General features: G+C 41.1%; 1 protein-coding gene across 3 annotated transcripts; it reads left to right on the top strand.

Annotated features, from left to right (window-relative positions):
• The first annotated feature begins 41,172 nt into the window (after window positions 1-41,172).
• Window positions 41,173-71,616, top strand: GOLGA7 (golgin A7). 3 transcript variants are annotated; one of them, XM_030312575.1, is made up of 7 exons: window positions 41,173-41,177; window positions 53,862-53,868; window positions 54,078-54,209; window positions 59,183-59,335; window positions 66,294-66,395; window positions 67,466-67,528; window positions 70,206-71,616. In XM_030312575.1, the coding sequence occupies exons 3-6, from the start codon at window positions 54,099-54,101 to the stop codon at window positions 67,511-67,513; spliced, it is 414 nt and encodes a 137-aa protein (XP_030168435.1). In that variant the 5' UTR covers window positions 41,173-41,177; window positions 53,862-53,868; window positions 54,078-54,098; the 3' UTR covers window positions 67,514-67,528; window positions 70,206-71,616. The 3 variants fall into 3 exon arrangements, with proteins under 3 accessions (XP_030168435.1, XP_030168434.1, XP_030168433.1); XM_030312574.1 differs by lacking the exons at window positions 41,173-41,177; window positions 53,862-53,868 and adding an exon at window positions 53,798-53,817; XM_030312573.2 differs by lacking the exon at window positions 41,173-41,177 and having other exon boundaries at window positions 53,806-53,868.
• Window positions 71,617-72,089: the final 473 nt, after the last annotated feature.

Genomic DNA, 72,089 nt, shown 5'->3' with positions numbered 1-72,089 from the left:
TAACTTACTACTTTCTTTTTAAGATTTTTCTTATGTCCTTATTTTTGTTAAGTTTATTTATTTATTTTGAGAGAGAGAGAGAGAGAGCGCGCACAAGTGGAGGACGGGCAGAGAGAGGGAGAGAGAGAATCCCAGGCAGGCTCCACGCTGTCAGTGCATTGCCCCATGCAGGACTTGAACCCACAAACCATGAGATCATAACCTGAGCCCAGGTCAAGACGCTCAACTTACTGAACTACCCAGGCACCCCTCGTGTCCTTATATTATATTACACAGTTCTAGACAAGGTATTCATGTGTGTGTGTGTGTGTGTGTGTGTGTGTGTGCGCGTGTTCTCCTCCACCTTGAGATTCCCATCTATTTCTTGTTTTGTTTTATCTGGAACTTTCCTCAATATTTGTGTGCAATGATATGGATGATAGACTATGAATTTTTGTTTATGCACAGACTTTTTTCCAGCAGGTGAATGATATCTTAGCTAAGTGTGGGATCCTTCCTTATAAGCCCCTTCTTTCAGTCGTCTGTGGGAGTTCCCCTACTGCCTTCTTACAAAAGCTTATGGGACATAAAAAAAAGATAGACATTATAACATTACATACATTTATTATTCACAGAAACCTATGAAAAAATGAAATAAGCTGTCATTCAGATTTCCTCACCTACACACACTCCAGTACTTAATTTGATATTTATAATTTTGTAATATTTTTCTTCAACAAGGCTGCCCCAAATTATATAAGTTTCAAGCTCCACAAAACCTGGGGCAAACTGGAATTCAGTATTCAACTAAAGAAGTTGGGGGCACCTGGGTGGCGCAGTCGGTTAAGCGTCCGACTTCAGCCAGGTCACGATCTCGCGGTCCGTGAGTTCGAGCCCCGCGTCAGGCTCTGGGCGGATGGCTCAGAGCCTGGAGCCTGTTTCCGATTCTGTGTCTCCCTCTCTCTCTGCCCCTTCCCCGTTCATGCTCTGTCTCTCTCTGTCCCAAAAATAAATAAACGTTGAAAAAAAAATTAAAAAAAAAAAAAGAAGTTGGGGAAATAACAATAAATAAGCCAAAAGGAACTATGGAGAGAGAAGTAATAAAAGTAAAAGCTTAAAATGAATGAAGCAGGAAAAATAGCACAAATGATAAAAAAAAAAAAAATCCCCAGAGTTGGCTATTGAAAAATGCCAGTTAAGTAGATTAAACTCTCACAATTCTAATCAAGGGAAAAAGACAGGAAGCACCAGTGGACAAGATCTGAATGGGAGGTGAAGCACAATCACAGATGCAAACAAGAATAAAAGAATTACAAGAAAATCGCACATGCATCTCTGTAATAGCAGAAGTGAAAACCTGAAGGAAATAAAAACTCTGAAAAATTGTTGCAAGAAGAAATAGAAAATTTGAATAAAGTAATTTCTTCAAAAGACAATGGAAAGGTGTTTAAGATTTACTATCAAAATGTTCCATGACCTTTTAGCTAACATTTAAAAATTAGGTAATTCCAGGGCCACCTGGGTGGCTCTTTCAGTTAAGCCTCTGACTTTGGTTCAGGTCATGATCTCCTGGTTTTGTGAGTTCAAGCCCTGCATCAGGCTGTCTCTTGTCAGCACAGAGCCTACTTCCAATCCTCTGTCCCAGTCTCTTTCTGCCCCTCCCCCACTTGCTCTCTCACAAAATAAATAAATAAATAAACTTAAAAAAGAAAATAAGAACTAGGTAATTCCAATATGCTTTACATTATTTACATAGAAAAGGATAGAAAGTTTTACAATTTGTATGAAGCCAGAATACATTTAATATAAAATTCTGAAAGAGAAAAGAAAAAAGTAAAAGCTATAGACCAATCTCACTTGCAGATACAAATGCAAAATAAAAATAGATTAGAAAATAAAATTCTAGGGGCGCCTGGGTGGCGCAGTCGGTTAAGCGTCCGACTTCAGCCAGGTCGCGATCTCGCGGTCCGTGAGTTTGAGCCCCGCGTCGGGCTCTGGGCTGATGGCTCAGAGCCTGGAGCCTGCTTCCGATTCTGTGTCTCCCTCTCTCTCTGCCCCTCCCCCGTTCATGCTCTGTCTCTCTCTGTCCCAAAAATAAATAAACGTTGAAAAAAAAAATTTAAAAAAAAAAAAAAGAAAATAAAATTCTAGCAAATATCAAAAGAATACCACATTTGGACCAAATAGAGTTTATTTTTTAAATATATGGAGCACTCAGGAAGTATGTGTTCAAATAATCCATTATAATAGGATTGGAAAACTTTCTTAAAGGGCCAGCCAGTAAAGGCTTTGGGGCCACGTGGTCTCTGTTGCAACTGCCACTGTAACATAAAAGCAGCTTCAGACAATAGTAAATTAATAGGTGTGGTTGTGTTCCAATAAAATTTTATTGACAAAACAGGCAGCTGGCCCTCAGACTATGGTTTATCCACCTGCATTACATCAATAAGCTGATGGAGAAGATCATATGGGCGTGTGAGTTATCTTGGTTTAGGCTTTACTGGAAGCATACCCTGAGATAGGGATTCAAATAGAAGTCATTTATTAAGGACGTGATCCAGGAAACACCAATAAGGAAATGAGTACATGAGATAGAGAAGGGAGGAAGCAACAATGGGATGCATTATCAGTCCAGTTACCACTGCAGGTTAAGTGGGGAACTTGCAGAGACATTACAGAACACGGTTGAGAGTGTTCTCTCTCAGGAGACAAAGAAACTAAAGGATGATACACCACCACCCCCATCTGTCATTAGTTGAGAACTGCTTCAGGGGTGTTCATTCTTGGACTCTTCATGTTTGCCCTGCTGCTCTCAAGGCCAGAAAGAAAACTGTTAGGCAGAGAGTCACAGTTGTTTGCAGCAAACAACCTTTAGCATGAGGAGGTGAGCACTGAGGGGTCATAAGGAGAGACTGATAGAATTTGCTATATTAATAGATGCTGGAACCATACCTGGTAAAATTCAGCAGTAAATCCTAATGAAGACTGCATATAATAGAAATGGAAGAACATTACTTAAATATAACAAAGACAGCTTACTAAAAACTACCAGAAAATATTATCTTAAATGACAAAAGATTAAAACCACCTGGATCGAAATGCCTACTGTCACCACTAATTTTCTCAAGGTCTTAGAGATTATAGATAATATATTAAGACACATAGAAAATAATGCATATAACATTGGAAAAGAAGAAAGACATTTGAATTTGTTTTCTATCTTTCCTAGAGATCCTATTGTAAACCTAGAAAACCCAAGGATCTTAACAAAGAAAAAAAACAAAACAGTGAGAAGATTTAATATAATTTTGGAAAAGGGGATGTTATGGACTGAATTGTGTTCACCCAAAATTCATTGGAGCCCTAATTCCCAATGTGACTCTTTTTGGAGACAGGGTCTGCAGGGAGGTAATTAAGGTTAAGTAAGGTCAGAAGGGTGGGCCCTAATTTGATTGGTGTTTTCAGAAGAAGAGGAAGAAGAGACACCGGAGATCTGTCTCTCTCCTCTCCTGCACAGAGGAGAGGCCATGTGAAGACATAGCAAACAATGGCTATCTGCAAGCCAGTAGAGGTCTTACCAAAAACTGACTTTGCAGGCACCTTGATCACAGACTTCCAGCTTCCAGAACTATCCAAAAATAAATGTCTCTTGTTTATACCACTCAGCCTGTGGTGTTTTGTTATGGCAGCCCAAGCAGACTAATACAGAGGCAGAAGACAAGAGAAATACATTTTTTATAGTTTTACTCTACTCTAGAAATAAGCACCTAAAAGAAGAAATAGAGCAAAAGATTCTATTTACAATAGCAACAAAAATTATAAAATTAGTTCTGAGTATACTTAGGAATAAAAAAATACTTAGGGATAATTTTAAAAGGAAAGACACAGAATTTACATTTAAAAACTACAAACCTTATTGTAGAACCAAAAAAGATCAAATCGAATACAAATATTTTTTTCCATGGGAAGACATAATTATATAAAAATGTCAATTTTCTCCAAGTAATATGAGAATTTAATAAAATTCCCAGCAGAACTCAATAGGAAATTAATACTGGATTTTCTTTGCTTATATTTCAAAAACAGATTACCTGACCACAAAAAAAAATTAGAAGAATAAATGCCTGATAGGATCTCAGAAATAAAAAAGAAGGCAGCGTTATAGAGAGGAGAGTCAGAGTATTTTTTTTTAATTTTTTTTTTCAACGTTTATTTATTTTTGGGACAGAGAGAGACAGAGCATGAACGGGGAAGGGGCAGAGAGAGAGGGAGACACAGAATCGGAAACAGGCTCCAGGCTCTGAGCCATCAGCCCAGAGCCCGACGCGGGGCTCGAACTCACGGACCGCGAGATCGCGACCTGGCTGAAGTCGGACGCTTAACCGACTGCGCCACCCAGGCGCCCCGAGAGGAGAGTCAGAGTATTGAGAGCCTAAACAGACAGCAGAATACATAACCACTGTATTCAAATCAATAAGGCCTTGGTATAGGAAGAAAAACGTATATCAATAAAAATGAATAGAGAATTCAGAAACAAATCACAGTAGATTCAAATGTTTTTAATACAACGTTGAAAACCAGTGGAAAGGTGTGACTTATGTGATAATTTGTGTTGGTACAACTGGATATCCACAAAGGGGAAAAATGGGATCTCATCTCAAACCATACTCAAAAATTTAAAAATTTTTTTTTTCAACGTTTATTTATTTTTGGGACAGAGAGAGACAGAGCATGAACGGGGGAGGGGCAGAGAGAGAGGGAGACACAGAATCGGAAACAGGCTCCAGGCTCTGAGCCATCAGCCCAGAGCCTGACGCGGGGCTCGAACTCACGGACCGCGAGATCGTGACCTGGCTGAAGTCGGACGCTTAACCGACTGCGCCACCCAGGCGCCCCCATACTCAAAAATTTTAAATGGATGAAAATTTTATGTGTTAAAATAAATAAGTGACTTGCATGTAAAATTAGTCCAATGCATTTGAAGTCAACATAAAGATTACCTTCGGGGAAAGGTAGTGACCAGAAGGGAGCATGAGGTGGACTTCAAGTTTATATCTTGATCCGGGTTACATGGATGTGTTTACTTTGTGAACATTCATCTGGATGTACCCTTATAATTGGTACTTTTAATGTGTGTGTCTGTGTACATGTATGTTATAGTTCAAAAAATGTTTATTTAAAAGTGAAAAAAAGAAAAAATCTTGCAAGAAAATCTAGATTACAAGTAGACTAAGTAAGGGAAGACCTTCCTAACCTAGAAGCTGCAAAAGAAGAGTTAGCCACATTTGACCACATAAAAACTTAAAGCATTTGTGTGGCAAATGATATCGCAAATAGTCAACAGACCAATGATATGTCTGTCAAAAATTTTTAGAGTATATATGACAAACAAAGTTTAATATTTATCTTGTATAAAGAACTCTTACTAATCGATAAGAATAGGACAAATTACTCAATTTGTTAAAGTTGGCAAAGGACTTGAATAGGCAGTTTGGAGAAGAGCAAGTCCAAGTGACCAATGAACATATAAAAAGATGCTCAAATTCACCAGCACTCGGGGAAGGGCAAACTAAAATAACGATGGGATATTATGTTATATCCATCAAACTATGGAAAATTTAAACTATTTAGAATTTAAAATTTAAAATTTATCCCTACTGCTAGCAGGGATATAGGGAAAAGGAGGTTTTGAATTATGAAGTGTTATATCGCCTTTTTGGAGAACGATCTGACAATTAAATTTTTTAATTTAGGGGCACCTGGGTGGCTCAGTCGGTTAAGCATCCGACCCTTGGTTTCTGCTCAGGTCATGATCTTACGGTTTTTGATCACATGGGGCTCTGCACTGGCAACATGGAGCCTGCTTGAGATTCTCTCTCTCTCCCTCTCTCTCTGCCCCTCCCCCACTTGCACTGTCTCTATCTCTCTCAAAATAAATAAATGAACTTAAACATTTTTTTTAATTAGGGGCGCCTGGGTGGCTCAGTCGGTTAAGCGTCTGACTTCAGCTTAGGTCATGATCTCACAGTTTGTGAGTTCGAGCCCCGCATGGGGCTCTGTGCTGACAGCCCAGAGCCTAGAACCTGCGTCGGATTCTGTGTCTCCCTCTCTCTCTGTCATTCCCCTGCTCATGCTCTGTCTCTCTCCGTCTCTCAATAATAAATAAACGTTAAAAAGTTTTTTTTAATTTTTTTTAATTAAAAATTTTTAAACACCTATCCCTTCAATCCACAGTCCCACTTATGGGGGTTGAGTCTATGGGAGTACAATCAACAATGTGAAGGATGTACACAAGCATTTAGTTTAGAAACATATTCATAATGGGGGAAAAATTGGAAACAAGTGACTTCCCTTCAGTAAGAGATGACACACCCTCCTCAGAGAAAAAGATGCAAGCATGAAAAAAATGAAAAAAATAAATAAACAAAAGTGTTTCTTAACCTCTTTTTCATTATCACCCTTACCCTTCGGAGACATTTGGGATATTTTTCCCTAACAGCTGTATCATGGAATTTTAATTTCACAGATATACAGTATATCTCTGTTCATTTGCTGTATCTGTGCTTTGTACAAAAAAAGGGTATGATTTTTTTATCACCCTTTGGGGTCACAATTTTCACCCCCATGGGTTCACTATCACCTCCAATGAGAATGCAGGAACTACACTCATGGACTTAGAGAGATTTCCACAAGATATTTTAAGTAAGAAATGTCAGAGGCAGAAAAGAAAAGTTGCATATAATTCCAACTCTAAAGAACAATAAAAAAGTTTATCTATGTATTTTCATGTATGTATGTGTGTGGTGTATGCATGTGATTATATGAGTAGGGAGAAAAATATAGAAGGATATTGTCATTGATAAGGATAAACTTGGGTCTGGGGAGACATGGTGTGATTGGGGCAGGGGTAGGAAGAAGAGAGCCAAGCAAAAGAAAAAGGGGGGGCACTAAAAATAACAAGTACAGTAATAATCACATTTCTGTAAATTCAGGTATGTAAAAAGCTGTGTTTTGCTTTTAAGGCAGAGGTTCCAGGCCTCCAGCCTCATGGGAATGGATGGGAAAGAGGGGTCTTCCCCCACACAGAAGCAGGGAGCTGAGGGTCCATGCTTCCTGTAGTCTCTCAGTTTTCAGTGAACAGAAACCAAGAGAACGTTCTTTCAACATTTTTTTTACTCTTCCAAATTTTTCTAATGTATCAAATTCAGCTGCAGACATAAAAATTCTGATCTGAGAGAAACTCCCTGGATCAACGAGGAAGGGAAGCAGGTCACATTTGCACTTCTTGGACCACCCCCAAATGATTTGTGGTTGCAGATGGTCAAAACACAATCATACTGTTGCTACTTCACCGTGTGGCTCAGATGAGACATTCATCATCTCTAGGAGAGGGTAGAAGCCTACGGGGCTCCCCTCTGGGGAAGATTCCACTTTGCACATCGCATTGCCAGCCTCGAGACTTGACATGGGCTTTTTCCCTGGTGGCAATCCTACTGTCATCTAACCTACTGTCTCCAACCTACTGTCATCTAACTCTGAAAACACTCATGTTGCGGGTGATATCAGTTTAATTTCACAGATATTGTTCACTTCTCAGCACTTACCTGGGACCTTTAGGAATAATTATAAGATGCTGCATACAGATGACAGTGGGGACAATAGCCTCAGAGCTCCAAGGAGGGCCAGAGAGGACCAGGACAGGTGTGGGCAGAGCCAAAGGAGAGAATTAACCAGAATAGGATGTCTGACCTTTGCCAAGGTAGGTCCTGAGTCAAAACCACCAAGTTCAGGGGCACTTGGGTGGCTCAGTCAGTTGGGCATCCAACTTCGGCTCAGGTCATGATCTCACAGTTTGTGAGTTAGAGCCCCGCGTCGGGCTCTGTGCTAACAGCTCAGAGCCTGGAGTCTGCTTCAGATTCTGTGTCTCCCTCTCTCTCTCTCACCCTCCCCCACTCATGCTCTGTCTCTGTCTCTCTCTCTCTCTCAAGAATAAATACACATTAAAAAAAATTAAAAACAAAACAAAACACCAAGTTCATTGAGCACTGTCAACTCTAATTGGATCTGAGTTGAATTGATGCCCAAAGGTCAAATCCCAGAGAGCAGGGCAGACTGACATGGCAGCATCTCCAAAGCAGAGCAGTGCTTCTCAGCATCAGGAAAGCAGCAGAAATGTGGAAGTGAAGGCCTGTGGAGCTCCAGGCAAAAGGCCAGAATGAGCATCAGGTGAAGCAGAAGCTGGCAGCAATGAGGTTGTGGGGTGGTGACCTGGGTGAGGCACTAGTAAGACCAGCCTCTACCCCAGTGGAAGAAGCCAGGAGCCAGATAGAACCAGATTGCCAGCCTGGCCATGACCCTGAAGTTCATCTGGGTTCCCAGGACCCCCAACGCTCCCCAGACACCAGCTGGAGGGCTACAACCTAGGGTTCTCCTTGGATCTGGGTCAAGATTTCGGAAAGAACCCTTTAGGGACAACATTAAAACAGAGAAGAACTGACACAAGGTCATTTGGGAAGACAAGACAACTGAGCACAAAGCAACTAGAGAATAGTCTGAAACGCTGGAATTAAATGCCAAAATATGGGGGCGATCTCTGCTGTCTGCTGTGGGGAAGAGGAGGGACTGGGAGATGCCCGTCTGTCTGGGAAGGCTGCAAATCACTCCCTCATCTCACAGTTTCCATTTCTTGCCTCAGGGAAGAGATATGATTATGGAATTTGTGGGGTCACTGGTGAACAACATTCTCAAAACTACATTTTTGAGGGTTGGTTGTTTTTTTCAAGCCCCACATCTTGTTGAGCTCTGCCTTGCTGGTCCCTTGCAGCTAGAGATTTCTTTTGCACAACTTCTATGGCTTCCTCCTGAAGGAATTCCTTTTCCCTGTCTTAGTAAACATGGCTGATCTGATGTGCTCACCACCAGCTGTCCCTAGGACAGGGAAGGACTCTCCTCCCAAGGTCCTGTCCCTGGCCCCACAGCAGTCTGCTCGGTGCCCCAGGTGAGCAGGCCCTGCAGGTGAACACATAGGACCAATCATTGACTTGATTGAGGCCAGGCCAGCAGTTCTGAAGCACCCTCTTTCTCCAACAATGTGAATTAGAAGCTGCGGTTCAATATCAGTAAGTACATTTCAATGGCAACATCTATTGCAAATGCCCTTGGGATAGATAGCTTCTGTGAGGGAATGCCCTTCCCTCTTGCTTTTAACACCATCTTCTTTTAAATTAAAACAGTTTAAGAATGAACTGCAAATTTAGTGATCCTTTTTCTCAGGAGGAAGAAGACTGATTAGAGAATGGGAAGCAGAAGTTGAGGAAATCCTGGTGCACCTGGGTGGCTCAGTTGGTTAGGCATCTGGCTCTTGATTTCAGCTGCAGCCATGGTCTTGTCTTTGGTGAGTTCAGGTCTTAGCGTTCGTGAGTTTGAGCTCCTCACTGGCAGGGCAGAGCCTGCTTGGGATTCTCACTCTCTCCCTCTCTCTCTGCCCCTCCCCCGCTCTCACTCTCTCGTTCTCTCTCTCAAAATAAATAAACTTACAAAGAGAAAAAGAAGTTAAGGAAATCCAAGGATTACCCCAAAGTCAGTGAAAAACACTAGATGTTTTCAATCCAGGCTTCATCGCTCCAGCATTTTCTGGAATGCAATCAAATGATTTCTGAGTATACACATGCAAATAGACATGGCCATTTTGAACTTTGAATATGTTCCTTTTATGCGTGTAATATATATAAATACATAAATATATGGATGTGTGAATAGATGGTCAGATAGAAATAGACATGTCTGTTTCTTCCACTCACAAGTGTCCTGAGCATAATTTGAGTCTGGGCTCAGCCTCCAGACGGTGAGGCCAGGGAAACTCTAGAGCTGGCTTCTGGGCAGCAGGATGGCCTTCTGCTTCTGAAAATATCCGTTATTGCCTCTTCTTCTCCCACGACCCACCTCTGTCCACTGCTTGGAGGCCAAACAAAGCCCTTCCTAGTGATTGCACCTCTTGAAGCCTGCTGAGAGAACCAGGCTTTGGGGGACGTCAGAAAATGCCCCAGGGATTAGATTGTCCCCACCATGGCCTGCAAGTGTCTGCCATGCTCTCAGCCCTCTCGAAAGGTGATAGTCATTCCATGACTTCCCAGTTACCTCTTCCTGTCTGCTTTCCCCCTGCTAAAGCAAGGAAGGCCATAGTTTCTCCTGTTTGTTTAGAAGGTCGTAGGCCTAACAGCTCTTAGCTGTCTCCCAGGGGGTCCGTGCACCGACATGAAGTGGAACTTTTGGGAGACTGAAATGACACCCCAGGTTTCCTGAGGAGGGTGTGCAGACCTTCTCTGTGATGAACATGACATGCATGTTTTACACACAAAGACAAACGTGCGTACACATGCGCAGGTGTTTTCATTCATCAAACATGCCTTCAGGGCTTATAGTGCAGGGTATACAGTTAAAATAGGAATGCTCACACATCCATGAAATAGAAATAGAGAAGGAGAGAGATCTTAACCAAGGCACCAGCAAGGAAACAAAAATTAATGTTCCCGTGCCCTCATAATGTAGTGGGCTCCTTGGGCTCTGAATTCAGAGAAGCCTGATTAGTGCCCTCCCACCTCCTCTGTAAGCTCATTTTACCCCCACCACCTGCCCAAGAAGCCTACCTCTTTATCCCGTTCCCCAGAGCTCTGCCCAGTTAGCCCCTGTCTGTTCATCCCAACAAGGTAAGCAATTCCCCTTCCCATGGGGAGCTCCATTTTCATGAGACTCCAGAGGGCCCCAGGGATCCCTAGTGTAAGGGAATCTCAGGGACCTCTCTCTTCTCTAGCCAGGCAGACTGTCCTCTCTTCCCCCTGCTGGAGGAGCTGGTTCTCTGTCGGCTTTCTCTCACCCTACAGCCCTCCCACCTAAACCATAATGTGAAGCTGCCCTTCCCACCACCTGCTTTCTGATGGGACACTGTCCCTCTCCCCTTCCTCGCCATCCCTGAATGTGAACACGAAGGGCAAAAGGGCCACATGCTAATCATTCCTAGCAAACAGAACAGCAAAAGTAACAATGGAGGTGGGGAGAGGGGGTCCTTAAAGATTTCTGAACTGTATACTGCTCTCTTGCCTGCAGCCACCCCCAACCGCCCCCGCTTCTTCCTTTTTCCATCACCAAGTGAAGGCCAGCTCCTGCCCTGAGGCTTGATTTGTTTGGCTTTGCTGTTCTTTGCTAAGGATTTAGAAGGTGAGAAATTTCATTAAAAATCTGAATTTTGATCTCTTAAAAAGTTGCAGTCATTTCATCATTTCCATGCAGCAATGATTGACCGAGGAGTGGCTCTCCCTTTTGGGAATGGAGCATGTCACTCTCCTGTCTCACCAGCTCTAAGTCTGTCACTGGCTGCTTACCATCCACCCAGTTTCCTCCACCCAGCCAGCTCTCTTTTCAGGACTTTGAGAGCATTTGAGCTCTTAATTCCGATGCTAGAGTCTCCAATCAGTGTCCCCATTCTTCCTCATGGAAGAGTGACTTAGATTAAATGGGGCCCTCTAACCATCAGAATAGAGACCAAGGCATGGGAGCAGGACAGACTTCAACCCCATATGAGGAAGAACATCTTGACAACGAGTGAGTCCTGCAATGTGGTCTTGGGAAAAAGTCTATTCTCAGCAGAGCTTTCCAGGCATAGGTGAGGTAGTTAAGTCCCTTCTGACCTTTAAGTGTCCACTGCTATACACTAATGCTCAAGGAGATCAAGGGACACAGCACTGGAGGCTGGAAGACCCCACAGAGTGGAGGGAACCCCTATGGGCCTACAATAGTAGATAACAGTTTCCATTGGCTCATGGAATCAATTAAGGAAGAGTTTGATTGAAATTAATTTTCTCAGCTGATGTGCTCCTCTAACTCACTCTGCTGATGCCAAGTCAAAGCTACACAGGGAGGAGGGACCTGGCCCTCTGGCACAGTGGCAGTGGCAGACAGCAAGTGCTCTCCCCCACCCTCATGAGCAGCAAACATAGAGTTAACTCCCTTCCTCCCCCAGAGAGCAACTCCCTACTACAACAGCAGAACTGGAGGTGCCCTTTGTGAATTGCAGAATCAAAGTGGAAAAAATTACAAGGCAACTTTTCTGGTTTCAACTTGTCCCCTGCAGAAAGGAAATAGATTTTAATGTAAGATCTAAGAGGCAACATGTTTAATAAACTGCAAAAAAATATACACTTTTGGCTGCATGCTAGCATGATGAGCTTTGGGATAAAAGGAGATTTTTTTTTTTAAGAGAGAGACAGATCCAAAAGGGGGCTGGAGTCTACCTCCCACCATCCCACTAACATGCTCTCTAAGCAGTTGGGAGTAATCGCCCTAACCCCATCACAGATACCATGCAAAAGGCAAGATTAAAGGCTTTTCCTGCTCCCTTTCACCCAAATGGAAAAGTTTATTGCAAAAATTCTTTGTGCAAGCCAAGCAATATATAGCCTCCTTGTGATGGGACATCACTTAGACACTGATAAATCCCATTCTCCAAGTTGTGGGGCCTCTAGCTGACTGTGCGGGGAGTCAGCCCACAAGGTCAGGAATGGGAATATTTCACTGTGTCCACCCCCAAGTAAAGAAATATTTCATTCTCTTTCTCTTTACCCTGGTTGCAATCTACAGTCTAGACAGTTGTCAGATAACAACCATTAGAGACAACGAAAAAGAATGCATATGTCTCCCAAAGATAAGCGGATGCTGGACCTCTCTCATGAGTTTTCTGGAAAGCTCTCAGAAGTCCCTTCTGATGAGAAACTGAAGGAAATGTGTCTGGCAATACATTCCCAGATGCTGGGACACATTTTACTCATCCCTGGAAGCTTTGCCCAGTTCGTAGAGACATGGCAGAAAGAGGTCATCTTCTCCCCAAGGCTTGTTCAGAAATAAATGGAAAGGCAGTCCATGGGAAAGTAGTGGAGTATCCCGATGTCCGTTTCAATCTGTCATTAATTCTCTCACTTAGCAAACATTTATCAAGGGTCTAGCACTCCTCAGGCATTTCACTGGACACAGAAGGCATAAGTGAACAAGGCCGATAAAGATCCTGTTCTCATAAAATTGAAATTCCTACTAGAAAGTCTGGCAAACTTTTGTTTAGAGACGGGACAATGTCCAGAGTGTGCCAACTTAGAATAAAATTTTGAGATATTGTGAATCTCACTGTGCTGCTTGTACCCTCAAATAGCTAAAGCCTCTACCCTCTTTCCCACATCCATTGTGGTCTGGGGTTCGCAATACCTCAGTATCTCCATTCGAGATAAGCAGAGACATTCCACTCCCCCAGACCACGGGGCACTGGGGAGCAGAGACCACATCCTCCATTTTCCTCCAGACTTTCTCAGTACCAAGGATGGTTCCAGGCACAAAATGGGTATCCAGTAAATACTTGCATAGTTATTGATGAAGCAAAGAAACTTACAAGCAATAAAAAGGGTACTTATGCTTGTCAGCTCAAGGGCTATTATAAATGCAAACATTATCTGTCTGCATTTGAGGAGAGGAGCACTTTGTGCTGGTCTAACTCTGATCCCTTTAAGACTGACTGGTTTGGACTAAGGCACTTACCATTTTTGTGTAACATCAACTCCTGAAAAAGCAATAACAGTTTGACCAGGTTAGACAGAACTCCGAAGCAGCTTTTAAGATGGTTATGTTGGTGCCACTTTTCTCACAAGAGGAGCTGGAAACTGTATGAAGCCTCTGATCTGATACCAGAGTCTAGTTCTAAAATTCCCTGGGTCAACAGCCAGGGCATGCATAAGTCCTGGGAAAAGGAAAAAAAATGGCTTATTATTGCTGCATCTTTCTTCCCTAAAGCTGGAAAGAATTATGTACATTGATCCCAGTGCTTCTGTGCCTCTGATGAAAAGACTCAACCCTGAATCCCAGAGTGATCGCCTGGAGCAAAGGCTTGAGTAAGTTTTCACCTCTTCTCTTGCCAAGATGTGGCTTTTAGAGCCTGGGCTGCTGATGAAAATGTCAACAATGCTCACATCAAGAGGAAAATGCTCATTCCACTGGCAAAGAGCATCAGCATTCCATAGATCGGCGGTGGTCTGAGGCACCCTTCGCTGGGCAGAGAGAAAGAACACACTCCCTTTCCCCAATCCAGTGTAGATCGTAAAGTGTGCCTGCTCCAAAGAGGTGAACAAGGAGTAGAGGCTGACACAAAAGCGCCCTCTTCTCCCTTAAGGCCCCCTAGAGGGGGCAGCTGGTCTTGTCCCATATTCAGAGTCTCTCCTGCAGCAACAGAAACGTGGGATCCAGGTTTAGAATCTGACACCTTTCCAAGATCTCACCAAGGACTTGAAAATTAAACTTGGTTCTAGAGGGCAGACAAATGGACTAATCCCAAACACAAAGATCCAAGTGGTGGCAGTTAACTAGAAGGAGGTTAATGTCCCTGTGTGTCTAGCTAATCCTAAACCCAAGACTCACAAGTTAAAATATAAGTGAATTATTTAGGGCCAACGGACCTGATTGCCAAATCTTAATTCAGAATGAGCTCACAAGACTGGGATACTGAATGTGCTGGAAAATCTGGGGGAAGACTGGACTTGTTTGTCTCAACCGTCGTGGCTGCTATTAATAGCATTACTAACAAAGGAGGGGAAAAAGGTGTTGAAAAGGAGCAATGATATAATAACCTCCTTTGCAGAGATTCTAGAAAAAGTAGTAGGCATTTGGTATAGAATTAGCTGTGTTCTTCCAGAGAATTACAGAATCCTCTAGTTGAGTGGCTCCCAGACTGTGCTGTGAGGAGAACATGGAGTTTCAAGAGATCTCCAGATCCATCTCCCAGCCCTGCTTTAGCTCAAGTGTCTCCACTTGCATGTATGAAACACAATTGGGGTTCTGAGTAAGATTCTGTTTGAAGAAGTGGTTTTGCTGTTTGTATCAATAGGACTCTATTAATTGCAAAAGACAGAGACCCTAATTTATACAACAATACATTTAGACCAAGGGGCGCCTAGGTGGCTCAGTCACTTGAGCATCTGACTTCAGTTCAGGTCATGATCTGATGATTCGTGGGTTTGAGCCCCACATCGGACTCTGTGCTGACAGCTCAGAGCCTGGAGCTGCTTTGCATTTTGTGTTTCCCTCTCTCTGCCCGTCCCCTGCTAATGCTCTGTCTCTCTCTCCCTCTCTCAAAAATAAATAAATGTTTAAAAAAAATTTTTTAATGCAATACATTTAGACCAAAATAGTGACACATATAACTAAAAAGGCAAAGGCTAAAAGGCTTCAAGCACAGCCAGATAGAAGGAGTTAAACCATGTCAGCAGGGCTGAGGCACCCTTTTTATTCTGCTTCCTGAAGCCTATGTTGGCTTCATTCAGGAAACCTTTTCCATGTGGTAGCAAATTTCAGGCTTCCATTCTATCACCTCAAAAGCCCAGTAGTTCTCTTCCCCAATAGCTCTCTCTCTATTAGAATCAGGTTAGTCGGCCAAGGGAGAGAAAACTCAAAATGGCTTCTTAAACGAGAAGCTCATTCTCTCCCATAAAAAGAAATACCAGAGATAATACCAGAGATAAGCAATCCAGGAATATTGCTCTACAACATCAGGAATCCAGGCTTCTTTTTTGTTATTTTATTATTTGCCACAGGTGGCTTCTAATTCATAGTCCAATATGGCTGCTTGAGCTCCAGCCATCTTTTCTGTACCCATTTTTCTGTTCCCATATTTCTCCACCACCATCCCATGCAGGTCAAGTCTCAGCCTGCCTGCCCTGCCCCACCCCACCCATGCCACGGTAGATCCTCGTCACAAAGATATATACTAAGTGACTGCTACCTCTCTCTTCACAGTTGACAATGACCCCAGCTTGTCGCCATAGCCCACCCTCTTGTCCCTATAGGATAGGAACACTACAGGTATCCCTTCATTATACCTCAGAGGGACAGAGGGCAGCAGAGACCTGAGCTTCCCTGGACCCCACCACAGACCTTTCCCAGAGGCCCACAGCTGGTCTTGCAGACAAAGGAGACAATCAGAAAGCCTCGCCAATGGGTCACCCTTATTTCAGGTACCAGGTAGCATTGAACTGAAAGAGCAGGAACAAGGTTGGCAGAAGCAGAAAGGGAGGAAATTCTCACATTATGCCAGGTGCTATGCAAGCACTTGGTGTATCAGATACCATTTAATCCCCACTTGGGGATAATCCTCACTGTACAGATAAGGAAATGGATAACTGGGGCGCCTGGATGGCTCCCTTCGTTAAGTGTCCAACGCTTGATTTGTGCTCAGGTCATGATCTCACAGTTCGTGAGTTCGAACCCCACCTCGGGTTCTGCACTGACAGGGTGGAGCCTGCTTAGGATTGTCTCTCTCTCCTTCTATCTCTGCCCCTCTTCTGCTCATGCTGTCTCTGTCTCTCTCAAAATAAATAAACTCAAAAAAAAAAAAAAAAAGAAGAGTTCATAACTTCCCAAGGTCACAGCTATTAAATCTAGAAGGAGAATTCAGACCCATGTTCACTCAGCACCAATCCCTGGGTTATTTCAACCCTCATTGTGTTGCCTCTGTTGTGCTCTCACAGGGAAGTCGGAGGACCAATGACTTTGTGAGGACTCACTGATGAGGACTGTGAAGCTCTATGAATTATTTAGTTCTGCACAAACATTACAGGATATTATTGTAAGAAACCCCAAGGGACTGTCCACATTTTTCTCAGTGTCCTAGACTCTGGTTGTATCAAAAGCTGCTGCTTATAGGGAAAAGACTTGACCTTGGTTTTGGTGTCCAAGATCCAACTCCTAGCTGTAACTTTATTTAGAGGCAGAACATGTGGAAATCCCTGGAGATGAGGACCTTTGCTGTCCATCCTTACTCAGGGCCTTCAAAGTGGAAGCTCAGCATTACCTGGTCCCAATTTCATTCTGACCAAGTCCTCCATGGGCCCCAGCCAACAAAGACCAGGCTAGCCTTGGTGTCTGGTGTCTGGTCCTGCTGTGAGCACCAGGTACCTGTGCTCCTCTGGAATGGGGGCCTTTTCATAAACCCCAGCAGGCATCCAGAGGGCCCAACAAAGGTTTGGCCTTCATTTCATACTTTGGGCCCCAAGTCCCCTCATCAGTACAAAAGTCCTGCCTTGAATTCCTTCAGTAAAGAAGTTTAGAATTTAGCAAGGTAGTGCCACAGAACAGATTTGTGGATCCACAATCCTCCAAGAGCAACAGGCCCCTTGTGGCATTTGCCAAAGAAAAAAGCAGAGGAGACTTGTTCAACATAAAGGGTTACCATCCGAGTGATCAATGTGACTTCTGAAAACTAAGACCACAGTCCTTACGCTTTAGAATGCACTCATTCAGGTTAGGATTCACTGCTCACTGACTGTGTGACCACAGAGCACTTTGTCAGTACCTCACCTTTATCATGTCTGGCTTGTATTCAAACTAACTATATAGTTATATAACAGTGAAGCTATCACTTGTTGGACTCCTCTATAATATATGCACAAATTACTTCTCACTCTCTAGTACTTTGTTGAGGGCACAGATCAGAGAAGTGAAGTATTAAGTAACTTGCTCTAAGACACAAAGCTCCTAAGTGGTGGGGTTTGACTCAGAACTCAAGTATTCTGATGCCAAGACCATGGTTTTTCCCTAGCTGTGTTGTCTCTTTCCTTTCTTTTTGGAAAGTGAGTTCTTTAAGGACAGGGAGTGTGTCCCCTGGTTTGCACCCCAAAGCCAGTGTAAGCTGTTGAAGGAGAAAAGGAAGGAAAGGAGGGAGACCTCCCTAGGAAGCCCATACATCCTAGGAACACCCTGTGGCTCTGTTTGGCCCTTATTACCAAGGGCTCCCAAAGATGCACTTAGACAAGGGCTTGCCATTGAGGGACATGGGAAAGGGACTGCAAGTACATCTCCTTCCACCAAGCTGCACCTGCCTCCTATTCTTCCTGACATCCTCCATTTCCTAAAGTATGGTATCTCTGAGTGTAATATAGACCTTGGTGTTTGGAGTTGAGGGGACAGCTCTGAGGCTAAAGTAAGTTTTCTGTAGGTGTTTTGACTGATTTTTTGGGGTGACCTAGATAACACAGTAGATTTCCATGACTATTAGACTTCTTCACTCACTTGCTGCTGCTGCTGCTGCTGCTGCTGCTGCTGCCTACCCACCTAGGTCTCCCCTTGTGATTAGCTCCCAGCTGGATCTTACCAGATGGCATTGTGGAAACAGTGCCCCAGCTAGTCTCTGTCTTTGGGAGTGAGCTAAGATGAATCTCCTTGCTCAGATGTTTGGGTTAGCAAAAGCACCCCTGAAGGAGATGAATGGCCTCACCATGGAATGTGTCCAGATCCCTGGCTGCCGTCCAGGTGCTTGGGGAGCTAAGCCATTAGTCCCACTGTCTGATTTCCATCTCTCTGCCTGGCCTTGGTGTCGGGAGAGATTGAATGAGCCCATGCCCTCAGGATGGAGCAGCAGCATGCAAGCAGGGAAGGGAGGATGTGTCAGACAAATGGGGTGTCATGAGACTGGCCGACTTGTCTTCACCAAAAGGGAATTTGGTGGGGGCGGGAGCCCAAGGAGAAGGAAGCCTTTACTCTCCTACCCCTCCCACGATGATTACTAGAGAGGTCATGATCTCCGTGATCCCTACACAATTAAACACATATGGTTGCAGCCAGCATGCCAGATCACTTTCTTCTGCTGGTGCACTAATGGGCCCTAAGTGGATCCCAGAATCTCAAGTGGCCAAAGGGAGGTATCTGCCAGCATCTCAGGCTGCCCCAAGAGAAAGGAGAATGAAGAATAGGGATATTTGGGGGAGATCTCCATTTTTCTAATGCAAAATAGAAAGTAATAGCCAGAGATCATAACCAAAAAGTTATCAAAGAATGCTTTTAAGGCGCGCACAGTGCCAAATAATATAATACAGGGTCAAAATACAGGTAATCACTTAATCAATGGCCACCCAATTGAGCACTTCCTTTGGGCCTAAAGAAGAGCTAGATTGGGGGTTCTCAACCAGGAGAGTGATATTTTTTTTAATTTTAGAAAGTGAGAGGTAGCTTGAAAACACTCCCTTCCTCCCATATTCAACTGTAATAGACAAGTACTGTTAGGTACTGAGAAGGGGAAACCCTTTAAAACACATGTAGCATCTCTAATCTGCACTCTTATTAGAGAGACCAGACTTTCTCATCCTAAATCATGTCCATGGAAGGTATCCATGGAGAAAAACCTGAGACTCAGTCCCTTTGTTTAAAAGATAAAAAAATCTGTAGTCCAGAAGAGGGAGGAGAACTTGCTGGAAAACCCAATTCCAGCCTTGCATATGTGAATAAATACAGATTTAACATAAAACAGAGGAGAATCTAATCCTGGTCACCTCTACAGGGTATGCACATGTGTGTTTTGTGCAACACAGTGGTTCTGGGTCAGTGTACTGTGACACAGCAGTGTGTGGCCAACCTCCAAGTGTTTGTAAGCAATTTTGAATCAACACGTAAGATCTATTTTTGTGACAGCAAATCCCTGTTAGATGGGTCATAGAGCTGAGAGAGTCACCCATCGAGGCATAGAACCAGCCACCACTTGCAGTTGACTAAAAGTCTGGAGTGTGACCTGTTGACTGGACCTTGCAAGAGCTTTATCTGAGGAGTAATTCCAAGGAACAGTGGAGGCAGGAAACAGTTGTGTTTACAGCAGCATGGTACCAAAGTGTGGCCAAAAGGATAAGGCAATAAGAGTCAGTGAAATTTAATCCCTCCAAGAGGGCTGCAAAAATTCTGGAATTTTAAAATAAGCCAAAGACATGAAAAACTTGAGGCCCAGTGATAACTGATAGGGAATACTCAAGACAGACTGAACCACAGGACTTCATTCCAAAGGCTATGAGTTATGACTAGAGCAAAGACCGAGAATGGAAATTACCCTCAGGACCCACCCTGGCTAAATTGTGAGACCCTCTTCTGGCCTCTATTTTCAGCTGCCCTCCCCACCACCAGCTCCCTGAAACACCCCCAGGCTGTCATCTGTCACAGCAGGCTGTCTCCCAGGCTTGTCTGCTTCCCCATCTGAACCTGCTCTCTCTAGCTGTTAATCAGAAAGAGTTCACCTACTGATTTACAACAAGATGTTTATTGGACTACCTGCATTTATTTCAAGCTTGTAATCTAAAGAAATAAATTTCTAATAGATACATAATAATGGAATTTCAGGTCTAAATGCTAGGTCCCTCCAATCATCACAAAGGAGGTCACTTTCTCTTCTCCATATGTGAAAACAGACCCTTAGCCCTAGAGTATTATGATGTCATGTGTTTTTGTAACTACCTCCCACACTCACTGTATTGTTCACTTAATTTCTGGCCTGGGTTTCTGCTCTTACTGTGTGTCTAAATTGGAGCCATGTTCCAAGATCTGGCTTTCTCTCCTTTGTTTAAATAACAGATTTATTGAGATACAATTCATGCAATTCACTCATTTAAATTGCACTATTCAACAGATTTTAGTATGTTTACAGAGTTGTGCAATCATCACCATAGTCAATTTTGGAACATTTTCATTACTCTGAAGAGAAACCCCCACAACCATCAGCCGTCATTCCCCACGTCTCCCCAGCCTCCTCAGGCCTAGGCAACCAACAATCTTCGTTCTGTCCCTGTGAACTGGCTTATTCTAGATACTTTATAAAATGAAATCATACCATATGTGGGTTTTCATGACTGGCTTCGTTCACTTAGCATAATGATTTCAAGATTCATCCATCTCATAGCACGTATTGACACTTTATTTCTTGTAGTCAATGTTCCATTATATGGCTATGACACATTTTATTTATTCATTCATCAGTTGATAGACATTTAGATCATTTCCACTTTTGGTCTACAATGAATAATGATGCTATGAATATTCTTGTGTAAGTTTTGTGTGGACAGATGTTTGCATTTCTCTTGGGTATATACCTAAGAGTGGAATTGCTGGGTCATGTGGGGATGCTGTGTTTAAATTTTAGAGGAACTGCCAGACTGTTTTACAAAGTAGCTGCACCATTTTGTATTCCTGCCAACAGCATATAGGATCTCAATTTGTCCACATTCTTACCAACACTTGTTGTTATCTGCCTTTTTTTACCCTATCTGTCCTAAAGGTATGACATGGTATCTCACTGTGGATTTAATATGCACTTCCTCAATCATGTTGAACATCTTTTCATGTGGATATTTACCCTTTATGTATCTTTGGAGAAAGGTCTATTCAAATCCTCTGGATGTGGCTTTCTTTTTAAAGAAAATTTAGAAGTGTCAGGCAGTATGTTTCTGGCTTGAATACATTTTACATGGCATGAAAATCAAGAGGTTCTTCTAGAGATTGATAATAAACTTACTGGCTTATTTGATTACATTCCACAAACCCATTGAGCTCCCATAATGTATAGTCTTTTAGACCCTGTAGAAACAAAGAAGGAATAAGTCACAGATCTTCACTGAGGAAGCTTTGACTTTCATGAGACAACCATTTGTTTTCCTGATTTGAATTAAAATTCAACTACTTTCAGTATCTATATTTCAGAGTTGTGACTAGATCATATGAGCCACCTCTGAATTAATGGAGGCAGTAGGGTTTCTTTCCATTCAATATTGTTTTAATATCCTCAATGCCCTTCTTTTTTCTCCTCTACTCAATGTTTTCAGTTTTTTTCTAAAGTATCATTCAAGTGGCTAATGCTCATGTAGATACTTCTCTAACATAATAAAGAATGTATCAAGCCAAGAGCAAAACACCAGAAACACTCTAATTTAATTAGAATCAAACACTATCCCCTTCAGTGTGGCTGGACTTAGGGATTTGGTTCCCCAGAATAAAGGATGGAATGGAATACAATAACTTTACTGGGTAGAAAATTGGCAAACTCTCCCTTGGCCAGGTGACCAAGTTCCGCATTGCCAGTGCTATGTCATGTTGACAGCATGATAGCATGTTGATAACATGAAACAAAAAAATACAGATAGAGCTCTGCCTTATAACTTATCCAAAACTCCAAGCATATTAAAAAGTTACACATAAAAATGACTGGGATAAAATGGATTTACACAATCTATTATAAAATAACACATAAATATAAAGTAGATGGATGTGGTCTTAAAGGAAGTTTTTCTAAGCTTAACACCAAAAAAAAGGAGAAGACCAATAGACATAACTAAATAAAATGTTAGCAATTCTTTAAAAAAAAAGAACAGATGAAATTGAAAAATCAGGGCAAATACTATTTGTGATGTGTATAACAATAAAGAGAACTTAGAAATGCGAAAATGAGCAAAGGATATAGGCCAGCAATTCACAAACCACTTTCAAAGTCAATAAACATATAATTAAATTTTCAACTTCTGTAGTAAGAATAAAATGCAAATTAGAACTATAATAGGACAGTATTTTATATCTGTCCTGCTGTAGAAAAGAATTTAAAAGTAATACCCAATGTTGGCAAGAATGCAGGGAACGGAGCACTCTCATATACTCAAGGTGGGCACTTTGACAATTTGTTTGAAAAGCCTTTAAATATGCCTAATCATTGGCTCCAGAAGAGAATTCCTAGACATTTATACTAAGAAAGAAAGAATGTACCTGAGTATTTATGTACAAAATGTTTTTCAAATCATGAATCACGATAGTGAAATATTGATGAAAATGTCCAAAAAGGGGGATTAGCCTTAAAAATCATAGGACAGTTTAGGGGCGCCTGGGTGGCTCAGTCGGTTAAGCGGCCGACTTCGGCTCAGGTCATGATCTCACAGTCTGTGAGTTTGAGCCCCGCATCGGGCTCTGTGCTGACAGCTCAGAGCCTGGAGCCTGTTTCGGATTCTGTCTCCCTCTCTCTGACCCTCCCCGTTCATGCTCTGTCTCTCTCTGTCTCAAAAATAAATAAACGTTAAAAAAAAATCATTTAAAAAAAAAATCCTAGGACAGTTTTATTCCATAGTTTATATGGAGATAAATGGGCCTAGAATAGTCAAGACAATCTTACAGAAGAGCAGCTGTATTAGCTGTATTTAGAACTCTATTTCTTTTTTTATTGAAGTATAATTAACATACAGTGTTAATATGAGTTTCAGATGTACAATATAATGATTCAACATTTCTATACATAACTCAGTGCTCATCTTGGAGTACTTGTTTTTTTTTTAAAGAGATCCCTTGGTCAATTAAGCATCCGACTTTTGGTTTCTGCTCAGGTCATGATCTCACAGTTCGCAAGTTTGAGCCCCACATCGGGTTCCACACTGACAGTGTGACAGACTCCTGCTTGGGATTCTCTTTCTCTCCCTCTCTCTCCACCCCTCACTGGCTTGCAGATTCCCTCTGTCTCTCTGTCTCTCTGTCTCTCTCTCTCTCTCTCTCTCAAAATAAATAAAGCTTTAGATAGATAGCTAGGTAGATATTCTCAGCAACCAAAGTGCTGCAGACAACTGGCCTTGCTTAATTGAAATGTTTTCCCCCAGGTCAATCTCATACACTGCAGATGAAAATTTAAATCTGTTCAATCAGTCTGAGAGGCAATTTAGCAATACATATAAGAAACTTTTAGATTGCACATAGCCTTTGACCCAGTAATTTCACCTATATTTTTTTTTCTTAAGTGATCAAAAATGTCCTCAAAGATTTATGTAGAAGGATATTCATTGCAGAGAACAACGAACATTTAGAAAACTCAGAGAAAACAGATTTCCAGGAACACAGGACTTTAAAACTAGATTATTACATATCCAAATAACGGAACAGTACGCTGTCATGTTTTAAAATCCCATTCTTGAAGAATATTTAAGAATGTGAATAAAATCCTGAGAGATTGTGTTACATGAATAAGGTAGGCTATAAAATAGTGTATATACTCCAATTCCATTTTGTAAAAAAAAGAAAGAAAAGTGAGAAAAAGGAAGAAGAAAGAGAGAAGGGGAAGGAGGAAAAGAAGGAGGGAGGGCCAGGGGGGAGGGGATAGAAAGAGTCTCTGCTCACCTCCGACCTTGGACAAGAAGTAGAACTTCTCTAAATTGAAGCTCTCTCTTCTGGAAACAATTATTTATTCTTAGCCTTGTAAGAATTGAATGACACGTAGGTGAGGGCTCTTTGTGAACTTTAGCGATGGTACCAATGAAAGGTGGTGGGAGAAGGTGAAGAAAGAAAAAAGATTAAAGAACAAACTTAGAAGACACAAGCGCTTTGTTCTGGAGGAGTTTTCATGGGAAAGAGTGAACATAAAACCTCTGGAAGACATTTATGCATTTATAAACCAATAAACACCTGGGTGGCTCAGTTGGTTGAGCATCCAAGTGGGAAGCCTGCTTGGGATTCTCTCTGTCTCTCTGTCTCTGTCTCTCACTCTCTCTCTCTCTCTCTGTTTCTCTCTTCCCCTCCCCCACTCGAGCTGTCTCTGTCTCTCTCAAAATAAATAAATAAACTTAAATAAATAAATAAATAAAATAAAACAGTAAACACTGAATTCTTACCATGGTCTCAGAGGCCCCAGGCCCTCCACCTTCAGGTGGTCGACTCTCTCCCTTCTCCTAAGTTTCTCCCTCCTCAGTTCCTTCAATCCCTGGGGCTGCTCCCATGACCCAGGGCATTCTCCCCCCCCCATATTCTTTTACTAGATAATTCCTACTCATCTTCCAGAACTCTGTTCAAATGTCACCTCTTCAAGGATGCCTTCTCAGACTGGGATGTTCCCAAAATATGTTCCTGTAGTATCCTGTACATCACCTTGATAGCTCTTGATTACAATGGAAATTTATCAGTTCCATATCTGTTGTTTTCCATCTGCCTTCCAGGCTAGAATAGAAGCTATCTTGTTCTCTGTCACATCCCCTATACTGAGCACAGTACACATAGTGTGGGCACTATAAAGTATGTGCCCGATAAATTGTGCAGTCTCCTACAACCTGGCCATCCAGAGAAACCAGCAAGTATCTCTGGTACACACTGAAATCATCTGAAGAGATTTAAAACATATGTTTGCCCAAGCCTTGCCCCCAGAAAACCTGGTATTAATTGGCCTGGGGAGGGTGTGGGTCTGGGTTGCATCTGGATTTCCCCAATATGCAGCCATAGGTGAGGCTCACTGCTGAGTATCCAAGCCCAGTCTCAGCACAGGTGAGCATCTCTCAGATCTGGTCAGGTGGTCTTAGTTCAGAGCAGAAAACCTTGGAACATGAGCTCACCTCTCCCTTCCCCACCTGCCCTCGGTGACGTGTATAAACACACAGCGTTACTTAAATTTGACACAGCCCAGGCCCTAAAGCCGGGCTAAGGAGAGGTTTGTTTTTACAGTACCAACACTTGACAGATTAAAATCTAAAGTGGGAGACTGTTTACATCATCCTTCCCACTGCTTTTCTGGCATTTGGTTTACTGAAAGGGCACTGTCCCTTTTCAGAGGCTGTGGGAAGGCCATATTAATGCTTGTTATACTAAACAGGAGCACTCCGGACCGGGGACAGATCGCACACAGGGCTGGCTGCTTACTTTCATTTCGTTAAACTGCTTCTAAATAATGTCATTAGATTCAGAGTCCATTTATCTGCAGCATCCAGGCTTTCCCAATATGTAAACCACCTCCAAACTGAACTATCTCTCAGCAAAAGCTATTTCCTGTAACAGATGTTTTCACCTCACTCCACAACACATTGGAAATGTACCACAGCAGGGGAGCCAATCAGGTACTGTAAGCACCTGGGAGGGTGTTGTGAGGTCATGCAGGCCCTCAACACGCAGTGTGGTCCTGGGACCAGCAGCATGTACATCACCTGGGAGCTTATTAGAAATGCAGTCTCAAGTCCCTCTGCAAACCTGCTGAACCTACATTTTCACAAAATCCTCCCCATTGAAATTCTTCCCATGCACATTTACACCTGAGAATTCACTGGGCATTGGAATCACCTAAAGAGTTGTTTGTTTGTTTGTTTGTTTGTTTAAACTAATGCCTAGGCCCCAACCCCAAGAGATTCTCTTTGATATGGCATGTGGCCTGAACAAGATTTTAAAATTCTAATGTGAAGCAACATGTGAGAATCTAGGCTGATCGCCTCTTTTCCTGCTGAACAAATTAAGGCCTGGGGAGTTGAGTGAGTCATCCAAGGCCTCCCAGTTAAGACTCAGACAGGATATGAGTGCATGACAGCAAGAGATCTTAGGGCCATGGTAAAGACATGGGTGCTAAATTGTGCAGTCCTTTTTGTTAGTTCCTGTAGTGGGTTGAATAGCATCCCCCCAAAAGATACATCCAAGTCCTGACCTGCTGGTACAAGTGAATGTAACCTTATTTTGCAGATCTCGAAATGAGATTATCCTGGATTTGGGGTGGGTCCAAAATCCACTGGCAGATGTTCTTATGAGAATCGGGGAGGACACAGAGAAGAAAGCAAGGTAAAGTTGGAGGCTGAGTTGGAGTAATAGGTCTACAAGCCAAGGATTATCAACAACCACCAGAAGCTAGGAGGGAGGCAGGGGTGGGTTTCTCCCTCAGGGCCTCCAGAAGGAACCAGCCCTAGACACCTTGAATTCAGAACTCTGGCCTCCTAGTGGTGATTTGTCCCAGCAACTCCAGGGAACCAGTACAGCCCATCGGAAGCTTGCCAACTCATCTAATACCCATCTGGGCACTCCCCAAAATCGTATCTGCATCCAGCCCCAAACACCCACGGCTCAAAAATATTCAAGGGCTCCTCATTTATAGTGAAGCTAATGAAGCCTGACCCCTTTGGCCTGTCATTTGCATAAGGCCCCTAGAAGGAGCCCTGGCAATTTTGTTCTCATAGTTTTGTATTCTTTTTCTTAGAATGTGACCTCCAAATTCTATGAGCTTCAAAAGCCACAAAACCTGAATCTGCCCCTGCCTTTAGGGTACAACGTGAAGGCCTTAGCTGGACACTCAAGCACTCTGCCAACCAAGCTCAACTCACCTCTCAAAACTCATCTTCCACCCGAGCCCTCCCCCCAGCTCAGCCAGACCTTCTCCACACTCCGCAAGCATGCTTCATGCCTCCCATCTTCCAACTACAGGTGGGGCCAGCCCTCTGCTTCCCTAAGTTTGTGCTATCCACAAGACCTAGTTCAAGCCCTATTCTGCTTGGATAACATTTTCTGACCTCTCTAGCCAGTGGAAATCAGCCATCTCCCATAGTACTCTCTACTTTGTGTTGCTATTACCTTTTTACATGTTCATTTCCCTCATAATTGGCCAGTTTGCTTCTCTGAACCTCTTAGCATTTGAGGAAAGGAAGAGACCAGAGAAACAGACTTCATAGGCATGTCCTCCTCTGTACCTCCCTTTCCTTCTTTTTGCTGCCTCTTCTAGATCTACAGATTTCAGATTCCAAAATCTCATCCCCAGTGGCAATCCTAAAGCCCCCACATAAGTCAGGCCGGTTGCTTTCTTATCCTCTCTACTACTGCTCTCTTGGTGAAGTTTACATAGTAGGCTGCAGGGAACCCCAGTGTCTATCTGCATATCCCAGGACCACCTAGAACTGCCCTCAAGGGTGGGGTCTAGGCATCCCAAATAGGAACTCACACAGAGTCTAACTCTAATCTGTGTACGGGGTGAGAGATGGGCCCCAGTATGGCCAGCTCCATGTCCCCATACCAGAGGGAGGACACCCAGATCTTGTAATAGTCACGCCATTACTGAATCACTACAACAGGAAAGACAGCCCAGAAAACTTCTCAAACGACATTTGCTTGATTTAGCTCCTTAGTTCTTGCAGGAGGCTATAAATTTCTTATTGGCCACATCACTTTATTTAAATAGTAAAGGAAAAGATGACTGTATTTAAATAGTAAAGGAAAAGGAAAGGAAACCTAGAATAATTGGGGACATTTGGGAAGACTCAGGCAAAGATTCATTTGCGGTCACCTATAAAGGAATAGAAAATAGAATGGAGGTGGCTAGCTTACATTTTGCAATTCCTATGGTTCTTTAGTATTCCCTTAATGATTTGGATCAGAATGCTTTCTTTGGCACATATTTGTCAAAATGACAGTTTGCTTTTTTTTCCCCCACATCAATTTCCTCACAGATATCCAGATTGGATTCTTGCTGACTGTCCTCTTTTGCGTCAGAGTAGTCACAAAATGTTACAGATCACCTCAGTGGATGAGTATGAATGTCACAGGAGGAATAGGGGGAAGGTATCATCATTTATTCATTTGTGTCCTCATACTGTGACAGCATAAGCATGCAGACTTCAGTCTCAAGACAGCCCTGAAGAGCTCACAGCCTAGTGGGGAAATCTCACACTGGATTGCCATCATTTTGTGTCCACGTGTCTAAGCACTATAAAAGAGATATGAATCATAAGTACAAAACACTGTACAAGCACAGAGGAGACAGCAACTAACTAGTTCCCTGTGGAGGAATCAATCACATTGTTCCCTAAACTAAATGTTCACAGGGAGAAGCGAAGTGGCAGCTATAAAAATGACAGAAGAATTCTATGATTTAGAAATTTGATCAGGAATGGGGCACAGAGTTAAAGTTTACTTCAGAATACAAGAGTTGTGTGATAGTTCAATGGTTTCTAAACATGGTGTCGGTTAAGTTAATGAATATTATTGACATATGTGAGTAAAGGGATTATAGACTATCAACTCATATCTAAGCAGAGAGATCTTAATTACCAAGAGGTCAAGGAGTTAGCATGAGCACATGATTGAATGCCTGAGCAGTGACCCTGGGTAATAAGGGAGTTGCTCAAGTTAGTAAAACTTCATACTTTGTTCAGTGGAACTACGTTTGCCTAAGGTATAACCACTATGAGTAAAACTTTAAAAAACATAATAAAATCCAGTTTCTACGATGTGGTCAGAATTTATGAACACAGAATAGCAAAGACCCAAGCATTGGAAGAGGACACAAGCCAAAAAAGAGGACAAGATTGGAAATACCATTGGACTGCAATTCCTACGTTGTAGTTCAACCCCTAAGATAATTATAAGTATGAACTATAAGGTATACAAATGATTGTGCAGGATAGTGTGTGTTCTTGTGAGGCTTTAACATTAAAAATTCTTTGTTCAGTTACTGTGCTCCCTGATAAGTATCCAAAATCCCTATCCTTATATCCCATATGACTTTTTGCTTTGATTTTGACACACTAAAGCACTTAAAGGAGGAAACAAAGAGGTGTTAGTTAAAGGGTGGCAAAGAAGCGAAGGGGAAAAGTTGAGCCTCTTAGGAATCTATGCTGAAGATACAGCTCAACAAATACATATGTGGCATCTACAGACATTTACTCATTATGAGACTAAGGTAACAGTAGAAGACTGGAAACAATCCAAATGTCCATCAAAAGGAGACCAATTAAATAAATTATGGTACATCTACCTACTGTGGTTTTATGTAACCTTAAAGAAATGAAGATCTCTAAAAAATGGATATGGAATGACTTCTAAGATCTTCACTAAAGAAAAAGTCAATAATAATGTAAATGGTATATTTACTACCTATTCTTTTTATGAAAGAAAAAACACAGAGGAAAGTATAACATACTTTTTGTGTGTGAAAGAAAGAGAAAAAAAAAATATATATATATAGTTATTATTAGTGCTGTTTCAAAAAAGAAATATAGGAAATATAAACCAGAAAAAATGAAAAAGGTTGTCTCTGGGAGTAGAGTGCAGCATGAGGAGGGGGGGTAGAAACAGGATCAAGGATTTTCCAAATATAATTTTTATATTATTTTGACCTTTAAACCTTACAAATATTTTATATATTCAAAAACTAAAATTAAATCAAAAATGGGAAAAAATCTAAAACCTTCAATGGAACACAAGCAGAAACAAATTAGTTTAACTGGTTATCAAATGCACAACATGAGATTATTTCAAGTAATTTTTGAATACTGTACTCTGTACATCTTCAATGGCTCTATTCTCTCTGTATGACTATATTCTAAGAACAAAAAGCCTTGCAAAGAAATACTAAACCTTATTAGGTAAATTTGTTGTTAATAGCAATATAGTGATTATAATCATGAAGTTATTTTATAGATATTACTAAAAAGAATAAGTTAAAATAAGTTATTCTATAAACCAAGATTTTCAGAACAAGAAAGCAGAGATACCTATATAAAATAAGTAAAGAAAAACCTACAGTGTTAGATTAGATTTGGAAATATCAACAATCAACATAAACTCATTTCTTAAAACATTCTTTCCTACCTCTGTCCACTGAAAGGATGTAGAAACTATGACAGTAGTGATAAACATACCTACCTGGCACCAGAATTGTGGTTGGTAGAATCTACTTTTTTTTTTTTTAGTTGTGATAAAATACACAAAGCATAACATTCACTATCTTAACCATTTTTAATGCTTTATTTTTATTACTTTTTTTTTGACAGAGAGCAAGCAGGGAACAGGGGCAAGAGAGAGAGGGAGACCTGTAATCCAAAGCAGCCTCCAGGCTCCGAGCTGTCAGCAGAGTCTGATGCTGGGCTCAAACCCACAAAGTGTGAGATAGTGACCTAAGCCAAAGTCAGATGCTTAACCTACTGAGACACACAGGTGCCCCTAACTAACCATTTTTGAGAGTACAGTTCAGTATTCATAAGTCAGATCTTGGTTTTTAATGGTCTTTCCCATTGAGAAATCAGGCTCTTTGAGAAATAGCTAATTTCAGGCCTGAGGTAAGAAGAGAATAAAGGAGACTGAGATATCATGATGTGCCCAAAAGCAAGGACAGCACTGTAAGACCACTAAGGTCACATCCAAAGGATACAGGAGCCAACCTGAAAGCACTCCCACTGTCTAAATTTGGCAAAATTTTAAGCATTGTAACTTGGGGCACCTGGGTGGTTCAGTCAGTTCAGTGTCCAAATTCAGCTCAGGTCGTGATCTCATGGTTCATGAGTTCAAGCTTTGCATTGGGCTCTGTGCTGACAGCTCACAGCCTGGAGCCTGCTTCGGATTCTGTGTCTCCCTCTCTCTCACTGCCCTTCCACCACTCGTGCACTCGCTCTCTCTCTCTCTCTCAAAAATAAATAAACATTTAAAAAATGTTAAGTAACTTAATGGAACATATTAAGTAAATACAACACAGGTGTCCACAGTGATCCTCAAAGAAAGAGAGAGAAGCAGAGGAGGGTGGCCTCAAAGGAAAGTTCTTCTTTACAGAGGCCAGAGAATATTGGAGAAATGATATACTTAGTAATCCCTGCTTTGTAACCTCCAAAGGACCAAGTGAGTCAGGGCCAGGAGCGTCACAAGGTACTAAAGCCATTTAGTGAGACGTTGAGAACAGGAGATTCCCAGGGTGCCCAGGAATCACCACACAGATTGCAAGGGTGGAAATGGATCCCGCAACTGCAAGCTGTCTATTAGCACCTTTAACCAAGCGATCACGCACATCACTGATTGGACACAACCTGCTACTGTGTGCTTCCCTATGTGGCGCCATGTGAGGGACACAGCATTGGGTCTAATCAAGCCTGGGTCATAATTTGCATTTTACAGGAAATGCATGGGACAGAGGAACATGTTTAAAACACCATCAAAAGACAGGCAAATCCAGAATATTGGATATTCTATAAAACATCTGTACTGGAGGGGCGCTGGGGTGGCTCAGTTGGTTGAGCATCCGACTTCTACTCTGGTCAGGATCTCACGGTCCGTGGGTTCGAGCCCCGTGTCAGTATCTGCGCTGACAGCTCAGAGCCTGGAGCTTGCTTCGGATTCTGTGTCTCCCTCTCTCTATGCCCCTCCCCTGCTTGTTCTCTGTCTCTGTCTCTCTCTGTCTCTCAAAAATAAAATAAAAACATTAAAAAATAATAAAATAAATAAAAAACATCTGTACTGGAATCCTGAAAAAGTCAGTATGTGAGGGGACTGCTCTAGATTAGCCAGCACTAAAAACCAAAAGCAACATATAAATCTTGGTTCAAAAATAATCAACAAAAGACATTGTTAGGACAAGTGAGGGAAAATGTATGTTTGTAAAACTTATTTTATTTTATTTTTTAAAGTTTATTTATTTATTTTGAGAGAGAGACAGGGAGAAAGACAGAGAGAGCACAAGTGGGGGAGGGGCAGAGAGAGAGAGGGAGAGAGAGAGAGAGAGAGAGAGAGAGAGAGAGAATCCCAAGCAAGCTCAGCGTTGTCAATGCAGAACCTGACATGGGGCTTGAACTCCTGAAACCATGAGATCATGACCTGAGCCAAAATCAAGAATCTGATGCTTAACCGACTGAGCTACCCAGGCACCCCTAAAAATTTTATTTTTATATGTATGTAGATATATATACTCATGGGTACACACACGTACACACACACACACACACACACACACAGAAAGAGAGAAGAATTAAATAAAATAGGGTGCCTGGGTGGCTCAGTTGGTTAAGCATCCAACTTCAGCTCAGGTCATGATCTTGCAGACTGTGAGTTCGAGCCCCACGTAGGACTCTGGGCTGACGGCTCAGAGCCGGAGCCTCCTTTGGATCCTGTGTCTCCCTCTCTCTCTCTGCCCCTCCCCCACTCATGCTCTCTCTCTCTCTCTCTCTCTCTCTCTCTCTCTCTCTCTGGCTCAAAAATAAATAAACATTAAAAAAAAGAATTAAATAAAACAGGTAAACTGATCCAAAGCCAACTGAGAGGTAACTAAGGGCTAGATGATATGCCAGATGAGTTTGTATGGCCTGGGCTAAAATAATCAGTTTTCTAAACTCAGGTTCCCTACCAATAGCAGCTTAGGGAAAACCCCATTGTTTTGCAACTGCCCTTTTTGTAACACTGAAATTAGAACTGCCAGCCTCACAGAGGGCTCTCCAAGGACTCACTAGTTAGCATCTGTAAATATTGTAAGGCTGAAAATCATTGAAAACCAGATGTGCAAATATCAATGTGCCTGAGGTGTACACAGAAACCAGGCCAGGTCTTCCACAAATCAGGGTGTGTGTATGGAAGGGATTTAATAAAAGTGGCAGCTCTTGCTGGATTCTCTTTGGAACTTGCCCATCCTGGGGTATGACTACAGAGTGAGACCCCTAGCAGTGGCACAACATTTACACTCAGGGAGAGGTGACATCATGTAGGGAAGGAATACCTAGATGTATATTCTAACTCTGCCGTATTTTTGGCCAGTGTCTGATATAGAAACCCATTCTTCCTGTGTTGGATTCAGAGTCATTTTATTTTATTACAAGCGTTGACTAGGCACTAACCAAAGGTGCATAGTTTAATTAGATATATGTCAGAAAGTGTGCTTAAAACTAGCCAGTTCAGGGTGCCTGGGTGACTCAGTTAAGCGTCTGAGTTCAGCGCAGGTCATAATCTCATGGTATGTGAGTTCAAGCCCTACATCAGGCTTTGCACTGACAGTATGGAGTCTGCTTGGGATTCTCTGTCTCCCTCTCTCTCTGCCCCTCCCCCCACTCATGCTTTTCTCTCTCTCTTTCTCTCTCTCTCTCAAAATAAATAATGAAACTTAAAAGTTTTTCTTTAAAAAAAAAAAAAACTAGCCAGTTCGTCTTTCTAGCTTTCCAAAGACCTATGCTGTGGCCCAGCCACACTGCTGATTTTGGCCATGTCCAGCCCTAGCTCATTATTACTACTATATTCCAATGACAGAAACAGAGCCTGGTGAAAAGGATTTCTATTTTTTTTAATGTTTGTTTATTTTTTGAGAGAGAGACAGAGACAGAGACAGAGCATGAGCCGGGGAGGGGCAGCGAAAGAGGAAGACACAGAATGCAAAGCAGGCTCCAGGCTCTGAGCTGTCAGCATACAGCCCGATGTGGGGCTCAAACCCACAGACTGCGAGATGATGACCTGAGCCAAAGTCAGATGCTTAACCAACTGAGCCACCCAGGTGCCCCTAGGATTTCTATTTTCAAGACATTTCGATAATCATCATCTCAGTTGATCATTCCAGTAGTCCCATAAAATAGGCAAAGCAGAAAATAAATGAATTTTGCAAGTAAGTAAACTGAGGTCCATACTATCCTGGCCAAGGGCACATAACTAGTACATTACAAACCTGGGAACAGAATTCAACCTATCCATGGGGAGCCTGGGTGGCTCAGTCAGTTAAGCAGCCATCTTCAGCTCAGGTCATGATTTCACTGTTTGTGAGTTTAAGCCTCACATCAGGCTCTGTGCTCACAGCTCAGCCTGGAGTGTGCTTCAGATCCTCTGTCTCCCTCTCTCTCTGACCCTCCTCCTCTCTATTTCTCTCAAAAATAAATAAACATTAAAAAACTTTTAAAAAAATAACAATTCAACAGATCTGTCGATATGCTACCATGGCCCTGGGCCTCACAGTGCCTTTTTTCCACACCACACCTACAGCTGATCCTTTTACCTGAACTCAAAACCAACCCCATTCTGCAGGCCGGCAGGTCAAGAGCCAGGCCCCCAAACCCAAACTCCCCTTCCCATGAGATCCCCTCACCGAGTAGGCTGTCCTGTGAACTTTCTTCTGAGACTTCTGAGACTGGCAGGGAAGTGTGCAGGCAATAAAATGGGACTAAAATCAGGGTAGGATAGGGATAAGTTTCCATTGCCCATTTTCTTCCAAGTTCCAGCTTCTTTGTTGGAGGTCAGAAATCAAAACCCTTTGCACAGAGCACAGAAGGCAATGTCAAGCAGAGAAAGCTTGAGGTGCTGGAATCCAGTGATTCCCAAACTGGGTTTCCTGTCAATATCTGCTGGAAAGTTTGTTAAAAATAAAGACTCCTCGGGGCGCCTGGGTGGCGCAGTCGGTTAAGCGTCCGACTTCAGCCAGGTCACGATCTCGCGGTCCGGGAGTTCGAGCCCCGCGTCGGGCTCTGGGCTGATGGCTCAGAGCCTGGAGCCTGTTTCCGATTCTGTGTCTCCCTCTCTCTCTGCCCCTCCCCCGTTCATGCTCTGTCTCTCTCTGTCTCAAAAATAAATAAACGTTGAAAAAAAAAAAAAAAAAAAAAAAAAAAAAAAAAATAAAGACTCCTGGGGCGCCCGGGTGTCTCCACGGGTTGAGCGTCTGGCTCTTAACTTGGGCTGATGTCATGATCTGGTTCGTGGGCTCAAGCCCCACATTGGTCTCTGTGCTGACAGTGCAGAGCCTGCTTAAGATTCTTTCTCTCTCCCTCTCCCTCTGCCTCTCCTCCACTCACACTCTCTGTCTCTCTCCCTCAAAATAAATAAACTTTGGGAAGAAAGAAAGAAAGAAAGAAAGAGAGAAAGAAAGAAAGAAAGAAAGATCCCTGTGTACCACTTGCAGAGATCCTGATCCAGGAGATCTTCAGGCAGACCGAAGAATTTGTGTGTTTCTCAAACTCCCTCGGGGGCCCAGCTGGAGGGGGCGGCAAGGTGCACAGAGGTCAGAGCATCGACAGACTCTGCAAGACAGGAGACTGATTCCCAGAGGCAGAGGAGACTTGCCCAAGGTCGCACAGCCAGGCAGGGATTTACAACTTTCTAACCGAATTCACATGCGTTATCACACTAGGGCACTTGTCAGCCCTGGAAGGCAAGTGAGAGCCACATGTCCTACTCCCTCTGGGGGAGAACACAGGGCCTCTTGTGCTTCTAAGAACGCTCTTCATTGAAGTCTGCTCAGGCTGCCTTAACAAATGCCACATGCTGGACAGCTGAAACAGAGACGTTGATTGTCCTGAAGTCCCGGAGACCAGAAGTCTGCACTTGACCTGTCAGCAGGCCTGCTTTCTTCTGAGGCCTCTCTCCTGGGCTTGTCCATGGCCACCTCTCCCCATGTACTCATGCGGTCCTTCCACTAGGCGCCACTATGTCCTAATCTCCTCTTCTTGTAAGGATTAGGGCTTGCAGATGAGGACTTCTCCCTGTGTCTTCACATGCTCTTCCATGTGTGTCTGTGCTCAAAGTCCCTCTTCTTGTAAGGACACCGGTCATTGGATTAGAGCCCACCTAATGACCTCATTTTAACTGAATGACCTCTTTAAGGACCCTGTCACTAAACATAGTGACATCTAAGGTACTAGGGGTTAGGACTTCAACACAGGAATTTGGTTCGTGGGGGGCACACAACTCATCTTGTAATACTCTCCCTACCACACAGTGTTGAAATTGCTACTTGATTTAGACTAAAATCAAGGTAATCAGGAAGCAAAGACCAAGCTTTCAAGTTAAGCATTAGTTAAGCATTTTTAATGCTTTTTAAGATCCAAAATATCTTTGGGGTTATTAGTGCAGAAAAGTTTCTGAGAAATGCTATTTATAAACCCAAGGGCTGAAAATCTGTGTTGAAATTTATTATTTTAAAAAATGCTGTAATTCACAAGTAATTAATATTGCCTCTATTTATAAAAATCTGATGAGCTTTGGTTTTATCAAGGAAACCTCTAAAAATAGGTGTAAGAAGGGGGAATGAAACACATTTTGGAGCAGCTGAGTTGGTGGCATAACAACCCATCCCAATGTTTCATTGAACAAAATAACCTTTGATCTTGCTTGTGTCCTGTGAAGGCAGGATTCTGGAGGTCAAAGATTAATTAGTCTGGAAATGCTAATATGTTTATAAGCAAAATAAACTGAGAAATAATGTGCGAGTGAAAGCCACTCTGTTCTCACCGTCTCAAATTCCTAGAAAAATACAATGAAATGGACCATCCAAGCAGTTTCTGCACCAAAAAAAAAAAAAAAAAAGGATATGTTTCCTTTTTCGTGCGCTGAAGAGACTGTGCCAATACAAACTTCTGCTTTTCATCTTCTGGGCTGTCCAGTGCAACAGTGCTATCTCTGACCCAGGGACATGTTTTTAGAAGCATTGGCTCCTCTTCACACAAAATTAATTGATGGTATATTTCCAAATCTTTCCTAAGTGCCCCTTCCTTGTTGCTTCCAACCCTCCTTCCACCCATGGCTTGTTTAAAAAATAAATAAATAAATAAAAAAGCAGTTCTGCAAGATGTGGCTGTGCTGGGACACTGGACGGGCACTCCATTAGAAGTCTGTGAAATTGGGTTCTAATTTCTGATTTCCCACCTTCTGTGTGACTTGAGGCAAGTCTTCTCAACTCTCTAAGTCTCCATTTTCTCATCTGTAAAACTACAGGCTGAGACTCAATCACCTCTTAAATATTCACAATGAGATTTGTATTCTTATTTTTTTTTTTAAGGAAAAGATGTAAGATCTTGAAAAATGCATTTAAGTCTTATTTGTCTGAGAAAAGAAAGAAGAGGTGAAGGAGGAGGAAGAAAGAGAGAATCAGCAGAAAATGAATGAACTTCCTTACTTGTGATCATCGCTGCCCCAACAGTGGGGTCCCTGCAAACACACATCCCAAGTGGAAAGCAGCCTCTGCTGTTAGAAACTGGGACAAAGCACAGTGCTGTCACCATCTAGCTGTGTGACCTTTGGAAAGTCACATAAACATCTCTGGTCTCTAGTTTTTTCATCTATAAAAGGAGAGAGTTGGATTAGATGGTTTCTTTTTCTTCTAGGATTGCATTAGTGAGACAGCTGGTATTGTCAATTGAAAAGGAAGCCATTCAAAGACGATCCATCTGTTTTTAATTAAATTCCATTTGCGACATCTTTATAAACGCTCTGGGTCTAGGAGATAACATTTTAGGAGATACTGACAACGTACATATTGGAGCCATATGGCAATGTATAAAGGACAGACCCAATTAAATAGAATTAAACCAGTGACTGGTAAGAACCGGAAAGCCTATGCTTTGAGAGATTTGGGGAGGGAGTTAAAGTTTATTGGGCATCAGAAAAGTAAGAGGGTATTTTCTATGGAAATTGGACATTAGCAGAAATGTCATGATAGGAAATTGACATTCCATGGACTCTGACAGAGTAAAAAGACGTAAGGAAAATAAGCAAACAGAAACCAGAGGTAAAATAGGGGAAACGGTTGGGAGTGTCATCCATGGGGATGGGGAACGAGAGGAAGAGGAGCAAAACCTGGAGCAGATGACAGTTCCTATCCATAACTCACATTTACCCATGGGTTGTGGTTTTAGTTTTTAAATCAATAAACTTTATTATTTTAGGTCAGTTTAGGTTCACAGAAAATACAGAGTTCCCATATGCCCTCTGTCCCCACACATGCACAACCTCCCCAATATCAACATCCTGCCCCATATGGTGCCTTTGATACAACCGGTGAACATACACTAACACACCCTCATCACCCATATTCATAGCTCACGTTAGGATTCCTCGTGGTGGTGTACATTCTGTGGGATTTTGACAAATGTATGACATGTATCCACCATTGTAGCATCATGCAGGATAGTTTCACCGCCCTAAAAATCCTCTCTGCTCTGCCTACTCAGCCCTCCCTGACCTCTAACTCCTGACAACCACTTAATCTTTTCATTGTACCCATAGTTTTTGCCTTTTCCAGAATGCCATAGAGTTGGAATCCTACAGAATCTAAAGCTTCCGAGTTTTGGCAGTTATGAATATAGCTGCTATAAATATCCATATGCAGGTCTTTATATGGACATATGTTCTCGATGATTAATGATTATATTATTAATTGGTTATACGGTTAATACTGACAATACAAGCTGAAATACAAGTAATCTAGTACTATCGATTTTTTTAAGACAATATTATTTAAAGGAATTCAAAACAGTGCCTGACACACCAAAGGTGTTCAACAAATACTTGTGAAAGAATGAATGAAAAGTAATGCTAGAAGGGGAACCAAACTAACATCCAGTGACTTACCAGAAGCTGAGTTAGAGACTTGACCTGAATTATCTCATTTCATCCTCATTACAACCTGTGAGGCCAGTAATTAATTGTGTCTGATTTCACATAAGGAAATTAAGGGTATAGAGTTTTTGCCCATTAAAACATGCTGGGTGAATTGGAAGAAAGGAAGGAAATAAGGAAGAAAGAAAGATAAAGAAGGAAGGAAAGAAGAAAGAAAGAAAGAAAGAAAGAAAGATCTCAAGGAATAGGTATTGCTTAGAGATGGACCACGGAGAAGGACCCCCTCATCCTCAGAAGCATGGGATTAAGAGCCCATTTTTCTCAGGGACAGGGTGTACCTCACCTGGCTGGACATACAACATATCAGAGAACACCTGGTTTTTAATACCAGCAAACCTGGTCACCCCTTCTCGACTCCATTATATTTTGAAGCAGTTGATTCTGACAATCTGCTTACTTTTGAAAGGATCCTATCTCTTATGGCAGAACAATGCCAGTAAGAGTAGGAAAATTTGTCTTGAGGGCACCCACCCCCCATTTTCCCTTGCCAAGTCCTTCCCCTGCCTTCCTGTTAAGGATCATCACACAGAAGCCCACTTACTTCAAACCTCTCCCTTCTTCCTCTGCTTAGTCCAGGCTCACCTGACCTTTGTCCTATTCTCCATGGCCCTGTGTGGTCACTGACTAATCTGACAGCTACTAAGGGACAGTGGAGAAAGGTAACTTCTCTGCCATTACAGGATAAATAAATGTCTTGTCCTGGACTAACTTTCAGCAATAATTGTTACTGAGCACTACACCCCAAATAAGCCCCCACAACCACTTATTCATGCCTTCTCCCAGGCACCATAAGCCTTTAGGCAGTCTTGGGGTGCTCAGGAAACCCTCTGGAGACTCCTTTGGGTTAGTCTCTGTGCCCCAACTATTCCCCTTAACACTTCTACACAGAAAGAAAACTCACTCACAACCTGTTGTACCCTCTAAAGTCCTCCAGGCTTCTAGGAAAAAGAGAAATCAGGGGCATCTGGCTGGTTCAGTCAAAAGAACATGTGACTCTTAATCTCAGGGTTGTAAATTTGAGCCTGTGTTGGGTGTAGAGATTAGTTAAAAATACAAAATCATTTAAAAAAAAAAAAAAAGAAATCAATCAATCTAAGCTAACACATTCCTCTCATAAATGTACCTGGGGAAGAAATTTACATTCATCAATTGTGTGCTCCTGGTTAAAAGGTTTGAGATCAAAGAAGCAAATCTAATAGAGTCTTTTGGGTAGGAGGGCCTTGGGCCATTTCTTCACTTACACAATGATTTTTTTTTTAACCTCTATTACTCAGTGACCCTGACTATCAGTGACTTAAATGATGGATTAGAAACCCTGTTGACTAAGTGTAGGGATTCCCTAAATTAGGCCAGCCACAAATGAGACTGATTGTCAAGGGTAAAAGAGAGTTTAAAAGGGACATGATGCAAATCTTACATCAGAACTAAAAACATACCACAAACAATATGGAGATCATATGGTTCAATATCACCCAGAAGGAAAAGGTATGAGGGGCTCAAAGGGTGAGCACGCAGTGCTTTCTACAGAGAAGAGTTCAATAACATGTGGATGTACGGTTTAGAAAGCAGAAAGGATTCTAGAACATACAAAACAGAATTCTGAGTCTATGGCCACTGATGTGACCTTCTCATAAAAAATCCTCTTTAAGGCCTTCCATCTTCTCTGTTCTTTTTCAGGGGGTTCTTCACTTCATTCATTCTTCCTGATTCTTTTCCAGCCCTGAGCTGTCCAACTCCTTCCCTCTGTAAATATGTCTCCATGGCCAAATGTCCAGAGGAGAGCAACTTTACTTCCCCCAAAGCCAAGATCTAAATATGCATCCCTTCTTCGACAGGCTAGTTCTCAGGGGGAAAAAATTTCTTAAATTTACAGTCTCAATCCCTATTTTGCCAATGCCCGGCACACATGTTACTGTAAAGATATTTTTGTGATTAAAAGTTCTTCCATGTTTTAAGAGACTCTTAATGATGGAGAACAAACTGAGGGTTGATGGAGGGAGGTGGGTGGCAGATGGGCTAGATGAGTGATGGGTACTAAGGAGGGCATCTGTTGTGATGAGCACTGGGTGTTGTATGTAAGTGATGAATCGCTGAATTCTACTCCTGAAACCAATATTACACTGTATGTTAAATAACTAGAATTTAACTAAAAATTTTAAAAGAAAAATAAGTAAATACCCTTATTTGGCAAAATTTTTAAAAAATGAAACCACACAAAAAATAAATAAATGTGAGTCAACCTGAAAGGACCTCTTAGGGAATCATGCCATCCTTCAAATAAGTGCCCTAGTTAGCCTAAGACAGGTGCCTGAACCACACACCTGACGGGCACTTCCAACTCTAGAAAGATGCAATTCTAAGGGAGATTTGTTTTTCTTTTTCACTTTCAAAATTCACATTGAACCAGGTTCTGTGGAGATATGGAAATTTAGGCATCTATCCCAGAAAGCGATGGTGTGCCCTCACCAGAGGCCCTCTCATTCTTCCCATCTGTAATTTGTGAGGTCCAGTGCAAAATGAAAATGCGGACCCCAAGTTCAGAAATTCAGAATTTCAAAATGATGACAGCAGAACATTAAGCCAAGCGTGGGGCCCCTGGAGGTGTGGAGCTCCGTGAGACCTTGCAGGCCTCAGGCCCTCAAAGCCGGACTTGCTTCCAGCTACAAGACTGTGCTGGTGCAGAGTCAAATCTCCAGACCTTCCACTCTCACCAGCCACTGCAGACACAAGAAGGTTGCAACATGAGCCCAGACAATAAAGGCAAAGGACCTCCATTAACAACATGGCTCAATCCAATCTCCTCACTCACAGCGAAAGAAACAAAAATGCAGGCGAGAGCTGCTCTCCCGAGAGAAGTGTTCAGTACAACAGTTCGGACATCTGTTCAGCCTGTTTCCTGAAATTGGGACACATGTTGCTCTGGATGGTGAGACTGAAATAGGAAGGAACAGATGCTGTCTACTCAGGTATGCTAACAGTGTTCACTCAAAATGCAGTAAAGACATACAAGCTTCTGAAACAGAAGCAGACTTCAAATTACCAACAAATGCAGGAAAACGAAGAGGCGATCGTCCTTGGAGTTCTGTCCATTGTGCGAGCACACCCTAGAAGCAAGAAATGAAAACTAAGAACACGGATCTGATCTGCCCATCCCGTGCTGCTCTGATGCCTTGGAAGGAAAGAACAATAAACAAAACAAGCAATGTTAGATGAAACAGGGGGCTTGGTGAGCACGGCCAAGAACACTTAAAATTTCTTTAGTGTAAGTACATCTTTCAGTTTAAGCCTTTATGAAGGGCCTGGGAGGATGTGGTTGGACACAGATAGAACAAAGCTCAGAAAGGACAGGAGCTACAGAGAAGAAATAAACTGCAGCGTGGAACGCTGTTCATAAGCAGGGCAGAAAATGATCTCTGGGTTGCAAGCCGAACGTGAGCCGGCGATGCAGAATGGGACCTACATTGAAAAGCTTGCTTTGTTCTGATCAGGAAAAAAAAAAAAGATTTTTTTTTTTTTAAATGAAAGGAATACAGGCCAGTCTCCGATAACATTCAGCACAGATTAATGTGGTTATTGGAGTTCTGTATCTTAGTTCTAAACACCAGAAAGTTATGAGAGGCTTACAAAAAGACTGAAGCTTTGGAAAAGAGATCCTACCATACAAGACAAAAAGAACTGGCTCGTCTACATTGAAGAAACAATAGAGGGGCAAATAAAAGGATGTTACAATTTTATCACTATCTCTCTTCTTTATTAAAGATCTTTGGGGTCCCTGGGTGGCTCAGTCAGTTGAGCATCTGACTCTTAGTTTTGGCTTAGGTCATGATCTCATGGTTCGTGGGTTCAAGCCCCACATTGGCTCCACACTGACAGTGAGGAGCCTGCTTGGGATTATCTCTCTCTCCCCGTCTCTGACCCTCTACTGCTCTCTCTCTCTTTCTCTTTCTTTTGAAATAAATAAACTTAAAAAAAAAAAAGACTATTAAAAAAAAAAAAGAAGATCTTTTACCCCTACCCCCACCTTGCCCTCACCCAAGCAGACACCAACTCTGTCACTACAGGTATATTAGTCAAGGTTTTCCAGAGATCCAGAAAGTCTGCAGGTTGGAGACCCAGGAAAGTTGGTGGTGTAGTTTGAAGGCCTGAAGGCCAGAGAGCTAATGGCATAGAACCCAGTCTGAGTGTGGAAGCTTGAGAACCAGGGTCACTCCAAGCAGGAAAGATCAATGTCTCAACTCAGGCAGTCAGAGAGCAAATTCCATTTTCCTCCACCTTTTTATTCTATTCAGGCCCTCTGTGGATTGGGTGATGCCCATCCACATTGAAGAGAGCAATCAACTTTACTCAGCCCACCAATTCAAATGCTAATCTCTTCTGGAAACATCCTCAAACACACACACACACACACACACACACACAGAGAGAGAGAGAGAGAGAGAGAGAGAGAAATACTGTTTCACCAACTATCTGGGCATCTCTTGGCCCAGTCATGTTAATTTATAAATTTAACCATCATAGCAGATACCTCATTATTCCCTGGGCACAGGGTCTGGGATATCCAATTACCTCCCCATCTATTAAAAACCCTCTTTTCAAGGTACCTGGGTGGCTCAGTTAAACACCCAACTCTTGATTTCAGCCCAGGTCATGATCTCATGGTCACGAGATGGAGCCCCACGTAGGGCTCCACTCTCAGCACATAGATTCTCTTTATCACTTAAGATTCTCTCTCTCTCTCTCTCTCTCTCTCTCTCTCTCTCTCTCTCTCTCTCTCTCTCCCTCAGTGCCTCTCCCCTGCTCACATACTCTCTATCTCTAAAATAAAAATTTTTTGATCATTTTAAAAATCCGTCTTCTCCTTCAAATCTGTACCCTCCCATATTATTATTTTTTTTTGAAGTTTTTATTTAAATTCTAGTTAGTTAACTCACAGTATAGTATTAGTTTCAGGTGTAGAATTTAGTGATTCGTCACTTACATACAATACCCAGTGCTCATCACACAAGTGAACTCCTTCATCCTCATCACCTATTTAACCCTTCCTCCACCTCACCTCTGTTAACCATCAGTTTGTTCTCCATAGTTGAGTCTGTTTCTTGATTTGCCTCTCTCTCTTTTTTCCCCTTTGCTTACTTGTTTTGTTTCTTAAATTCCACATATGCATGAAATAATATGGTACTTGTCTTTCTCTGATTGACTTATTTCACTCATTTCACTTAGCATAATACAATCTAACTCCAGCTACATCATTGCAAGTGGCAAGATTTCATCATTTTTTGACGGCTAAGTAATATTCCATTGTTCATATATACCACTTCTTCTTTATCCATTCATTAGTGGATGGGCTTTTGGGCTCTTTCAATAGTTTGGCTATTGTTGATAATGCTGCTATAAACATCCAGGTGCATGTTCCTCTTTGAACTGTATTTTTGTATTCTTTGGCTAAATACCAAGCAGTGTAATTGCTGGGTTGTAGGGTAGTTCTACTTTTAACTTTTTGAGGAACCTCCGTACTATTCTCCAGAGTGACTGCATCATTTTGCATTCCCACCAGTAGTGCAAGAGGGTTCCCCTTTCTCTACATCCTCACCAACTGCTGCTGTTTCCTGTGTTGTTGATTTTAGAGGTGGTACTTCATTGTGGTTCCGATTAGTATTTCCCTGGTGAGTGAGGCTGAGTGTCTCCCCACCCTCCTGGCCCCCATGAGAATGTGATTGGACTTATTCCAGGCTTTATTTGTCCTTTCACTCCCAGCTGTTATGAATAAGTGCTTAATAAATATTTGTTGAATGAATTTACTTTCAAATCATTTCTCGAAAATCTATCATGAACAGAGTAATAAATATATAGGGTTCAAAAAAATGAGATACAAAGAACTCAAATTCCAACAGGGAGGAAAGAATGAATTTTTAAAACTATAGACCTGTAGCTTTGTAACCGAACCAATGTGAGTTTGTTCCTTGGTGAGTCAGAAACTGCACCAGATGGAGTTGTCACACAAGAAAGACTTTATTTGCAGCAAATAAGGAGATCATGGGGAATAACTTCCAAAGCCATGACTCTCTGAGCAAGGGTGGATGAGTTCCTTTCATTTAGGGTTAGGATGAAAATTTAGATAGGGATGCCTTGTCATCACATATGGAGGCAAGCATGAGGTCACGCGTGTGTCTTATGGATTGTATGTTATGTAAATGAGGCCGAGGCTCTTCCTTGGGTGGAGATTTTAGTATAATTAGGTAAAGATAGTCATCAGTCATTCTAGAGGTCTCTCCATGGTCCATCTGCCTCTGTGTGAGTCAGGTATTAAGCTCAAACTGGTCTGGGTGGTCTGGGCCAGCGGGTGGTCTTGTCAGAGCAGCTGCTATCACTTGCTGGAAGGGCAGCTTTGCTTTCCATTTGCCTGAGTTAAGTGATAAGCTGGGAAGAAGAGCTTAAGAAAAACTGTGGGACAAATGTCTATGAGTACAAGCAGGTGGGCAGTAAAGCTCAGGTCTTGCTTGGAGTCTAACTGGTGAAAGATTGACTTCAGCATCTTAAAATCTTAAAAGATTTTTAAAACATATAAAAGAATAAGATGATTGTTTGGAGCTAGCACAGGTTCGTGGATCACAGATAGTCTCTGATTCATATTATTATCATTCTTTGGCCAGGGGTACTAGATTCCTAGATGTAGTAAGGATTATATGAGATCATGCATATAGGCTACTCAACCTAGTTCTTGACACTAGTAGCTCAATAAATGATAGCTATTGGTATATTATGTTGATTTCAGCAAGATATTTGACTAACTCTAGTGATATAACAGCAATAATCATAAAAACAGTGACCACTGCTTCTTATTTATCATGTGACAAACACATCCTAAGTGTTTTACATACAATGTCATATTGAAACCCTGCAATTAGGTAGACTGGGTTGAATAGTGTCCCCAAACATTCATGTCCATCAGGAACCTCGGAATGTGACCTTATTTGGAAATGGGGTCTTTGCAAATGTAATCAAGGTAAACCGAGGTCACACTGGATTAAGGTGGGTCTTATATCCAATGATTGGTGTCCTAGAAGGAGAAATTTGAAGACATGGAGGAGACAAAAGGGAGAAGTCTGCATAAAGAGAGTGGAGTCATGCGGTCACAAGCCAAGGAATGCCATGAATTCTAAGCAGAAGGAGTTAGGGGTCCCCAGAAAAAGAAAGATGAAACATAGCTTTCTTGACACAAAAAAAGTCACTTTGGGCCACTTGGCCATCTTGTACTCTATGCCTCACCAGCATGACTTGCTCAAAGCCTGTGTCTTACAAGAACTTCCCAAGACGTGTTGAAACTGCAGAATAGACCTCATTAGTTAATTACCTTAAGGGAACAAAAGGCTGTAAGAACAAATAGCCATTATGGGGCCAGGAGAGAACCTAATCCTATCAGGAACAACGTATTGTGGAGAACTCCCAGTGCTGATTCAAAAGTAAAGATTGACCTGACATACATTCTTGAGTTATCTTTGCAGGATCTAAACCCCTTTGAGCACTCAGATACCAGACCAACTGGAGCCAGAGAATTGTTGATGCTGACCTTTGCTAACCCTTGGCACTCTAACCAACTAAGACCTGGACACTGTCATCTTAAGATGATTTTTTACCTCAGTTCCATCCTGAATGCCCCATTGCACAAGCCCCTTCATGAACATGTATGTGCCCTTAGCTTAAAACTTCCCCAGCTTTGTTGTTCAAGAATACACTGTTTCGGGAAATATTCCTAGGGTTCTCCTTTTCTTGTTGCAAGTTAAATGCTCCCTTTTCTTGTTTTTTATCATTTATTTGTTTTATTTAAATCCAAGTTAGTTAATACATAGTGTAATAATAATTTCAGGAATAGAACTTTGTGATTCATCACTTACATATAACACCCAGTGCTCATCCCAACTCCCTTTTCCCATTCTTTGGCTTGGTTGTGTCTTCTGGCTCGACATCCACCAAGAGGTGCACCTGTTTCAAGTTAACAGGCTAGTCAACAATCAGAAACTAGAAGAAGCTAAAGGAAGCAAGGAAGGATCCTTCCCTAGAGCCTTCAAATGGAGCAAGTTCCTGCTAACACCTTGATTTTAGACTCTTAGCCTCCAGACTGTAAGAAAATAAATTTTTGGCTTTTTAAGTCACCCATTTTGTGGTAATGCCATGGTAACCCTAGGAAACTAATACAGTAAGAATTATCACATTCATTTACAGTAAGGAAACTGAGATGTAGAGAGGTTACACATCTTGGCCAAGGACACAAAGCTAGTGAAGTGCAGAACTCACATCCCAGCTCATGTCTATCTGACCCCAAAGCCCATGTTCTTAACATGCAGACTGCTCCATAGATTTACAGCTGGCTTATCTTTTGCCATCCAAGAATGCTAATCAGCATGTTGATATCAACATTAAGAGTTCTCTGATGATTTTTTCTTTCTTTCTTTCTTTCTTTCTTTCTTTCTTTCTTTCTTTCTTTTCTTTTCTTTTCTTTCCTTTTTTTCTTTCTTTTACTGTTTGCCAAGTAGTGAATATTATTGATAATAGCTAATACTTCTATGTCACTTACAATGTGCCAAGCACAATTTAAGCACCTTATATATATTAACACATTTATTTCTTAACCTCATATGAGGCAAAGGGAAGATTGATTACAAAAATGGTCCCAATTCATGAGGGAGATGAGTGAAATAGGTGAAGGGGATTAAGAGTACTCTTATCACGATGATCACTGAATAATTTATAGAATTGTGAATCACTATGTTATGCACCTGAAGCTAATATAACACTGTATTTAAAAGACAGAAAGAAAGAAAAAAAAAAAGGAAAGAGAGAGAGAGAGAGAATTTATAACCATCCCCTCCCTCTCCCATCCTCTTGAGGCCCTCCATGATTTCCCTCTCCATGTCATGAAAACAGGCCCAAGCTGGCCTGCTGGAAAATGAGCTGAGACATTTCAACTAATGGCTAGCCCACCCCCAAAAACAGACCTCCTACTTAATCTGCAGCTCGCCCCAGACAAATGAAGGAGCCTACCTCGGACCAGAAAAACTGACTAGCAGAGCCTAGTTTAAATTGCCAACTTGAGAATTATAAACTAAGTAAATGATTGTAGTCATAGGCCACTAAGTTTCAAGGTACTTTGTTAGCTAAAGGACACAGGTAGGTACAATCATAATAGCATATTATTAGTTTCCTATTTTACATATGAAGAAACTGAGGCCCAGAGGGGTTTAGTAATGTGCCAAGATTATAGCTAAAAGAGCCAGGAATTCAACTCAAGGAATCTGGCTCCAGAGTCCATTCTCATGACCACCACAACATCTTCCCTCTCAATCATTTCCATGAAGTCAGGGAAGGATTGCCTTTAAGATCGGCCAATGACACCAAGCCAGGAAGGATGACTTCTTGCCATGGATGCCAGAATCAAGATCCAGAATACTTTCAACAGGCATGACTCAAAATCTATTGATCTTTAAAATAAAACTTCACAGGAAAAAAAAACATATAAAGTCCTGCATTTGAGTTTTTAAAAATACACAAACAAGAGGGAAGGCTTGACTTAAAAGCAGCTCATGTGAAAAATTCAGAGGGGTCTAAAGAAACAAAACTGAGTAAAAATCAACCATGTGATGCCCTGCAATGATGAGGGTCTGGTGTTCGAGCCCCAGGCAGTAATACTACTCCTGCACACGTAGCTGGGAGATAACAATGTCACACCAAAACTCTGTTACAGGAGATAGTACTTAATCTGAGAGGATGGGGAGGGGCACGAGTCTGTGAACTCTTACAATATCTAAGATTTGTCAAAATGTTGAAGAGAAAGTATATTGATTCTGTGATACTTTGGGGAGAAAATAGAGATCAGGGATTGGAAGTTTTATTGGGTGGAAGAATGAATTATGGTATTCTTCCTCCCATTGCCTCTCCCAGGCTACTTCCAGGGCTTGTTCTTTCCCATCCCTCAGTGAAATCTCCAGCAGACCCCTTAGCTTTCGGGCCCTTTTGATCAACTGAACAGTTTTGTTTCAGTAACTAAAATATCCCTTCAGTGTAACATCAACTCTCCAAGCTCATCTAAACTTAGGGCTTCTCCCTTTGCAACGTGGAAGCTAATGGGACATTTGGAGACGGATGCTTGGGGCTTAGTCTCTCTTCTTCACTCCATCTCCTTCCCCAGATTGCCAAGTCACCATGTTTCCTCCTTTCAGGGCAAACCCAAGGGGAAAGGAGATTAGAGACAAAGGGCAAAGTGGTAGATATAGGTGACATCTGGTAGTAGTGCCCTCTTGGGGGCAGAAGGACAATTATGTTTCTTTCACAAGCACTTGGGGGTTTCCCCTCAGGTGTCACACTGAGCTCCTTTGACTGAGTCAATGCCTCTCCTCCCATGAGTGGCTTACAGTTTTCCCTGGCCACCACTGTCTATTGGGATCCCTTTGCCTTTCCAGAAGTTCCTCTTCCATTGGATCTCTTTTAGGAAATCCAGACCAGTTCCCTACCACATGACCATTGGACCCCTGGAAAATACGTACCTTTGCTGCACCAAAACAGAGAAAGTGAAGCTCCTTCCCAACATAGCCTCTTCAAGTAGGTCAATGGAAAGGGGCAGCTACGGGCACAGCCTCCAGCCTTTAAACATTTCAGGAATGACGTCCTCAAACGCCAGGGAACACACTGAAAGCTCTCAGAATATTAGACTTGAATTCAAGTGTCTTGAATCCCCTCTAGTTTTGTTTGATATGAGATACCACAGCGCTCTACTAATCCTTCAGTAAAGAAGATTCTCAAGGGTAACAGAGAGATGGGTGATGGGCTAATGCAGATAGGGTAGGTTTTTCAATTTCCTAAATAGGTCCATATAGATAGTCAAGTACCCAGCTTAAGCTACTGTTCTTAGCATCCGCTTGGTGGAATTCTAAGTTTCACTGTTACATACCATCTCAGAAGTTACACAGGAGTGGATTTCCCATCAGTAAGAGGTTATCTTCCTAACAAAACAAGTGGACCCAGATCAAACAGCTGTAGTCTACCAGTCTCTAGAATTAGTACTCAAACAGAGGTTGTAGAAGGAATTTCCACACAAAATGGGAGACAGGCAGGTAACATCTAACATCTTCTTTCTCACTCTAGAGTTCAATTATTTCTATAACAATATCCATTCTCACAGCTTTTATACATATATATATATATATATATATATATATACATTTTTTTTTAAGAAAGCAATCTCAAGGAGTCACAAAAGTGAGTGCATGATTATGTAGCACACATGGTATTCACAAGTGCTCAGGGCAATTTAAAGGAAGGAAAACTCTTGGTAGAGTACACAGTTTAGTTAGAGAGGATTTGTCTGCCATTATATTACTCCATACTTTTAAAGAAATTTGTTTCAGGATGCCTGGGTGGCTCAGTCAGTTGTGCATCTGACTTTTGGTTTTGGCCTAGATCATGATCTCACGGTTCATGGGTTTGAGCCCTGCATCAGGCTCTGCGCTGACAGCTTGGAGCCTGGAGCCTGCTTCAGATTCTGTCTCCGTCTCTCTCTGCCCCTTTCTTCTCCTGCTCTGTCTCTGTCTCTCAAAAATAAATAAAATGTTTTAAAAAAATTTTAATAATAAAATACCTACAGGAAATGAGTGACATCAGCAAAATAGAAAAATAGGAGTTTTCTACTGTCTCTTCCCCCAAAGAACACCAATTTTGACAGTCATCCAGGGATGAGAGTGTTTTTGGGTAAGTCTGGGAGTCCAGTGGAGAAGTTCCAGCACACCTTTAAAGGAAAGAAAGAAAGAAAGAAAGAAAGAAAGAAAGAAAGAAAGAAAGAAAGAAAGAAAGAAAGAAAGAAAGAATCCAAGACTGGACATATTGAAGAGGATAAAAGGAACAGCTTCACTTTACCTGCACCACCTCTCCCCTAAAGATGCACAGCTAATTGCCAAGAGAGACATTCCCAGCCTGTGATTTCTCCCTCAGGGAAAGTGAGAGCATGTGAAAGAGAGCCCAGCTTCCTCGGTTGCATGGAATGCTGCCAAAGAAAGAAAGGCCTGAAACCATAAAACTCTTAGAAGAAAACACTGGGAGAAGCTCCTTGACATAGGTGTTGGCAATGATTTCTTGAACATGACAACAAAAGCACAGGCAAGAAGAACGAAAATAAACAAGTGGAACTATATCCAACTAGAGAGCTTCTGCAGAGCGAAACAAAACAATTAATATATTTAAAAAGTAATCTGCGGAATAAGAGAACATATTTGCAAACCACATATCTGATAAGGGTTTAATACTCAAAATAGATAAAGAACTCATACAGCACAATAGCAAAGCATAAGTAAACAATCCAATTGTAAAATGGATTAAAAGATCTGAATAGACATTTTCCCAAAGAAGACACATAATGCCCAACAGGTACATGAAAAGGTGCTCAACATCAGTAATCATCCAGGATATGCAAATCAAAACCACAATGATATAACACCGCACACCTGTTAGCATGGCTTTTTAGCAAAAAGACAACACACAACAAGTGCTGGGGTGGGGGGGTGGGGGGCGATGTAGACAAAAGGAAACCCTTGCACCCTGTTGGTGAGAATGTAAATTGGTACAACCACTATGAAAAACAGCATGGAGTTGCCTCAAAAAATTAAAAATAGAACTGCTATGTGGTCCAGCAATCCTTCTTCTGGGTATTTCATTTCCAAAGGAAATGAAATCAGTATCTCAAAGACAAAACTGTGCTCCTATGTTAATTGCAGCATTAGTCACAATAGCCATGATATGGAAACAACCTATATGTCCATAGTCAGATAGATGGGTAAAGAAAATGCCATATATATATATATATATATATATATATATATAAAATAGGTATATTATATGTAATATATATAATATGAATATTATTCAGCCATGATAAAGAAAACCCTACCATTTACAACAACCTAAAATGAATCTAGAGGACGTTATGCTAAGTGACATCAGTCAAACAAAAAGACAAATATTGTATGATCTCAGTGATACGTGGACTCTAAAAAAAAAAAAAAAAGTCTAACTCACAGAAACAGACAGTATAATGGTGATTACTAGGGGCTAGAGGTCAAGGAGATCTTACTGAATCAGTAAAAAAGTATCAACTTCAGAGACAAACCCTAGTCTTTAATGCAAAACAGGGTCAGATTATAGAACAGAATAGAAAATCCAGAAATGGCCACATATATACATATAAAAAACTGATTTTTGACACAGCTATAAAGACAATGAAGTGGAGAAAGGAGAGCCTTTTCAACAAATAATGCTGGAATAACTGGATAATTATATGAGGAGAAAAAATGAACTTAAATCCTTATCTGTGGTAGGCAGAATAATGCCCTTCCCGAGATATCTGCACCCTAATGTGTTCCAAACCCAAGGATATGTTAAGAGAGTGAAAAGTCAAGCCACAGAATGGGGGGGAGGGGGGGAGGGGGGGGGAAGACTGCAAATTGTATATCTGATACAGGACTATTCTCTAGAATATACAACAAAACTCTCAAAACTCAATAATTGGAAAACAAACACAAATTGCAAAAAAACTAGAGCAAATACTTCATCAAAGAAGATATAGGAATGGCATATAAGTACATGAAAAGATGTTCAAAATCATTAGGCACAGAAAAATGAAATGTATAACTACAAGAGGATATCTCTATACAAACATGGGGCAACCCTCATATACTATTGGTGTGAATGTAAAATGGTACAACCACTTTGGAAAATAGTTCGACAGTTTCCTAAAAAGTTAAACACTAGATATTTCGCCAAGAGAAATGAAATCATATGTCCATACAAAGACTTGAATATGAATGTCCAATAGCAGCTTTATTTGTAATAGCCCCAAACTGGAAGCAACTCAAAAGTCCATCAACAGATGAATGAATAAACAAACAATAGGAAATCCATACAATGCAATACTATCCAGCAACAAAAATGAATGAATTCATAATAACACAACAGATGAATCTCAAAATACTGTCTATGTGAAAGACAGCAAATGGTATGATTCATTTTACATAAGATTCAAGAAAATGCAAACTAACATATAGTGACAGAAAGCAGATCAGTGCCTAGGGAAAAGGAGCTGGGTAAGGATAGGGCAGAGGGATTACAAAGGAGCATAAGGAATCTCAAATTTTGAGGGAGATAAATGTTCACAATCTTGATTGATATGATGAGATGATGATTTCATGGTTGTATATATATGTCAGAATTTATTACATTGTCCACTTCAAATACATTGCGTTTATTGTATGCTATTTATATTTCCATAAAACTTTTAAAAATACAGTAAGAGAATATTCTTAAAATATATAAAATTCAGGATGAGATAGTGGTGCTAACAAGTTACATCAGCCAGCACCAGCAGACAAGTTTAAGGTGGGGTTTCCTTGGCTGCCTTGCAAAAGTATGCTGAGTTAAGTGAGAGCCCCAGTGGCCAAGGAAATGAGAACTGCTTCTCATGAGAAATGGTCCTCTCAGGCCACCTGAGGGATGTAGACTGGGGTACTGGATGAAAATCTTGGGGTAGGAAGATCAGTAACACCTCAGAGAATTGGAGGAAGGATGCTGGATGACAAAGCCCAAGCAGGTTCTTTGTCCTCTCTTCCTCCCACCCCTTTGCCAAAAGGGTCCCTAGGCTTCTGTTTTCTGTTTACAAATTTGTGTGAGCAGTTTATTTGGTATAGAGTTGGGTGGTGTCTCACGTGCAAGCTAGGACATCCAATCAAGAGTGAAAATAACACCTTACAAGAGTGATCAAAAACTACCTGGACGATCAATAGGGAAATGACACAATGTGACAAGGAAATGACACAACGGGGAAAATCCCGAGTTTTAGACCTCAGCAACCGTCGGCAAGACACCGCCCTCCAAAGTTCTCCCCTTCCCCGCCCCGCCCAGGCTTTTCCTTCCTTATTGACTCCTCCGGGAGGGGCGGGAGGCGGAGTCAGCCTGGGCCCCGCCCGCTGAGCGCGCCTCCACCCCGCAGCGCGCAGCCTCACCAGAGTCGCTTTACGGCCGAGGAGAGGGTGGGTCCTCGCCTCGAGGCAGGACGCCGAGCTGAGGGGCGGGGAAAGAGGTCTTTTGCGGCAAGACGTAAGTGACGGCGTAGGCGGTGCGACTGCAGCTGGAGGGCAGAGGAGGCGGGTTCGTGTTTCCCGGGCCGAACCGGGCTGTGGGGGGCGCGGGGCCTGGGCCAGGGCTGTAGCTAAAGGCCCGCGGTGACAGCATGGGTGAAGGGGAGTGGGGCGGAAGAGGCCTTGGGCTGCTTTGGCCGGTGGGAGGGGGGGGTGGGGGGCTGTCTTTGGTCCAGGCCGGGGATCTGACCCGTGGTTGGTGTCTCCCCGAACCCGCAGCGCGCCCGTCCTGTCCTCGCCATGAGGCCGCAGCAGGCGCCGGTGTCTGGGAAGGTATTCATTCAGCGAGACTACAGCAGTGGCACACGCTGCCAGTTCCAGACCAAGTTCCCCGCGGAGCTGGAGAACCGGGTACGCAGACTGGCTCCCCACACCTGCTCTGGGGCGAGGGAGGGGGCTCTTCAGGGACGGGAGGGAGTATGGGCCGACACCAGACCCGTTTGATGCCTGCCTCGCGGTTCTGAGGAGGGGCAGGCAAAGGAGGTGCCTTGGTCAAAGGAGGGCCACTAAGCAAGATGCGGTGTTGGGAGGAGGACGAATAAAGCCAAGCCCCTGAGTGTGATGGCCTTATAGAACTCGGTGGTGCCGAGTGCCGGGAATCTGTACCCAGCCAGCTCTCTTCTTACCCGGCCGTCTCCACACCTCCACCCGGGTTATTGACAACAGTGATGAGGAACTAATTCCTGAGGTTCCAAGCCACCTAACTCAGCATGTTGTAAACTGTGACCTCCTACTTCGCCACGCAAGAGTAATCATCATCATTCTTGTGACTGGCGTTTGTGGCCATTGTGCTGGTCGCACTGCTCAGCAGAAGGGGTTTATTAAATGCTGTGCCAGACAGTTACAGACAGGCTTTCTTGGAACCTGAAAAACCTAGAACAGTAGATCGGCCTGGACAGGGAAATATCTCCGAACAAGGCCTTCAACTTGTTGTTCCCAGTTAAGATCACTGGGAGCCACCTGCGTTGTGATACTTGCATATTGAAACTGTCCTCAGGATATAGGTCCCTCAGACAACTCTGCACACAGAAATGGAAGAAGGCACTGTTTCCTCTTTCTTAAGAGTTAGGGGGAAAAAAATCAGTGAATTTTATTTTAAAAGTACAATGAAGTGAGCATATGTGACTGTGTGTTTTCTTGGGCCCGCATGTGCTCACCTACCCAAAGAAAGATCTTTTGGTCTTGAGCCATGTTACCTTACATTCAGTTTACTTTTCAGAGGTCAGTTTCTGGTAAGATGGGAGCAGAGTTTTGTGCTCTTTTCTCCTTGATTGGGAAGTGAGCGACTGAGGTGATGAGGTGTGCTGTGGGTGTGGGCGTAAGAAATACTGGTCATGGGATAAGTGGGTGTAGATGAGTCTGTGCTAGAGAAATGTGTAGCAGTCCTTTAAAATCAGCTTGTAACAAGGTAGGTTGTTCTACCTGATTGCCAAGTTTGGGAAATCAATGTATATCAATTATAGTGTCCTTCAACACTGTGGTCAAGTTAGTGACCCAAGTATGTTTCTTTAAATGCAAATGAAAGATCAGATATGCTTTTCTTTTCTTTCTTTCTTTCTTTTTTTTTTTTTTTTTTTTATGTTTATTTATTTTTGAGAGAGAGAGAGAGAAACAGAGCATGAGCAGAGGAGGGGCAGAGAGAGAGAGGGAGACACAAAATGGGAACCCGGCTTCCAGGCTCTGAGCTGTCTGCACAGAGCCCCACACGGGGCTTGAACCCACAAACTGCGAGATATGACCTGAGCCGCAGTAGGACGCTTAATAAGACTGAGCCACCCAGGTGCCCCAGATCAGATATGCCTTTTAAAGAAGGTTTCATATTAGTTTGTCTGTGAAATGCCACATAAACGCTACAGTTTATCATTGCGATGTTATGAGTTAACTCAGCTTGACACTGGCTGGACATTTCCACTGTGGTTTGAAGAGGTAGAAATTGAGCACAATGCCTGCTGGCTAGAGCTACCAAATGTTTTTTTTTCTTTAAATAATTTAACATCACAGTTAACATGTTTTCTGTGTTAGGGTTTGTATGAAATGGATCAAATGTTTTATTTGCAAGCCTTTTATGGAAAGTCTGATGTACACTATTTATGTACTTTCAAATCAGAGTGTAAACTATACACTTATTTGGATGTTACAAGATTTCTTTGTTTAAAGGTTTTAAAGTCAAACTTCTAACTCATAACTAAGCCAAATATATGTATGCAGAAACACATTAGCCTTCCACTCTGTGTGGTAGAGCCTTTATTTTATAGTCTGAATACAGAAACACAATGTAGTCACAGTACTCCACTGATTTTTATAGAAAATTGATGTTTCTAAATTCTGGAGGCCTTTTTACTTCTTTGACTTCAGATTATAGACCAGAACTGCTTATGACTCTGAGTACTATACGGAGTGTTATTTGGTGCTGTTCAATTGTGTCTTTGAGGGATTTTTCTTCTTTTTTTCTTTTTAAATGTTTGGGTTAAAACACTAGTTTATGCTTTAAACTGCTTGGGAGAGCTTTTGATTTTTCTTTTAATGTGTTGAAATCAAATTTAAATTACAGGTTTAAATTTTCCTTGCTTTGTTTGATGGAAAATTGGAAGGTTTCTGTCTTTGTTTCTCTACTCCTTACCCTAGAAATTGTACTGATTGCTCTGCCACTGGGGCTGATTTTCCTTTTGTGAGAACATCACACTTGGCAATTTAATAGAGGAAGAAACTAATATACAATGTTTTGTATTACTTTAAAGCAACACACATACACACACACGCGCGCGCGCGCGCAGGCATTTGTACCCTTTAATCTGGGAGTGAGGGCACGTTCTGCCTGTTAACAAGTTTACTTTTTCCGTTGCCTGTTAGAATGTAATACTTTGATGCTTAAGTACTTTGTTGCCAGGACAATTCTTAAAGAAAGCCTTAGTCTCACTTTAGTCAAAATACAGACATCTAGACACCCTGGGTCTGGGTAGGAGAGAAATGAGTAAACTACAATTGAAGCATTTGTTCCCCTACATACCTTTAAAATATGTGTCTGCATCTGGTTCATAGAAATTACCTTTGACTTGTGATCACTTTAAGCTTCAGCCCCATGTTGAGCTACCACATCACTCAACAAGAAACAAAATTTCTGGGAAAAGGAGTCTGATTCCTATTTCCGTTCTGATTTTCAATGTTTATTAGTCCAAATTTATGTTGGGCTCCCACTTCACAAATCTCCCAATTTTGTCATAGCATCTATATCAGTCTTCAGGTACTCAAGAGAGAATACTGAAAGGTATTTTTCATAGTGAAGGGAGTGAAAGAAAAATGCCCACATTTGTTCTGTTGAACCCTCATATGTTAGGTCCTTTGCCCTTGCTGCTGTCTACCCTGCTGTTTACCTTTTTTCCCCTTTTCTTTTTTAGTAATCTTTCAAAGAAATTCTTGACTTTTTAAATTTCTTTTTTAACCTTTTAAAAAAGTCCTTCATGTTGGTGGGCTGGTTTGTTTGTTTTTCTTTAATGATCTATGATTTGTTTCCATCCTATAAAGCATTACTGTCTTGGAATAGCTTTTTTAAGAATTCATGTTTCTAGTATGATCAGTAATTCTGATCTGAAAGAAGATGTTTCTGGGTTGGAGCCCATGGTTTTGAATCACAAAGCCAAAGAAACGTAAATAATTCGTGGAACCTTCCTTATCAGATCATAACATTTAAGTAAATCAATTGTGAGTGTTTGAAATTATTTAGACTTTTGTGGATTTGCTGATGTGACAAACTGAAGGTGTTATTTTAGGCATAATTAGGTAAAGATAACAATTTGTTACAAATATTTGTTTGCAGAGTGAATAGAATTCATTTTCAGGGAATGAGAACTCTGACGTCAATTCTCCAAATGACCGCTCTTCAAGTGGCGGCTTCCCGCACCATCTCTGCCCATCCAGCCCTTTTCAGAAACTCTTAATATTCTAGGAAATTAAAAGTAGTTCCTATTGAAAAAGCAGGAGAGCCACCACCATTTTAAAGTTCACATTAAAGTTTTTCATGCCGTTGGCTCACCGCATCCTCACAGTTTTTCCACACGCAGAACAAAACAATGATCACAACTGCCTCTAACCTAAAGGGTTTTAATAGCTTAAGGATGATGACCATAAATTGTTTTACATTTTAAAAAATTATGTTCGTGGGACTGTTTTGTCTCAAACTGTATATTGAAGTCCTTTGACTTTTTTCTGAGTCTATATGTATAGACTTCATAAAGGAGAGCATTCATAATGTAAGGAGTTACTCTACTCGTTTCAGGAATAAGGGAGTTTGTGTGAGAGGGGCCCTATAGTAAGGACAGATAAGTTGTCCTTTGTTGCCAAGAATGATAGTGTGGCATGAAATACTCTACTAATGGGATGAAAATCCTAGGGTAGAGCACTGAGATGTGAAAGTACTGTTAGCAGAAGAAAGTGAAAGCAGATGATTAGAGTGAAAATGGAAGACAATGGTAGTATTAGGGTCAATGTGGGATAATGGTGTCACTGAATAGAAGGGTAACAGGAATGACTTGGTGTGAAGAATTGTGTGATAGTTTGAGATTTTGCCTTGTTCAGTGTGAGCTTTTAGTAAATTCCAGTGTTTAGGGACTCAATTTAAGATTACCTGCTCTTAGAGATTACCAACTTACAGGTGATGGAGAGTAAGGAATGCACTTGTGATGAGCACCAAGTGATGTATGGAAGTGTTGAATCACTATGTTGTACACCGGAAACTAATATTACGTTGTATGTTAACTCACTGGAATTTAGATTTAAAAAAACTTTAAAACAATAAAAAGATTACCTGTCCTTTCCAGATAAAGAGAACTTCTCCTTCCTTTTGTGCTCCCGCCATACTTTATATATGTGCCCACTGTAGTACTTTGTCAATTTATTATGTCTTTATGTTTACATACCTGTTCTGCTTACATGACTTGTCAACTCCTGGAGGACTGAGTGTCTTGTTCATCTTCCTCAAAGGCCTGTCCTAACATCTGATGATAGGTGCTCAGTAAATGTGAATATAAGTGAATGGAAAATGGAAGGATTGTATAATTTTATTAAGTTACTTGAAACTCAGTATAGAGAATAAAGAGACACCATACTGAGCCTTGAAGATATCCAGTGTCCATAAGAGGGATAAGATTTAAAAAAAAAAAAAAACTAAGCAGTTTCAGTAACATAGGTCCTGATTTAATCATCCAGGAGGTTTGCCAACTATTAGATAAGAATGTTGACAGAACAGCAGAATCAATTAGTGATAGCCAGCATTAGTGAGTGGCTGATCTTTTTTCCAAAACTTACTTTAAATTCTTTTTTCCATACAGATTGATAGGCAGCAGTTTGAAGAAACAGTTCGAACTCTAAATAACCTTTATGCAGAAGCAGAGAAGCTTGGGGGCCAATCATATCTTGAAGGCTGTTTGGCTTGCCTAACAGCCTACACCATCTTCTTATGCATGGAAACTCATTATGAGAAGGTGAGCCAACCTTTGTTTTCACAAAATCTCTTAAAATCATAAAAAAGGTGAATTGATATATTCATGTTTACATGGTAACAGTTGCCATAAAATTTCAAGGGGCATTTATAATAATAATTCAAATTCTGTCATTGCTCCTGTGTAGAGAGCACATAGTAGAGATTCCTGAGTCTTCAGAAACCAGTCAAAATTCATCTGTTAACATAGAGTTGACATACCAATGTTCAAATTGACTTACGCTTAAGATTGTAGAAGATCTGTATTCTCATTCTATCTAGCTTTTTGAGAATCCTTTTACTTTTTTCCCCAAGTCTCTGTCTTCAGTCTTATCCTCCAGCTTGAGTTCTTCTCTTTGCAACTGCCTGCTAGACCTGGAGGTGCCAGCTTCTCAATGTAGATGTCCAAAAGGCAAACCTCACGCCTCCCCATTTTGTTTAATAACACCCTTCCTTTTTCAGTACCATCTTTAGGTGTGGGGGATGAAGAAGAGGGAAAAATTTATCAGTTGTCAAAGACTGAAATATCTGCTATTTTCCCATTCATTAACTTTTCATGATTTCTTCTGCCACTTTTCTAATGTACACCCTTATTACCTCTTAGACTGTCGAAATAGTGTGATGAGTTTCATTTCTTCCATTCTTTCACTTGCCCAAACCATCTATTGCTGCCTTCATGGACACTGCATTTCTTCCTCTAGCACTCCTATAAATTCGGAGGCCTCTCCTGGCTTCCCATTCACTGCCAGTGAGTAAAGCTCAAGCCCTTTCTCCAGCTGACCTCAGGCCTCCCTTTCCAGCTTTCTCCCGCCCCTTTCTCACTGTATCTTTTGGCCAAACCCGCTTCCTCGCTGGGCACCAAACGTACCCTCCTAGGTTTTCCTCCACCTATAGTGCCACTCTCCCTGTGTTCAAGTCTCACCAAACCCTTAGGTGCCTCTGTCCTGTAACCTTTCCTTACTCTTCTAATTAGTATCTTTCTGACCTATGTATCCCCGCATTTTATTTATGTCTCTTTCCTGGCACTTACCTCTCTGGACTTTTGAATGTAGCAGTTTGCTTTCTTATTTGCCCTTTAAGTATGTATTTTTCTTGAGGTCAAGGACAGTGCCTTAACTGTTTTGTGTCCCTCTTCATGCATAACACCATGCCCTGGGTGCATTAGGTGCTCACTGAATGTGTATTGAATGAATTTAAGCCAATCAGAGTAAACCCCTAATACATCATTTAATTTTGAGCATGTTTAGCAACTGAAATGCTATACAGGTATCTGTACTATACCCCACACAACAGAACTGTCCCCGTGATTGTCTTGCACTCTGTGTAGTAGAGAGCAGAGAGTTGCAGCTAAATTATTTTTGTGAGTTACTGGCTGGAGATGCTGCCATATTCATTAGCATCCTGACATGAATTGTGTTAGTGTTACTAAAAAGGGTATATCTAAATAACTAAATTAGTTGTTATATTTTTCTCCATATTACACAGAGAAGCAGCCAACTTTCATTCCTGTTTAATATTCAAAATCAGAAGTTGTAAAGGATCAGTATCAGCTTTCAGTCTGTGTTTTGTCTTAGCAGCTTATCTTTAATAGTACACTTGCTGAGTGAAGGGACAAGGGTTTCATTCATTTGATAAATATTTATCGAAAGCCTACTATGTGCTAAACAATGCACAGGGGATATAATGGAATAGGACAAACATGGTTACTGACCTTGTAGTATTTATAATTTAGTGGTAACAACTGATGTTAAGGAAACAAAACCAACCAAATTATTAATGGCAATAAACATCTTGAAGAAAACAAACTTTCCCATGATAGAAAATAATAGGAGAGACCTAATTTAGATTGTGTGGTCAGAAAAGGCCACTGAAATGGTAACATTTAAGCTGCTAAGTGAAGGCTGCAAATCGCCCAGACCATTCAGGCAGAGAGATGGTAAATAAAAAGGCCCAGAGAGCATGATGGGTCCTGGGAATTGTAAGAAGGCCAGTGTGGAAGAGAGGGGCTGTAGGTGAATTTGGAGAGGTAAGGAAGGAGCTGTGTCATGTAGGAGTGTGTAGTCCATGGAAAGATGTTCAGACTTTATTTTCAGTGCAGGGGGGAAGCTATTTCAAGGTCTTAAGCGGGAGAGTGATATGATCAGATTTTCATTTTAAAGCAATTTCTTTGCTCTGGAGGGAAAAAAAGATACAAAAGTGGAAGTAGGGAAACCAGGTACAATGCTCCATAGAAATCCAGACAAGAGATGACGATAGCTTGGACAGGGAACAGAGCAGTAGAGATAGAAGGAAGTGAACAAATTCAAGGAATATGTTGATAGTAGAACCAAGATTGAATGAGAAGCTGGATGTAGGAGGGGAGGGTAAGGCTGAATTCATATGGATAGAAACTAGGTCATCCGGGGATGGTCATTTAAAGAAGTATGTAATATTGCCAATTTAAAGTAGAATTACATCCTCCAGAGAGAGTATTTTGTTCAAGCCTAGTAGAGTTGTCATTTCACTACATTTCACATTTGTTGATACGATTTCAGTTAACTTTTATTTATCCATGTGCATTTACTGAAATAGATACAGAAACCTCCTTCTAATGTCAGTTGTAAAAAGAAATGGGTAATTGGGTTCCAGCCAAGTCATTCACTAATTATAGGATCATGGATAAATTAATCTGAATTCTTTCAACTATAAAATGGGTATTAGAATTAATGTATTGTCTTACATATGGTAGATGCTTAATAATAAATAGTGTTTTCTTAAGATAAATATAAGGGGCACCTGGCTGGATCAGTCAGTAGAGCGAACGACTCTTGATCTTGGGGCTGCGAGTTCGAGCTCCACGTTGGGTGTGAAGATTACTTAAAAATAAAATCTTTAAGAGGTACCCGGGTGACTCAGTTGAGCATCTGACTCTGGATTTTGGCTCAGACCATGATCCTAGGGTTGTGGGATCGAGCCCCACATTGAGCTCTGCACTGAACGTAGAGTCGGCTTAAGATTCTCTCATTCTCTCTCTCTTTCTCTCTCTCCCTCTCTCCCTGTAGCCCTCTCCCTTGCACAAGTGTGTGCATGTGCTCTCTATCTCTAAAATAAAATAAAAATAGAGATATTATTATAAAAATAAAATTTTAAAATAAGTGAGAATTTAGTGTATCTACATATATACACGTACACTAACTTAAGTGTTTACATATATACACACATACATGATTTAATCAGGTATTTGTGAACTCATATACAATTTTTTTTCAAATATGAGTAATCTTTTTTAGCAGCTGCTGGCTTATTTAGCTGCTAAAACATTTGGTAGCTTTTAATTAAAATCCCTTTGACTGGGGGCACCTGCCTGGCTCAGTTGGTAGAGCATGCAACTCTTGATCTCAGGGTTGTGAGTTCAAGTCCCACATTGGGTGCAGAGCCTACTAAAAATTAATTAATTAAAATTAAAATATATATATATCCCTTTAATTACTAGTCTTGAAAGGCAGTTCTCAGTATCAGAAATAAAGTGGAAATGTATTGATCCTAATATATGTTTTCACTTAGGTTCATAGGCAATATAGAAGGCACTACTTTATATGTCTAACCAAAGTTTCTTTTTACGGGGTTTTATAAAGCGAGTAAAGACCAAATAAAATTAGTCAAGAAACCAAAATTTAAGGTGTGGCTACATGTTTTAAGTAGGTGATTTTACTGGACAATGAATAACTAGATCACGCAAAGTGAACAGCTGGAATGGTCCTAATTAAGATATGATGTATTTATACTTTCAAAAGAAAAATTTTAAATGTATATTTGTAGTTTTGATAAAATGATAAAAGTGTAAGAAAAGCTGCCTTCTCCCTCCCTCCAGTTTGTCCCTTAGGAATTTCTGTGCTATTATTTTCTACTTTATGAAAGGACAGGCTTGAGTCATTTAGTCTGTATTGTTTTAAAGACTAAAATTTTTAACCTACAAACAGAAAGCCTAATATAATAGTACTTACGCTTTGTCATGTGGGTTAAATTTTTTGAAATTGTAAATAAGCCTTTTAAAACTCACTAGAACAATCATGCTTTTTTTCCCCTGTAATGTGCTATTTATTGATTTAAAATGAAGATAAAGACTTCAGTGTTATTTCTCTATTGTTGCTGCCCATTATAATTGGGGAACAAATGGGCTTGTAGAAGCTTCTCCTCGCAGTAGCTGTCTGCCTGGTTCATAACATCCTTTCTGCTTATGTGCTGTAATCTGTAAAAGGAACAAATTAGAAGGAACTTAGATATTTTCTGAAAATACTAAGATCCTGCTGTTCTTGCTTAGCCGCACTTAGGATAGTTTTTCTTAAAGGTCTGTATTTCTTCTTGAGGCTTTCTCCAGTTTAATATTCTCAAGGAGGATAATAAATAGTCTTTGCTGAGGTTGGATTGTCTTCAGCTTTGTAAATATTACACAGATTGAGGTTTTGTTGAGGGTTTGAGGATAACAGATAATTTTGTCCAATATTCTTGTTTGTTTTGACATTGATTTACCAAAAATAATAAACTGTGAGCAAAATGTCAACATAAAGCTTCCTAGGAGTGAGCATGCTGATTTGTCCTGCCTGGGACGCAGTGTGAGTTTACTCATGTTAAAGCTTTCTTGTTGCTGAAGAGACTAAGACAGTCCTGCCTTCCGCAGAGCAATATTAAGAGGATTTGGAGCTTATGCAAAAAGAAGACATTGTTTTGTTTCTGAACTGATACCTAAGTGCACATGAATGTTATTAAAATTTAAGTAAAAACTTTGCACATCAAAGTTAATGCTTGAATCAAATAAAGGCATGCTATTTCTTTGCTCGTAACCTGTGCCCAAGGAGTGAGGGAGGAAAGCTGTTCTGAAGGAATCCTTTCTTTGCAACCAGCCATGCAGATGCTTTTCTGACTGCCACCCCCTAGTGTAAAGGTACTGGAGTGAGGGCACACCGACTCTCCAATTTCCAGTTCTGTCAGATAAGCTGGGAAAGAAATTGGACAGAAGATTGAGAGTCCTGACTTGGGCACCTTTATGGGCTACTTCCTTACATTTGTTATTTTAGCATGATTGATAAACTGATAAAAAGTACCTAAGATTTTTTTTTGCCCATAAAGACCAAGCATTACTCAGGTTCTTTGTGAGTTGAAAATAGAATGATATTTGTATTACTTCAGGTAATTAGGTAAAAAAAAAAAAAAAAAAAATTCTTTAGAAGTGGTATTTTTTTTTTAATTTTTTTTTTCAACGTTTATTTATTTTTGGGACAGAGAGAGACAGAGCATGAACGGGGGAGGGGCAGAGAGAGAGGGAGACACAGAATCGGAAACAGGCTCCAGGCTCTGAGCCATCAGCCCAGAGCCTGACGCGGGGCTCGAACTCACGGACCGCGAGATCGTGACCTGGCTGAAGTCGGACGCTTAACCGACTGCGCCACCCAGGCGCCCCTAGAAGTGGTATTTTTTAAGTTTTTTCTTTTAATGTTTATTTTTTGAGAGAGAGCATGAGTTGTGGAGGGGCAGAGAGCGAGGGAGACAGAATGTGAAGCAGGCTTCAGGCTCTGAGTTGTCAGCACAGAGCCAGATGCAGGGCTCAAACCCACAAACTGCAAGATCATGACCTGAACCGAAGTCAGACACTTAACCGACTGAGCCACCCAACTGCCCCAGAAGTGGTGGTATTCTTAATTCACTACTTAACCCTGCAGACTGCTCTTTTAATGATATCATGCTCTTTTAGAACATGAGATTGTAGTATTCCCAAAGATGTAACTTGAATGAATTTATTTAAATTTCACTTTCCTTCAGTAAGAAAATCCACTGTACAGACTACCTAGTGTTTTAAATTCTAAATCAATTTATACGAAAGTACCTAAATTGTAGCATCCTAATTTTGTTAGTTTGCCCCGGTGCATTGTAGACCCACTCTTAAATTGTTTCTTAATTTCCAACTATTTTCATACAGTTCTTTTTCCCCTTTATGTTGTGATTGCGCTTATCTGTGACTTTATTGTATTCTGGTAGTATGAATTTAAGAAAATATATAGTAATTAAAGAACTGGATCAAAGCCTTTTTGAACATTAGAGCCAAAAAAGGGGTTATTATGATGACTTTGAATCTGAAATAAAACATGTAACTCTTTGATTTTGTATATAACTTTTAAGATTTATTTTCCCCTAGCTTATTGGTCTCAAAATTGCCCTTATTAAAGCTGGAGATTTGGCAATTTCCAGAAGTTCCTTTGTATCCTTTCTGGTTTTTGTCTGCATTTGCTTTGACTTTTACAACCTTAATGCTAAACTTATAAATTGAAGTTCCCATCGAGGACACAAGAGCAAACTACAGAGTAGCACTATATGCAGACACGGAAATGATGGAAGACACTTGTCATCAGAAACTCCATAGCCACTGACAGTCACGTGCTTTACAAAGGAAATAAACTTTTCCGTTTTAAACTAACTGGGCTATCTTCTATCTTTTGTTATGGGCCAACTTTGTATCATTACTTACAATTGATGAAAACATACAAACGAGAAACAGCAGTTCTTCAGTGTTAAAGGGGACGGAAGGCCAAGAAGTACTCTTGGTATTAGAAGGTATCACACTGACAACACATTATGAGTGGGAAAGGGAAAAGTACAACTAACTTTTGTGTATGTGAGCATCCACTTATTTCTCTGTATCCAGGATTGAGACGACAGGGCGGGGAGGAGGGGCCGGCACTCATGCTTTTGTGTGCATTTGCACTTTCACCGTATTGAAGATAACTTGTGACTCGCCGAGTCCATCAGACTGTGCTGAATGTCGTGTACAACTGGTGTGTGCCACATACTCAGAGCTGTATCCCTCCATATGAATATCTGTTTCTGGTTTTGAAAACTAATTCCACTGCCTGAGTATTTGGAGATCCAGCTGCTACCTAAGGTAAAATCTGATGATGACATAAAAAGCTGTGGTGTTTCTTTTCTGTCAGGTTCTGAAGAAAGTGTCCAAATACATTCAAGAGCAGAATGAGAAGATATATGCTCCCCAAGGCCTCCTCCTGACAGATCCCATTGAGAGAGGACTTCGAGTTGTATCTTTTTAGTCCAGATCATAAGGTCTAAATATCTATAAAAAGAAAATTTTGACAGTACTCTTGGGCATCACCTGGAGAGAATTTAACTCCTTTCTCATGTATTTATTTGCCCTAGAAATCTTCTGTGTGAATTGCATACCTACCATAAGCCTCTTGTCTCCAACATTTTTCTTAAAGCAAGTCTCCTTCCTTTGCAATTGTGCAGGTCTCTGGATTGTTTAATATTCTGGTTACCGTCTTTCTTGGTGGTTCTGAGGGCATCTTGTAGTAATAATGGGGGTGGTATGAGTAATGCATTTCAGCTGCAGAAACTCTGAACCTATAGCCTCTTTGAAATGCATAAACTCATAATGTGTGGCGAGACTTGTCATCCAAATGAATTGCAGTTCCATGGGGGTTCATCTGACTAGTTGAAATCAGTTACAGCTGCCAGATGTATCATTTCATTACCTTTGACGTACTGTGCATATTTTTAGAGGCAGTAAGCTTTGAAACTCACTAAGTAAATTTGGTAAATAAAATTGCAAGAAAACTAATTTAACTTGATAACTGGAGTAATGAGTAAAATAAATTTTTTTAAAAACCTAGGTCAGATAATCCCAGGCCTTCCAGCTGATAATAATTTCAGCAGTTTTATTATCTTCCACAGCAGTGGTTCTTAAACTTTTAGAGGTCATGAACCCTCTCCCAGGAAAAAGTTAGCAAATAATTTCAGGGCATTTTGAACCCCTGAATTCATTACCTCCTTCAGTTCTCAGCCAAGAACCCTCTAGCTTCTACACTATAGCATCTTTTTCCAGAATTTTTTTTTTCTTTCTTCAAAAAATAAATAATCAGTGTTTGAGAGGGAGGACATGTGGAGTACTGCAGGCAGTTACATTTCTTGAAGATTTTGGCAAGATGGAGAAAGCATCATGTTTAACTTGGGTAGGAGAAATCCTTAATAATTTAAAAATGAGCAAAGCGAATTGACAGCAAAGTGCACAGATCACACACACCATCTTGCCATGGTCCCCTTTTATATGTTCCACTCTACAGTGTGTTTTCTTAACAGCCATGCTGTTTAGATTGAAATCACCATTTATGAAGACAGAGGCATGAGCAGTGGGAGATAAACCATCGAATTAAAGGTAAAAATAAAATTATATGACATATATGCAGTTTTTATCATTTGTAGCATGCGTGAATTTTCTTTCCTGCATGGTAAATAAATCTTTAGATTATGGCATATTCCCTGTATTGGCTTTATATTTAAAATGTGTATTTAGCCCAAATTCCGTTTGGTGATCTAGAATTTAATCCTGATTTTTTTTTTCCCCCTGTACTATTTTCAGACTGGTTTTCTTACTTTGTTTTAGGGCATGTTTTGTTTTTTTTTTTGGGGGGGGGGTTCTTGTTTTAGTATTTCAAGGCAATCCTAGACATTCAAATAGTTGGATTTTGCATATAAAAATCATTTCAGCGATTGCCCTGCCCATATGATGAATGGCTTTAATAACCAAAGAAACATTTCAGAGTGGAGGGGGAGATTCTGAATATTTCATTTATTTAAGTGGCTTCATTGCCCTGTAGAAGAAACCATACCCCTAGTGGGTAGAACCATAAATGTAATTCTTTTGTTTAGAATATTTATGTTCTTCTATATCCATATAATGACTCTGAATAAGTGAGAAATACATTAGTCAATACTGATGGGAGTCTGTAAGCAAATAACGTGGAAGCCATAGTACATGAGCATAGCCTTCTAAGTAACAGAAAATCGTACCTCATGGTTTCTGCTGATTTCAGTCACATACACTTTCTACAGTGCTCTGCTACCGTACTTTCCTGATTGGCCGTTTGCAGGTATGTGTCACTAACTCACAGCACAGAAACAGATGCTACCAAAGCAGACATACTCTTCCTTCCAGGGCAACAACAATAATAACTGCCACTTTGAGAGCACCTGCTCTGTGCCAGGTATTATACAAATGGTATTTCTCATTCTTATAAGAATTCTGCAAAGTATTTTCTCCATTTCACAGATGAGCAAACCAAGGTACAAATAGATTAAATGGTGTTCTCAAAATCATTCAGTTTAACACGTTTTGGGATATGAACCCAAGCCTGATTGACCAGAAAACCAGTTTTTACACCATACTTCGTATAAGTACTTGCAGCAGCAGAAACATGGGGAAAGGGAAGAGTTCATCAGATTATTGTTTATCTTCCCCTTTTTTTTTTCAAGACTTTCTTTAAAAATACATTTTGTCTGCCCCTGCACAATTTATCAAACCCTATAAACCAACCAGCATTCCAAGGCTGCCACCTCTTAGCACTAGTGAAGTTGTCACCTGAATTCTTTGACTTTGAAAGCCGAAAATCTAAATAATGACATCCTCTGCCAAGTGTCTCATTTCTTTTAAGAAGGACTTGTTTGGGAACACTTAGTGTTACTTGTTCATACACTTTCTCGTGTACCATTTCCAAACTTGCATTTCTCAGTTGAGCAACCGGGAACCTTAAAGTGTGGTTTTTGTTATGTGCCATTGGAATAAGTTTATTTTATCAATTGCAGCTGTGTTGACTTGGCACAACCCATTTGTCATGACTCGTTTTGCAGCTATTATTGCTAAATATAATGTCTTTCTGAGGTGGTGTGGGGTTTTGAGCAATTACACACCAGAGACTAATCTATCAATAGTTAGGCAACTGTGAAATTTTGAAATGGGAAAGATTTACTTTAGGAACTTCTGGATAGTTTCATGAATGCAAATATTTTTGTTCAATTTAGTTTTTAGAGCTGTGTGTTCCTCAGGCCAGGATCTAGCATGGGCTGAGGTCTTGGAGGAGGGGGAGAAACTGTAAGAATAATTAATTCGATTCTGCCATTTTTCTTAAGTCTCTAAGTTTTCTGCAGGTTGAAGCATTATATGAGAGCTAATGATTTTAACAACAACAAAAAAAAGAAAATACACAAATCATGGAGATGGCCTTTATTAAAAAAACACTTAAAATATCTTTATTAAAGATTGATGGTGTTTTCTCTTTGGATTATCTTCTTTATTTAAAAAATTGGAATGTATCATTCTGTCACAATAAATTAGTGGTGATAAAAATAGCTAACTTTTGTTGGTGTTTATTATGTGCCTGCACTATTCTAAATGCTTAATTTTAATCATCACAACAACACTACAAAGTAGGTAGTATTATCCCAGTTTTTTCAGATGAGGAAACTCAGGCACAGAGAACTTAAGTTACTTATCTAAAGCTAAAAACTAGTAGGCAGCAGTTGAGGCAGCCTGGCCCCAGATTTGCTACTTCACCCTGTGCTGTACTATATTTTATGGCATGATTGGTCAGAGATTGAAATATAGAGGGCTTGGGGTGCCTGGGTGACTCAATTGATTAGGCTTCTGCCTCTTGGTTTCGGCTCAGGTCATGATCTCACAGTTCATGAGTTCGAGCCCCATGTCAGGCTCCATGCTAACAGCCTGCTTGGGATTCTCTTTTTCCCTCGCTTTCTGCCCCATTCATGTTCATTCGTTTTCTCTCTCTCTCTCTCTCTCTCTCTCTCTCTCTCTCTCTCTCTCTCAATATAAATAAAAAGAATCATCCTTCTTAAAAAAAAGAATAAGAAATATACAGGGCTTGCATTTCTGGACTGCTGGGCTATGTACTTGCTTAGTCAATTAGTACAGATCCAAGTATTCTGTTAGATAGACCGTAGCGCACTTATTAGGACCTCTGATCAGTTGGTGTGAGAGACTTGTTTTAGAGGTTATTTTTAGCATCCCTTTCTAAAACTCCTCCTTTTCCTAACTACAGATCCCTCCTCCAGCTGGGACCCTCATCTATCCACTGGCCGATCGCAGAGTGTCCCCTACCTCCTCTCCAGAGCATCATTCCTTTGTATCTGCTGCCAGAGCCACGGTGCCATTTACTCCAAGGACTAACTTTCTAAAATTCCACACCTGGAGTGACCTCTGGTCACTCAGCATCCACTTTGTGTCTCCAAATTGTGTAGGACTCTGTAATCTCTTGATTAGTTTCTGAGAAAACACAATGAAGCATTTCACTTTTTTTATTCAAAGCCGTTAATAAAATAAGCCGTTGGTCAGCCCAACACAAAATTCATTTCTTACCTGCCACCAGGACAGTGGTTCTCTCATTCCTGGGGCCAGCTTCCCAGGTGGCTTGAGACTTCAGTGAGTCCCATCTTAGCCAGTGTTCAGTCTTATTTCCCCCAAGTTCAGAAAATGCTTTTCTCCGGGATTTTGGTGAAAGGTAGGCTGTGTCTGTGGTTTTGCTAACGCATCTCCCAGATCTCATAGACCTACCAGTTTTGCCATGGCCAAAATCTTAAAGATCTATTTCTGCTGTTCAGTTTCTCCAACGGAAGCTCATTGGAAAAACAATGTATAATGTTACTTGTTCTATTATAACAGTTATTCCTAATTAAAACAGTATTTAATGCAATTTCCAGTTATTTTTCTTTGGAGAATTTTGTTATTGCATTACCTTGAATGTTGGGAAGATGTACTATGTGTTGCGTGTTCCTTACAAAAATAAGTAAGCACAATAAAGTGGATGCTAAACCATCAAACACATAAATGTCCCTGCTGTGTCCCTGAATGTGTAATAAGCAAGTATAATAAATATTTTAATTATAGTTTTGTTATAAATATAACTTATGAGAAAAAAATTTGATAGGAATAATACCGTATATTGCTAATTTTTAACTGTCCCTACTGGCAAACCTTATGATTCATAGACTTTTCCTCATATACAGTATTCAGTGCACAGAAATCTTAGGATTGGTTCAAGTACAGTAAGTTCAGTGATTTCCAACTAAAACTCTCAAGTCCGAGTTCGTGTTTATAGTTCTTCTGGCTGTATGTTCTTAGTGTCAGGGTTTCTTATGCCCTTCATTCATCTTCGGGGTTTTGAGAGCACTGTATTTGCAAGAAAGTTAAGAAATATATTAGGAAAGAATGAAACAGTTAAAAGTTTTACTTTCAGAGATACTGTAGGTGCTAATACTGGATTTAATCTTTCAGATTTAGTTTCTTTTATGGATCTGTTATTCAGTAAATCCCATCAGTCTGTGTAATATTTTAATTGTATAAAATTCCTTTGTTACTTTATAGCCTGTGATAGTGTATCTCTCTGCCTTTTAAACCTGTTGCAATAACTTTGCTGAAATAATAACACATTAGTAAAACTTTTCTTAAACAAATTGTCTCTGTGTCGTATTTGTTGTGATTTGGTAAAGTGATACGGTATTAAATTTGGCAGATAAATAATACTTGTAGAATCTGTGTAGACAATTTTTAGACACCTTACATTCATCACACTTTTCAGTTTATATGCTTTATCTCATAAGAGGCAGATATTTCAGCTAAATATAAACACCAAGAAATAGTCCCTAATAGTAAAAAATGTATTCGATTAAGGAAATAAAAGATTAGGATGTTTGGGGTGCCTGGGTGGCTCAGTCGATTGAGCGTCCAACTTCGGCTCAGGTCATGATCTCACAGTTCATGGGTTCAAGCCCCACGTTGGGCTCTGTGCTGACAGCTCAGAGCCTGGAGCCTTCTTCGGATTCTGTATCTCTCTCTCTCCCCCTCTCTCTCTCTCTGCCCCTCCTCCACTCCACTCTCTCTCTCTCTCTCTCTCTCTCTCCCTCTCTCAAAATTAAATAACCATTTA

The sequence above is a fragment of the Lynx canadensis genome, chromosome B1 (genome assembly GCF_007474595.2).
Source record: "Lynx canadensis isolate LIC74 chromosome B1, mLynCan4.pri.v2, whole genome shotgun sequence".
Lineage (NCBI taxonomy): Eukaryota > Metazoa > Chordata > Mammalia > Carnivora > Felidae > Lynx > Lynx canadensis.
Note: the sequence above shows the minus strand (reverse complement) of the source record. Positions and strands in the feature narration are given on the sequence as shown.

Bases quoted from the DNA above. Each gene is read 5' to 3' on its own strand.
- GOLGA7 (XM_030312575.1), top strand. From the start codon at position 54,099: ATGAGGCCGCAGCAGGCGCCGGTGTCTGGGAAGGTATTCATTCAGCGA. The intron at 59,336-66,293 runs GTGAGCCAACCT...CTTTTCTGTCAG, and splicing joins TGGAAACTCATTATGAGAAG to GTTCTGAAGAAAGTGTCCAA. The intron at 66,396-67,465 runs GTATCTTTTTAG...CATGCTGTTTAG, and splicing joins TTGAGAGAGGACTTCGAGTT to ATTGAAATCACCATTTATGA.